General features: G+C 43.4%; 2 protein-coding genes across 4 annotated transcripts in view; both read left to right on the plus strand.

The window, feature by feature from the left end:
• Positions 1–5,982: 5,982 nt before the first annotated feature.
• LOC116980007 (T-kininogen 1-like) lies at positions 5,983–32,088 on the plus strand. 2 transcript variants are annotated; one of them, XM_033032063.1, is made up of 7 exons: positions 5,983–6,329; positions 11,233–11,343; positions 12,334–12,424; positions 16,830–16,981; positions 18,440–18,559; positions 22,531–22,617; positions 31,767–32,088. In XM_033032063.1, exons 1-7 carry the CDS (start codon positions 6,114–6,116, stop codon positions 32,013–32,015), a joined length of 1,026 nt encoding a protein of 341 aa, XP_032887954.1. In that variant the 5' UTR covers positions 5,983–6,113; the 3' UTR covers positions 32,016–32,088. The 2 variants fall into 2 exon arrangements, with proteins under 2 accessions (XP_032887954.1, XP_032887955.1); XM_033032064.1 differs by lacking the exon at positions 31,767–32,088 and adding an exon at positions 30,729–30,839.
• Positions 32,089–48,290: 16,202 nt separating this feature from the next.
• The window catches only part of daw1 (dynein assembly factor with WD repeats 1), a 75,590-nt gene continuing 51,791 nt past the window's right edge, over positions 48,291–72,089 (plus strand). For both annotated transcript variants that reach the window (XM_033032066.1, XM_033032067.1), the window contains exons 1-5: positions 48,291–48,402; positions 49,420–49,492; positions 51,960–52,104; positions 56,448–56,506; positions 70,294–70,416. In XM_033032066.1, coding sequence (XP_032887957.1) covers positions 48,363–48,402; positions 49,420–49,492; positions 51,960–52,104; positions 56,448–56,506; positions 70,294–70,416 — 440 coding nt within the window. In that variant the 5' untranslated portion in view covers positions 48,291–48,362. The remainder of the gene's footprint in view (positions 48,403–49,419; positions 49,493–51,959; positions 52,105–56,447; positions 56,507–70,293; positions 70,417–72,089) is intronic.

The following is a 72,089-nucleotide window of genomic DNA, read 5'->3' on the forward strand; positions in this document are numbered from 1 at the left end:
AAAAAATCATACTACTGCATAACATCTGAGAAAAATATCCTGGGATATTGATATGGGAATCCAGTAAACCTACCTGTCCAACACCCATCCCCAAAGAATGAGCATGCTGCATTAATGTGAGCTCTACTGTAATAAGGATGTGCAGTGGTTCCTCATTTGTTTCCAGTCTGAATTGGTAATCAGAAACAAAATATGGAAAATGCTGGAAATGTTCTGCGTGTCAGGCACATCTGCAGAGGGGAGAATGGTTCATTAAGGACTCCTTGTCAGAACTAGCAACCAGTTTTGTCTGAATTGCCACCCCAAGCTAAGAATGGACATTGACGTTAAATTTATTTTATTTATTTATTTTTTTTTTGTTAATTTATTTTTGTTAGAAGTAAGTACAATACTGTGGTACCTCAGTACGTAATACTTGTTGACATGTTACATTTCATATACAACTTCTTATTTTTTAATTTAATAGCAAAACAGGAATGAGGAAGAAAAGAGTAGAAAAGAAGAGATTGAGATAAGTGGTGCGTGAGATAGAAAGATAGTCCTAAAGAAGGAAGAAAAAAGAAGTAGTAGTAGAAGTAGTAAGAGAAGAGATGAAAAAGAGAAAATAAAAATAAAAGAAGAAAAGGAAAAAGGAGATTGAAGCTATATACCTATTTTATGTTCCAGGCCACTCGCCACCTGATTCTAAAATATTTTTTTTCTATGGTTGTGTTGCACCATATGCTTGTAAGAAATCAATAAAAGGAGACCAAATCAATAAGAATTGGTCTGCTTTACCTGCTAGAAGGAGTCGCATTTCTTCCAGATATGTCGTTTCCGACATATTTGAAATCCACATTTTGAGCGTTGGTGTTGGTGCATTTTTCCAAACTTTTAGTATGTTTTTTTGCCGTTATTAAACCATAATTAAGTAATGATTTTTGAAACGTGTTTAGCTTATTCCCATCTTCCATTGATCCGAAGATAATCATTTCTGTATTAGGTTCGAGTCTTCTATTAAATAGTTTTGTAAAAATTTCAAAAATTTCATTCCAAAATGTGTAAGGTTTTATACAGGAGACAAAAGAGTGTGTTATAGTGGCATTCTCAGAAGCATTTATCACAGATGGGACAGATATTTGGATAGATTTTATTCAATTTTGTTTTTGAATAATATAATCTATGTATAATTTTAAATTGAATTAAATTATGTTTTACATTAATCGAACATTTATGTATATATATCAGGTGTTTTTCCCATGTTTCTTTCGAAATTTTTAGCTGTAGTTCTCATTCCCAATCTGCTCTAATTGCCTCTGTCAATGGTGATTCTATATTTAAAATTATATTACATACGTATTATATTAAATTGCATGAATCTGCCTTAATATTCATTACTTCATCTAATAAATCTAGAGTTAGACTTTGATATCCTTGTATATGTTTTTTCAGATAATCTCTAATTTGAGGTTATTTAAAGTATTGGTTATTTTTCAAGTTGTATTTTAATTGTAATTGTTGAAATGATAAAATGTTTCCCATTTCATACGTCTCCAATCCTTTAAATTCCTAATCTTTCCCAACAGATATACGTTCTGTCAGTGAGAGATGGTTTAAATGAGGGATTATTTACTATTGGAGATAAAAGCGATACGTTTCTTAATTTCAAAGTTAATTTTATTTGTTTCCAAATTCGAATTGCATTGTGGATAATTGGGTTCATCTTATATATTGTGTTACTTAATTTTATCGGGGAGAAGAGGATCGCTCCTATATTAAAAGGAGAACAATCCTCTTTCTCCATTCTTATCCATTCTGCCTGTTGGGCAGAACTGTCCAACAAAAAAAATATTTTTTAAATATGTACTGCCCAGTAGTAGTATAAAAAGTTCGGACAGTCCCCCTAATTCTTTAGGTTTACACAGGTGTTTTCTTTAGATTCTGTGCGATTTGTAGTCCCATATGAAGTTTGTAATATTGGAGTCTAATTTTTAAATAAATTTTTTTGTAAGTATATTGGTATTGATTGAAATAAATATAATATTTTTGGTAGAAAAATCATTTTTATAGCATTTATTCTACCTATTAAAGACATCGGTAAGGTTTTCCAGAATTTAATCTTTGCTACAGTGAGGCATGTGTGTGGGACCATGTACACAATCCCTACCATCTAGTTCTTCCCTTTTTTTGTTTTACCTTCACCTAAATGGACTTTACATCTTCTAAAGCCAGATCATTTTTCATAGCACTACTTATTTCATCTCTTATCAGCAGAGCTAAAGCACGGCCTTCTTAGTCCCATTGATCTGTCTTAGGGTGACCGCGGTGACGCAGCGTTACAGCGCTTGCAGTAACGGAGACCAGGTTGGATCCCGATTACGGGTACTGTCTGTATGCCATTTGTACGTTCTCCCCATGACCGCGTGGATTTTCTCCGAGATCTTCGGTATCCTCCCACACTCCAAAGATGTTGAGGTATGTAGGTTAATTGGCTTGGTATAAATGTAAATTGTCCCTAGAGTGTGTAGGATAGTGTTTATGTGTGGGGATCGCTGAATGATGCGGACTCGGTGGGCCGAAGGGCCTGTTTCCGCGCTATATCTCTAAACTAAACTAAACTAAAATCAAATATTCCTAGTGACTGAGTTCCCATGTCTCCTTGTCTCTATACTATAGGCACCAAAACATTCTCCATGGTCATTCTTGCTGCTGAAGCTCTGCACGGCTGCATTCACAGCATCCTGTTCTACTGCACTAATTGCATTATGCTCCAACTCCAAGTTTGCAGATGACACAACTGTTGTGGGTTGCATCACAAACAATGATGAGATGGAGTACAGGAAGGGAATAGAGTGCTTTGTGGCATGGTGTCAAGCCAACAACCTCTCCTCAATGTCAGCAAGATGAAGATGCTGGTCATCAACTTCTGGAAGCTGAGTGGAGCACCCGGTCTATAGCAATACTGAAGTGGAGATGATAATGTTCTTCGAGTTTCTAAGCACTAATATCACCAGCACTTTGTTCTGGTCTAACCACATGAACACTCCTATTTATTCACTATAGCTCTGCCTTCAGTACCATAATTTCAAAGAAACTCATCTCCAATCTTAGTACCCCCTCAACAACTGTATCATCAACTTTCAGACTCATAGATCACAATGAGTAAGGATAAGCACCTGTACATCCTCAATTATAATTCTCATCACTAGTGCCTGGCAAGGATGCGTTCTCAGCTCATTACCTTATTCCCTACACACTCAAGGCTATGGGCCAAATTCTGCTCTATCTCCATTTACAAGTTTGCAGATGACACCACTGTAGTGGGCCAGATCTCAAACAATGACAAGATGGAATACAAGAAGGAGATTGAGAGCCTAGTAACGTGGTGTTTAGACAGCAACCTCTGCCTCAATGTAGGTAAACTGTAGGAGCTAATCATTATCTTCCGGAAACCAGGTAGTGCATACTCCCCAGTCAACATCAAAGGTGCTGGAGATGGTCGAGAGCTTCAATATCCTAGACGTAAATTTCACAATTTAACCCAATTTACCACATTGATACCATGGTCAAGAATGTACACCAAACCCCTAATTCCTCAGAAGATAAAGGAAATTTGGCACGTCTACAATGATGTTGATGGAGTTTAATTTAAATAATTATGTGTTGCATTTTGGGAAGTCAAACCAAGGTAGGAGCTTCACAGTGAACAGTAGGGCCCTGGGAAGTGTTGTAGAATAGAGTTGTTCTAGGAGTTCATGTGCATAGTTACCTGAAAATTGTGTCAGACTTAGATATAGTAGCAAATAATATTTTGGCAGACTGGCCCTCATCGGTTAGGGAAATGACTATTGAACATGACTCGTTGTGCTACTGTTATACAAGACGTGAGTGAGGCCACACTTGGAGTATTGTGTTCAGTTTTGCTCACCATGTTATAGGGAAGCTGCCATGAAGCTGGAAAGAGAAGATTTGCAAGGATGTTGCCAGGCCACAGTCTAAGAATAAAGGGAAAGCCATTTAAGACTGAGATGAGAGAAAACATTTTCACCCGAAGAGTTGTGAATTAGTCGAATTCCCTGCCACAGAGGGCAGTGGAGGCCAAATCACTGGATGGATTTAAGAGAGAGTTAGATAGGGGCTAGTGGAATCAAGGGATATGGGGAGAAGGCAGGCACGGGTTATTGATTGGGGACGATCAGCCATGATCACAATGAATGGTGGTGCTGGCTCGAAGGGCCGAATGCCCTACTCCTGCACCTATTTTCTATGTTTCTATGACTCGAGGGCCTGATCTATAGTTAGAGGTTGGGAAGGCTCAGACTTTATTTCTTGGAGCACAGAAGACTGAGGGGTGATCTTATAGAGGTGTATAAAATAATGAGGAAAATAGATAGGTTGGATAGGAGGGCATATTGATTGGGTGAGATGAAAAAGGTTTGAAAGGACCTGAGGGGCAACCTTTTCACACTGGTATATGGTAGGTATATGGAACAAGTTGCCCAAAGAAATAATTGAGGCAGGTACATTAACACCATTTAAAAGGCATTTGGACAGATACGTGGATAGGAAAGGTTCATGTGGGTTAGTTGCAGGCAAATGAGACAACCTTGGATGGGGCATCTTGGTCGGCATGGATGAGTTGGGCTGAAGGGCTTGTTTTCCACGCTGTGCGACCCTATGAATCTGACTCTGACCAATTTCTACAGATGCACTATAGAAAGCAACCTATGGGGATGTGTCACCATTTGATTTAGTATCTGCGCTGCACAAAACTACAATAAATTGCAGAGTAGTGGAGACACAAGGCACTGCAGTTGCTGGAATCTTGAGCAAAACACAATACGAAACTGGGAACTGGAAGTATCCCGAGTTAATTCTGCTACCACCATCATCTATTGCAACAAGCGATGGCTCCCACTGATTGGACCATGTGGATTTCCTCTGGATGCTATGGTTTCCTCCCAAAGACATGCAGGGCTGTAGGTTAACTGGCTTATGTTAAACTGTCCCGAGTGTGTAGGGAGTGGATGAATAAGTGGGATAACATAGAACATCCATAATTGATGTGGACTCTAAACTAAACTAAACTTTATTTAAGAAATTGAAAGATGTGTAACTGTCAGCAATTTGGGGATTTCCAAGTCAGAAATTACAGCGAGTGTTTTTGTATATTATTTCTGAAAAGGTTTCAGGAGCAGACTCCAGCGTACTGTAGTTGTGCCATATTCGAACAATTCCTGCTACTCAATGTGACAATTTGAACAAACTTTCTGCTCAACTTTCTCCATTCTTTTCAAAGGGAAGATCAGTAGTGAGGTGATAGTTAATATATATTTTTAATTGTTAGCTTTTAAATACATAAACATTCTGGTGTTTTACCAAATTTTGATTCTAATAAAAAAATGTTTTGATAAAAAACATTTTTTTGAAATATATGAAGTCTGTTTCAAAAGTTTTCAATATATTTGAATAGTTTTTAACATCATAAATATTCATTGGTGTTGACAGTTCTGACAGCAATTTAATTTGGCCAGTATACAAAGGGTTTTTCAGATTTTTGTAGGCCACGGTGGATTTGCACATTATCACCTCTCCTCTATCACCCCACCATGAGTGATCTTTTTATGTGGCTTAGACTCGGATAATGTGCTATATAGATTGATCTAGATGTTGTCCACGTCCCCAGAAAGGGCAGTCTGTCTATTTGATTGAATAGCAATGTTGAATATATGTGTAAAATATTATAACACTAAAACAGAAGATAGGACTTACCTCTAACCTGTGTCTCATTTACACAACAGTTTACACAACTTTGATTTTCAATGTAAAACCTTGGTGACATTTGGGTTATGTGGGTGTGAGGAGGCAGAAGGGCAGAGATGTGGAAATGTTTATCTTTTTATCTTGAAGTTAAGGTCATTCAAAGTTAGACTGATAGCTAATGTTTGTTAAATATTGCAAATTCAACATGATAATCTTGCATAAACAATTTCAAATGTTTACTGAAATGTGTTTTTACTAAGTTCCCCATTGACTTATTTGTCTCACAGTCATAAGGGACTGTAATGCACTGATCCATCTTCCCTTACTGATACCTGTTGGAGGCAGCGTGTTCTGTACATCTCCTTCTCAGTATGAAGCTGTTATACATTGCACTCTTTATCATTCAACTTTTAAACATTAATGCAGAATCAGAGCCGGAATCCGTCGAAGTTCCTGAAATCCGGCACATTGATTGTAATAAGACAGAGGTTCTAATCGCTGTGGATTTCAGTCTTCGTAAAATAAATACGGAGCTGAAAACGGAGAATAAATTTGCTCTTTACAGGGTCACTGATGCTCAAGTTCAGGTGAGCAAATCTCATATTATTTGTTGTCGATATCTTCCAGTATGAGTTGCAGGTGAATTGATCTCACTTTTCAGATTGATATTTTAATATTTTTTTCGGTCTGGTTTTTGTATCTTATTTGTATCTTATGTCCATGGTAAATTTAAGAAGAAGATATCCTGATTCTCAGGAGTTGGGTATTGTTGTGTTTTTGTTGACCGTTGAATCTCTTTTTTTGGCTTTTGCTTAAGGCATTGTCCCCACTTGTGCTTCGATCATAGTGAACCATTTCTTCTTTCCACAGTTGCTGACAGGTCTGCTCACTGTTTGCAAAATGTTTTCTGTTTTGTTTGAGATCGAAGTTGTGCAGATTAAAGAGCAGATTATAACTCAATGTGCCAAGACGCAGGAAATTGGAGCTTTAAAATGCCTCATAGTGCCTCATTCTTAATCAGCACGGCACTCCACCAGGACTGTATGGCTTGCCACTTTAGGTCACCATACTATTTCACTAACAGCATTGTCCACTGGCCCATGAGCACTAAGAATCAGTGCAATTTCTAAACATAACGAAAACCGAATTCTTGGTATATTGCACAATAAAGTAGAAATCAAATAGCTGGAACATCAGTACAATATTTTCCTGTCAGATCTCTGTTTTTCTAATGTTTTTGTTAGAATGTAAATTAAGTGCACAAAAGGAATTATAAACTGACACCCCTTCTGAAGTAAGATATATCCATACGTGGAAGTACATTATAATTATAGAAAGCAAATTATATCATCTAATAAATGTTTACACTTTTGCATCTTAACAGTTAAGAACATAATCATGCAAAATTACTTCAGTTTATTGATTGCAAACATTATTAAAATTTGTAGCTGGCAAGGGGAAATATAACCGCCATATGATAATTTACAGTAATACATAGTTGGCGGCCATGGTGGCGCAGCGGTAGAGTTGCTGCTCTACAGCGCTTGCAGCGCCGGATTCCCGAGTTCTATCCAGACTACGGGCGCTGTCTGTACTGAGTTTGTACGTTCTCCCCGTGAATGTGTGGGTTTTCTCCGAGATCTTCGGTTTCCTCCCACACTCCAAAGACGTCCAGGTATGTAGGTTAATTGGCTTGGTGAATGTGTAAGTTGCCCCTAGTGTGTGTAGGATAGTGTTAATGTGTGGGGATCGCTGGTCGGTGCGGACTTGGTGAGCCGAAGTGCCTGTTTCCACTCTGTATCTCTAAACTAAACTAAACTAAACTAAACATATGTTGAATATTAAGGAAAAATGGGCTGAAGAACATTTCATGATTTTTCATGTGTTTTTTTATTATCTTATCTGGAATTTCTACGTCCATCTTGCTTAGAGAATGTAATGAGCCTTCAATCTTGTGAAGTTCCAATTGCAGACTTCACCAATGTACTCCGATGTACTAGATAGACACATAAATGTATGCAAATAATATTAATTCTACTTCTTATCAAGGCTTTGTGCTTTATTTCTTTAGTTGGTCCCATCAAGGTCCTTTCAATTTTTTTCAATTAAAACTAATTGTTCTTGTATGTCATAGCTTTCCATTTTAATTCCCTTTGCAGGAACAGCACTACATAGTTACACAGCATTCTCCTGCCTTCTCCCCATAACCCCTGACACCCGTACTAATCAATAATCTATCTATCTCTGCCTTAAAAAATATCCATTGACTTGCCTTCCACAGCTTTCTGTGGCAATGAATTTCACAGATTCACCTCCCTCTGACTAAAGTAATTCCTCCTCATCTCCTTCCTGAAGAAACAACCTATGATTCTGAGGTTATGACCTCTGGTCCTAGTATCTCCCACCATTGGAAATATCCTCTCTACATCCACTCTATCCAAGCCTTTCACTATTCGGTAAGCTTCAATGAGAATTCCCTTCATCATTGTAAATTCCAGGCCCAGAGCTGTCAAATGCTCATCATATGTTAACCCACTCATTAATTTTCTTATTTCTCTGTAAAGTCGCCCCTCTGCCTGCTACGCTGTAAAGTCCTAGCCTACCTAGTCTCTCCTCATACTGTAGCTCAAATCCTCTAGTCCCAGTTTTGTCTTAGTGATTCTTTCCTGCACCCTTTCTAATAACGGCATTTTTCCTATAGTTGGGTGGCCATAACTGCACATAATACTCTTAGAGTAGTCTCACCAAAGTCAAGTATGCCAAATGCCTTCTTATTCACCCTGTCTCTATGTGCTGTCACTTTCAGGAAACTATGTACTTCTATCCCCTGATTCACTGTTCTCCAACATTCTCCATGGTCCAGTCATTCACTGGGCAAGTCCTGCCCTGGTATAATTTACCAAATTGCAAAAGCATACATTTGGCTGTTATATTACCTCTGCCATTTCTTGCCCCACATTCCCAAAGCATCTGGATCCTGTTGTAATCTCAGGTAACTATCTGAACTGTCCACGACACCACCAATGCTGGTGTTATCCCCAAATGTACCACTATGTTAATAACAAATGTTTACTTTGAATGTCAAGCCACAGTGACCCCAGCACTGACCCCTGCAGCACACACTGCTCACAGGCCTCCACTCTGAATAACATCCCTACACCACCACCCTCTGGCTCCTTGGCTGAGCCAACATTTGTATCCAATTGGTTCAATGGCTCAATGGTTCTTTTATTATCACTTGTACTAAGATACAGAGAAATTCTTGTTTTTTTGCAAACAGATCAGTAAGATTTTTATCATAGTCAGAGAAACATAGAAAGTGTGCGCAGGAGTAGGCCAGTTAGCCCTTCGAGTCAGCACTGCCATTAAATATGATTTTGGCTGAACAACCAGAATTAGTACCCAACTCCTGCTTTTCCCCCATATTCCTTGATTCTGTTAGCCCCAAGAGCTATATCCAACTCTCATACATAAGTACAATCCTTAGTAATGCATAGAAACAGCTCACTGAGTACATAAGAGTAAAAGTGGCCAGGTTTTGGCACCATTTTCAGAGTCCCAGCCACAGCTGGCCATAAAGGCTCCATCCATATCGCCAGCAAACCGTCATCTCTCTCCTCACTGTCCTCCTTCAGCCTTCCATGCCCCGTGGGTAGTGAATTCCACAATCCACTACCCTTTGTGTGAAGTAATGTTGAATGATTCCACCCTAGGCTGAATGATTCCACAATTTATTTTGAGACCATTCTTCAGACCTCCTGGTTCTAGGTTCTGGTTCTGGTTCGGCAAAGAGTAATAACAACCCCATGTAAACTTGTCAATCCTCTTCAGAATGTTATTTTTCAATCTTCTAAATTCAAGAGTCTACAGGCCTTATCTGCATAATCTCTCTTCAAACAATGAAGCTAGCATCTCCTTCCTCAATTTAGACTCACTGTTTCTTTGATTTGAATCCCAGACTTGCACAGAGTATTCCAGTTCAAATCTCAACAGCAATCACACAACACATAAACACAAAACATATTTTCACTTTTGGAAAATAAAGTTATTTCTAAAACTTCAGATTTAAACAAAGTCTAAAACTTACAATCATAATTAAACACAATACACTTCACAATTAATTTCCTTACAACTATATAGTTAAAATACAGTTACTTATGGATTACAAAGATTAAATATGAGTTTTGCCCCATTCTTACAAAGTGGTAAAGACTTAAGTTATTTCTAATCACACAATTCCCAACTCCAAACACACAAAGGCCACTAATTGTCACACTTGATTGCTTCTTCCCAAGTTCGGGTCTCATTTCATTCTGTATTAACCTCCCCCTTGCTCATCTCTGGAGGAAAGGAATGTACGGCCTCTTCACTAATAGCATTCCACACAACAAATGAAAGATTATCAAAACAGAGTTACTTTCTCAGTTTTCTATAACCATAAGAAACCCTTTTGCAAAGGTCACACAACCATCACCCATGCCTTATCTTTTATCTCAACATAAATACATTTAAACAGCACAAACATCTCACAGACTAGTATCTACCCTTGGTGCCTACAACCCAATATAGTCTACCATAAATCCCCTTCATGACACAGCCGAGTTCAGAGATGTGTCACAAAGGAAGAAGAATGTCCTGGAGAAAGATCCCATTAACAACCTCCATTCTAAACACCAACCTAAACCAAATACAACCTCTGACAGTTATAGCCGCTTCAAAGCAAACAAAGCTATGCGTATTTACATCAACATCTCCATGTTATAACAAGCAATCTGTTCCCCTATGTGTGTGTGTTCTTATTTCCTTTGTGGAGACATGTATCCAAGTACTTCTCTTGCATCTTAACATAAGTTCCTTAAGAACTTATCATTTGAGCAATGTTATTGTATAATATTTCCTCACCAAGAGAAACATCTCTGCATCTACCCTGTCAAGACCTCAATGGATCTTACATGCATGAATAAGGTCACATTTCATGCTTCGAAATCCAAGGTGAACACATCCAATGATTCATGTGTCTCATATGTTCCCTCTGAATAAAAACACTTTAGAAAAACTCCCATTTCTAATCTTTCAATCAAAATCGATGACCATCATATTTTTTTCATGTTGTATTCCATCTGTCATATCCTTGAACATCCTTGCCTGATCGTATCCTCCTATGGTTATTTTATGTCCTCCTCACTCATGCTTAGTACAATCAGCATATAACATGGAGTTATAATCCACTCCATAAGTGGATATGTGAACTTGATCCATTCAAACAAATCATTGAAACAGCTTGTGAACAGCTTAGGGTCCAACACTGAGTCTAGTGACATCTTGGTGGGACAACCTCCCCATCTGAAAAATGACCCATCTTTTTCTGCCACATTACCATTTCTTAATCATGTTGTTTTTACATGTCTATGCATTTTGTGTACTGTTTTGAACTCATATTTGTAGTTTGAGGATCCAAAGTGCTTATCTGATAAAAATTGTTTGTCACAGGGAGAACGTGAAAAGCACTACTTCCTCAAGTTTTCTATCCGTGAAACAGACTGTCCCACTGAAAGCAATAATCTCTGGAAAGCTTGCAACTACAGAGCACCCAAAGAAGCTGTAAGTTTTCTGAAAGTCTAAGCTGAAAGCATCCTTACTTACAAGTCATAATTTAAGTCAGCACTGTGGTGTAGCAGTTAGTGACCTGGATTTGATCCTCTCTTTCGATTATATCAAATTGGACTTTTCAGCAATTGTTTTCTCTGTGACCATGTTTATCTGTTCCAGGTGCTTATTTTTTCTCCCACATCCCAAAGATATGGCACTGTTTGGTTAAATAGCTTCTTCAAATTACCCCTTCTAACATTGTGTTTTTTTTGATTTTTTGATTTTGTGTCTTTGAAGCGATTTCTATCTTTAATTTGTGTATTGATGATGTCCTTATTATTTATTTTTCTCCGACTATATGTTTTTTCTCTCTTCTGTTTAATCTTTGTAAGGTGACCTTGAGATTTGAAAGGCGCCCGAAAATAAAATTTATTATTATTATTAATGGCAAAAATAATCAAATGGCAGTTGCTGGGCACATGAGGGAAATTTAGATCTCTGGATGCAGGGAAATAAGGAGAAGGGGAATGGGATTGATGGGATCACTCCCCTGGGAGATAGCATGGGAAGAATTATCTCCCTCAATGCCATGAAGTGCCTCCCTCAATACTAATGAAGTGCCATGGACTGCCCTGAGGTGGTGGGAAGCATTTTATAAATGCTAAATGTTCTTAGTACATTGATAATTTATTTGTCAAATGTGTAATAAAAGGGGCAAAGCTGGTTATCGCACATCTGTAGCTATTAAGAAAAGGCAGCTTATGTTAGCCCAGTTCAACCATTTACCCATTGGTATTGAACTGGTGGCTAAATCTGTGCATCCATTGAGGAGCAGGGTGCTGGACTGAATGAATGCTTGGAGATTCTGAAATACTTGAAGTACAGTGTCTTGTACGTTGTTATAAATTGTGTCAAGTTTTATTTGTCAATGATATTTTAACCAGCCTTGTTAGAATGAATTCAACCTCATTCTTTTTTATTCTGCTTCTGATGTTATTTTAGTCAACTGGTGAATGTAGTTCAGAAGTGTTAATCAATGTGTTCCAAAGAAAAACCCAAGTGACTTCACATAACTGCAATGTTACAACTACAGGTAAGAGTTCTTAAAAAAATGATACCAAGTATATAAGGGGGAGAAATTAATTACTCACTGAAGCGAGACCAGGCAGGTTGAATAAAGTAATTTTTATTTACAGAAAAAACGGAATTAAAACACGTGAAAACCGCGTGCCTGGCTTAGCTAACAAACACACCTCCTGTCATTGGGGGGAGCGCTGAATAACTGGCTAAAAGCCCGCGAACAAACGCCCGCGGTCACATGACCGTGCCGACCAATCACAAGGCTTCTGACTTCCCCACCCCACCACTAGGTGCCGCTACATCACCATGTTTGAGAGTGTGTTCAAAAGCCCATCAACTCAGAAAGATGTCTTATTTAAATATCTTGGTTGGCCTTGCATTACCAGAATATTTCTAGTGGGTGGCCACCATTCCAGTTCTTTAATTCTCAAAGCACGAGGAAAAATGGCAAGAGAATGAATTGGTTTTATTTTTCTTATGTCAGAATGTCATTAGACCATGTGATGACCATTTGAAACAGTAATTGGTGCAGTGGGTATGGATTCAAGTTTCTGGATCATTGGGACCTCTTTTGGGGAAGGTGCGACCTGTACAGAAATGACGGTTTGCACTTGAACTCGAGGGGGACCAATATCCTGGCGGGGAGATTTGCAAAGGCTACTGGGGAGACTTTAAACTAGTATGGTTGGGGGGAGGGACTCAAATTGGGAAAGCTAGCAGTCAGTGTGTGAGGCAGGAGGCAGAGAATGGTAGCACTCTGACCCAAAATTTAGGGGAGAGAGAAGAAAAAGGCAATAAACAGAGAATAAGAGATGGTGGGTTTCTTAAATGTGTATATTTTAATGCTAGGAGCATTGTAAGAAAGGTGGATGAACTTAGAGCCTGGATTGACACCTGGAAGTATGATGTTGTGGCGATCAGTGAAACATGGTTGCAGGAGGGCTGTGATTGGAAACTAAATATTCCAGGATTTCGTTGCTTCAGGTGTGATAGAATTGGAGGGGCAAGAGGTGGAGGTGTTGCATTGCTTATCAGGGAAGATATTACAGCAGGGCTTTGGCAGGATAGATTAGAGGGCTCGTCTAGGGAGGCTATTTGGATGGAACTGAGAAATGGGAAAGGGGTAGCAACACTTATAGGGGTGTATTATAGACCGCCAAATGGGGAGCGAGAATTGGAAGAGTAAATATGTAAGGAGATTGCAGATATTAGTAGTAAGCACAAGGTAGTGATTGTGGGAGATTTCAATTTTCCACACATAGATTGGGAAACACATTCTGTAAATGGGCTGGATGGGTTGGAGTTTGTAAAATGTGTGCAGGATAGGTTTTTGCAGCAATGCATAGAAGTACCTACTAGAGAAGGGGCGGTGCTGGACCTCCTGTTAGGAAATTAGACGGGTCAGGTGGCAGAGGTATGCGTTGGGGAACAGTTCGGGACCAGTGATCACAATACCATTAGTTTCAATATAATTATGGAGAGGGTCAGAACTGGACCTAGGGTTGAGATTTTTGATTGGAGAAAGGCTAACTTTGAGGAGATGCAAAAGGATTTAAAAGGAGTAAATTGGGACAGTTTGTTTTATGGGAAAGATGTGGAAGAGAAATGGAAGACATTTAAAGGTGAAATTTTAAGAGTACAGAATCTTTATGTCCCTGTTCGGTTGAAAGGAAATAGTAAAAATTGGAAAGAGACATGGTTTTCAAGGGAAATTGGACACTTGGTTCGGAAAAAGAGAGAGATCTACAATAATTATAGGCAGCATGGAGTAAATGAGGTGCTTGAGGAGTATAAAGAATGTAAAAAGAATCTTAAGAAAGAAATTAGAAAAGCTAAAAGAAGATATGAGGTTGCTTTGGCAAGTAAGGTGAAAGTAAATCCAAAGGGTTTCTACAGCTATATTAATAGCAAAAGGATAACGAGGGATACAATTGGTCCATTAGAGAGTCAGAGTGGACAGCTATCTGCAGAGCCAATAGAGATGGGGGAGATATTGAACAATTTATTTTCTTCGGTATTCACCAAGGAGAAGGATATTGAATTATGTGAGGTAAGGGAAACAAGTAGAGTAGCTATGGAAACGATGAGATTCAAAGAAGAGGAAGTACTGACACTTTTGAAAAATATAAAAGTGGATAAGTCTCCAGGTCCGGACAGGATATTCCCTAGGACATTGAGGGAAGTTAGTGTAGAAATAGCAGGGGCTATGACAGAAATATTTCAAATGTCATTAGAAACGGGAACAGTGCCGGAGGATTGGCGTACTGCGCATGTTGTTCCATTGTTTAAAAAGGGGTCTAAGAGTAAACCTAGCAATTATAGACCTGTTAGTTTGATGTCAGTGGTTGGCAAAATAATGGAAAGGATACTTAGAGATAATATATATAAGCATCTGGATAAACAGGGTCTGATTAGGAACAGTCAACATGGATTTATGCCTGGAAGGTCATGTTTGACTAATCTTCTTGAATTTTTTGAAGAGGTTACTCCGGAAATTGATGAGGGTAAAGCAGTGGATGTTGTATATATGGACTTCAGTAAGGCCTTTGACAAGGTTCCTCACGGAAGGTTGGTTAAGAAGGTTCAATTGTTGGGTATTAATGGTGGAGTAGCAAGATGGATTCAACAGTGGCTGAATGGGAGATGCCAGAGAGTAATGGTGGATGGTTGTTTGTCAGGTTGGAGGCCAGTGACTAGTGGGGTGCCACAGGGATCTGTGTTGGGTCCACTGTTGTTTGTCATGTACATCAATGATCTGGATGATGGTGTGGTAAATTGGATTAGTAAGTATGCAGATGATACTAAGATAGGTGGGGTTGTGGATAATGAAGTAGATTTTCAAAGTCTACAGAGAGATTTATGCCAGTTGGAAGAGTGGGCTGAAAGATGGCAGATGGAGTTTGATGCTGATAAGTGTGAGATGCTACATCTTGGCAGGACAAATCAAAATAGGACGTACATGGTAAATGGTAGGGAATTGAAGAATGCAAGTGAACAGAGGGATCTGGGAATAACTGTGCACAGTCCCTGAAAGTGGAATCTCATGTAGATAGGGTGGTAAAGAAAGCTTTTGTTGTGCTGGCCTTTATAAATCAGAGCATTGAGTATAGAAGTTGGGATGTGTAGATGGGTTATGCATGCAACCTATAATGTAGTTACCTCATCACCACTAACCACGCCCCATCATATTAGTATAACTGTAGTATCCTCCCTTTGTTCCTCCCACTAGGTTCCAGTACGCCTGAAGGCTGGATGCAGTCAGTGCTGGGACGTGTGTGCCATGTGCTATATTAAACTCACAGTAAAGCTTACAGTGTGTCAGTAATAAAACCTTTACATGGTGTCAGAAGTGGGATTCGAACCCACGCCTCCAATGCCCGCCCCGACAGAATTTCAGCGTTCAATGGAACAATTATTTGCAGGTCTGCCCTGCGCGATTATTGTGGATGACATTCTGGTCTATGGGAGGGATGTGGCCGAACATGACCACAACCTCCGGCGGATTTTGGACCGTGCTCGGCAGATAAATTTGAAGCTCAATCGGTCAAAGTGCAAGTTCCGGGTGCCTGAGGTCACATATGTCGGCCATGTTAATGTTAAAATTGTACAAGGCATTGGTGTGGCCAATTCTGGAGTATGGTGTACAATTTTGGTCGCCTACTTATAGGAAGGATGTCAACAAAATAGAGAGAGTACAGAGGAGATTTACTAGAATGTTGCCTGGGTTTCAGCAACTAAGTTACAGAGAAAGGTTGAATAAGTTAGGGCTTTATTCTTTGGAGTGCAGAACGTTAAGGGGGGATTTGATAGAGTTCTTTAAAATGATGAGAGGGATAGACAGAGTTGACATGGATAAGCTTTTCCCACTGAGAGTAGGGAAGATTCAAACAAGGGGACATGACTTGAGAATTAAGGGACAGAAGTTTAGGGGTAACATGAGGGGGAACTTCTTTACTCAGAGACTGGTGGCTGTGTGGAATGAGCTTCCAGTCAAGGTGGTGGAGGCAGGTTCGTTTTTATCATTTATAAATAAATTGGATAGTTATATGGATGGGTAAGGAATGGCGGGTTATGGTCTGAGCGCAGGTATATGAGACTAGGGGAGAATGCGTGTTCGGCACGGACTAGAAGGGTCGAGATGGCCTGTTTCCGTGCTGTAATTGTTATATGGTTATATGGTTATAATGGAAGCAGATCTCCCACTCAACTTCAAATGACAAGCAGATCACGTTTTGAATATAAAAACCCTATAATTTATGGAGAAGAAAATAGGCGAATAGAAAATAGGGAATGACTCCTTTAGGGAGCTGATGTAATTATCTGTTATCATACTGGGAAAATTCATTGTTGTTTCCATTATAATTTTATTTACGACAATTGCTTGTTTGTAGTCTAACCATCTGTGAATTGCTTCCCAGCACCTGGAATATGCCTTGGATGTAGAGAACCAGAGCCAACTGATGATTCTGCAGCAAAAAAAGCAGGTGCCCATGCTATCAAAACCTTCAACAGTAACAGCACTTACGAAAATTACTTCCGTATTGCTGCGGTGTACAGCTTAACCAGTCAGGTTAGTCTTTTATTCTCAAATGTATCAATTATCGTGTTATTTTCATTCAAATTTTGAGTAATTTAGTTCAAGTCATATGAATTTTCCAATTTTCTTATGAAAGAATACGAACAGATGAGAGACATTTAGCCCCTTGAACCTGTTCCAAAGTCCAATGAGGTAAAGGATTATTAGCAACCATTGTGCCACTTCTATTAAAACTCTTTGATAATGAAACTCTGTCAACCACATATTTAAAATTAACTACTGACCTAGCATTAGATTTACAGCATTTTGTAAACCTCTGGCAACTTTTTTGTATCGAATTACTTTCCAACCTCATTCTTAATAGGCCTGGCACTAATTCGTACATTACGTACCATTGCCCTATATTTCCACAATCTCCAGATATTGTACTCCTCTGTCTGCCTATGATTTTTCTTTAGACAGAAAACACAAGGTCCTGCAGATGCTGGCATCTTGAGTAAAAAAACACAAAGTGCTGGAGTAACTCACCAGGTCGGGTAGCATCTCTGGAGAGCATGAATAGGCAATGGTTTGGGCTGAGATCCCTTTTCAGATCCGTTGTAGTTGGGGGAAGATTTTTATTATGACTTTTGGAGGCTTGTATAATTTTAAAAATATTTGGGCATTGTTAGGGAAAAGAAACTACACAAGATAAGATCAATTTTAAGAAGCAAGGCAAGTAAGGACTGAGAAAATTTCAAGATAGACACAAAATGCTGGAGTATCTCAGCAGGACAGACAGCATCTCTGATGAGAAGGAATGGTTGACGTTTTGTGTCCAAGAGAAGGCTTCCCGACGGTCGTGCCACAGCTGTGGATGGGGAATGTGGCCGGAGGCTTTTATTGAAGCGCCGTAGTATCGATGCCTCCCGGATCGCTGCGTAGAAGCCCGGGTCGGGGCCCGGCCGGGGCCTCGCGGGTCGAAGTCTGGGTCGGGCAGGGCAGCCGACGGAGCCCGCAGCTGGGGCCCGGGTCGGCACCAGGGAGGCGTGAAGTGGGGGCGTCGACGGTGGTGTGGCCTCGGAGGGACGGCCGTGAGGGGCAGGAGAAGAACAATGGAGGATCCAGTGTGGGGCAGAACAATGGACAATAGGGGGGGGAGGGGACAAAGGACAATGGGGACCCAGTGTAGGGGAACTGTTGGTGGTGGGGGGGGGGGGGGGGGGGGGGGAGAAATGAACCAGACCATTTCATCAAAGAACCAGACCATTTTCCTCCCAATGGTTTTGTTAATGAGAATTAAAACAAACAAATCCTGTTCATTTTTTGGTCAGAGGTATTTGTTGTCCCAAAAGGAAATTTCTACATTATGTGCAACTATAATATATTTTAAATAAAGGATGTGTGAAAAATTAAACAAGGAAGTAAAATGAAGACTGTTGGAATAATGATATTGGGCAGCAATTATGTTTCCCATACTAATACTCTACTGTTAATACTGTTTACATTCAGGTGGTGGCTGGAATGATGTACAGAATGGCATTCAGGATGCAGGAGACTGAATGTAGTAAAGATCCCGCTGTAGCTGATGAGGACATTATTCAATGCCCTTTCATCGTTAACGGTGCAAAGGTAAGTATTTGAAGATAAACCTCTGTATTGTTTTGTTGGCTGCCTTGACTTGTCTTGTCAAGACATGATTGTTCTGTAGACCACTTGCACAAGAACATCTATAATTATTTAATTATTGTCTTCTGAACAGTGCCAAATAGCATTTCATCAGAACCTGTTTTCCAGCACTATCCAATTTAGATTCCTTCATTGGTTCAGAACAACCAAACGTTTTGTAGCTGTTTGGGAATTTTCAAGATATTTAAAAATAAAATCAATATATCAATAAATGGGGCAATAAATTTCCCATGTCCAGTTGTCATAATAACCTAATTTGTTTATTAATGCAATCTTGTTCTACATTATCTCACTACAGTTCCTTTTAGCATGGCTAGCTCTTCACTGTCTCAAATGAATCTAGCCAGTTTCAGTTTCAGCTTCATTTATTGTCACACGGACCGAGGTACAGTGAAAAGCTGTTGGTGCATGCTGACCAGTCAGCAGAAAGACAATACATGATTACATTCAATGCATTTACAATGTATTGATACAAGAAAAGGAAATCAAATTTAGTGCAAGGTAAAGCCAGCAAAGTCCAATCAAGTATAGTCCAAGGGTTATCAAAGAGGTAGATAGTAGTTCAGCACTAATCTCTAGTTGTGGTAGGATGATTCAGTTGTCTGATAACAGTTGGGAAGAAATTGGGAAGAAACAAGTTGCTTGATCTCAAAGCAAGACAACAAAATGAATAATAATTCAAGAAGAAGATTGTCCTCCGTGTATCCATGGTAACTAAGGATTAGCATTAAAATGTCCTACCTTTCCAGTGATAAATTCCTTTTAATCAGACGGTTGTAATGGTGCTGGATAGTTCATCCTACCTCTATTGCACCTGCCAATTCCACTAAATATCCACAAATAGCAAAGTTGTATGTGTGATTCTTATGCCGAAGGCACATGATGTCATTCACAGCAGCAAAATTATTCTGAAGAGGAGATACTTAAGCAAAACATCATGGATGATGAACATTTTAAATAGGCAATTAAAATACAGGAAAAATTCAACATGTCAGACCACAAGGTTGGGCCAGTGGTAGAGTAGCTACTTTACAGCGCCAGAGACCCAGGCTTGATCCTGACCACGGGTGCTGTCTGTACGGAGTTTGTTCATTCTCCCTATGACCATGTGGATTTTCTCCAAGTGCTGCACTTTCCTCCCACATTCCAAAGATGTCCAGGTTTGTACGTTATTTGGCTTCCATAAATTGTAAATTGTCCCTAGTTTGTAGGATAGTGCCAGTGTTTAGGGGTGATCGCTGGTTGGCATGGTCAACGTGGGCCGAATGGCCTGTTTCTACTGAGAATTTTCTGTACTCACTGCTTTATTCCTAATGATTTGATGACAGATTTTGCTACATTTTTATAGTAGGTTGCATGCATAAAACACCATGGAACTGGCCTAAAGGAGATGGAAAGCCCTTTCTTGTGCCGTCCTATTTAGGTCATTACCAACACCCATCAGAAAAGTTGTGCAAAACACAAAGTGCTGGAGGAACTCAGTAAATCAAGCAGCATCTGTGGAAGGAATGGACAGACAAAGTTTTGGATCAGGACACTTCTTTAGAACAATTGAATGAACCAAAAAAAATTGTGGTTCATTATGGGTTGTCTACTATTACCCTGTTTGCCATCTGGAGGAAGTTGTGGCAAGTTACACTTTACTGAAGCGCGCTCCACAGCCATATGCGTATTTGTGGAAATGATTTGGTTCACAGCGGTACTTCTGAAGAAGAACAAAATCTAGGTTTGCAGAAATGTGGAACAAGGATCACCTCTTGATTTAGCATAACATTGCACAACCATTCAGACTGAGTGCAAGTTGCAAAGCAGACAAAAATCCACATTGTAATCCTACTTGATATGTACCGGTGACACGACACAGTAACCAAGTCTCAGTGAAGTCTGGAAAGATTTTGGTTTCTGAAAGGCCAACCTTAAGATGAATGATCTCCTTCATTTAGTCTATATTAGTGTGTGTGGCGGCGCCTTGTGGCTGTGGCTCACCTGCAGTCCGTCTGCCTTTTTTTCTTTTTTTCCGTCTTGTTAGAGTATGTTTTCGGTTTATTTTTAGTTATGTATATGTGTGTGTGGGGGGAGGGGGGACTTTTAACTTTTTAATCTGTTCCTTGAATGGAGACGCGACCTTTTCCTTGTCGTGTCTCCGTCTTGCTGGGGCCTAACATTGTGGAGCCTCAGAGGCCTTACCATCGCGGAGCTGGCTGAGGTGAGGTGAGCTGAGGTGGCGCGGCGGCGGCGGCGACCCGACTGCGGAGCTTCGGACGCCACGGCCGCAGGCACTGTGGACGGTAAAATCGGGAGCTCGCAAATCCCTGGTGGGAGACCCATTTCCGAGAGCTCCCTCAACGGCAACTTCGCCCGCTCAGAATCGCGGGGTTTGAGTCGGCCCGTCGCAGGGCCTTACATCGCTCGGTGCGGCTTAATCGACCGCGTGACTTACCAACGCCCGCCGGGAGCTTTAACATCAGGAACCTTGATCGCCTTGATGTGAACAGGGAATAGATAAGGCTTTTGTCTTCCATCACAGTGAGGAGGTGTTTTGAGATTCACTGTGATGGATGTTTGTGTGAAACTGTACTAATTGTGTTTTATGGTTATTTTACTGTTATAACTGCAGGGAACGAAATTTTGTTCCAACCTCTGTCTGTTTGAATGACAATAAAGGCAATTTGTATTTGCATATTAGCACGGTAGGGGGCGCTGCACTGGCAGCAGCCTGTCGGCAGCGTGTCCGTCTTTTTTTCAACTTTTTTAATTTTTTTAGTATGTTTAAAAGTCTGTTTTTAATGTTCTTTGTGTGTTAAGTGTGGGGGGTGGTGTGGGGGGGGGTAAGGGGGAAACCGTTTCGGCCGCCTCTTCCATGGAGAGGCGACTTTTTCAGGTCGCCTCCCCCGTGGCCTAACAGCATGGATCGGCGCCGACTTTCCCGGAGACGCGCCCGGAGCTTCAGCGGCGGGCACAGCGTGGACTCTCGGCGCGGAGCGGGTGAGACCTCGCTGGAGGGGAGCGCTCCGTTACGCTGGCCCGCGGCAGCCGGCAGCCTGAAGCCGCAGTCTGCAGAACTCCAGCTGGTGCGGCGTCTACAGCCCAGGATCTCACGTTGGGGACCCGGGTGGAAGAAGAAGCTTTCACTGCCGGCCCGCGGCCGTCTTCTACCGCGGGCGTGGTATGGACTTATCATCTCCCCTGGAGGGGAGCTTCGACCGCCGGCCCTGCAGACTGCGGTGCTTCCGGCTGCGGCACGGCAGGTACTTTAAAACTTTGACCGCCGGCCTGCGGCCTACACCAGCCTGAAGCCGCGGTCTCTGGTTGGGAAGAGCCGATCCTGGACTCACCTTGACTTTGACTTTGTCCCTTACCATCTGGACGCCCGCAGCAACGGCTGTGGAGGGTGGTGGTCCCGACCACGGGGGAAAATGGAGGAGGACTGGCCAAGCTCTGTGCCTTCCACCACAGTGATGAATGCTGTGGTGGATGTTTGTGTAAACTTTTTATTGTGGTTGTGTTCTTTATTATTGTACCGCTGCTGGCAACCCAAATACCACCGACCTTGGTTGTGTGGCAATTAAATTATTTCTATTCTATTATTCTATTCTATTCACTCATGTTTCTTCAGCAAAAACGTATGTCATTGATCTTTATTAGCATTTACTTCATAGTGCATTACAGCATGATTTTATTCAATAGATTTTCTCACATTAAATGAAAAACAAAATACTATAACACTGGCAAGCTGTCCCAGTTAATATTAAGGAGATTAATTTCTTTGGTTAGTGCCAATTAAGTTATTAATTGTCCTAAAAGTCAACATAAGCATTTTAACACGGGCACCATTTGTGGAACTTAGATTTGAACTATTACATGGTTAGATTGTTTTTTTTTGAAAAGAAGAAACAATATATTTTGTTTTCCAGCTGCACTGCTCTTCAACTTTACATGAAATGCTCTGGTTAAGTTATGCCTCTGGAACTGTGTCCTGTGATCCCGTGCCTGAAGCAGAGGTAATCTTAATATTCATTCTTTGTTCACCGTGTTAACTTCTGCATGAATTGTACTTTTGGCAACATTTCAAAGGTGTGTGGTGTATCCGATTAATATTAGGATATTTAACTTGTCAGCTTGATAGACACCAACTGGTTCAATTTCTGGCAAGATGAAAACAAGGCAACGCTTGTTTTTTTTAATAGCAAATGAGGGTTAATTGTTGAATACTTCCATTTTCTCCCCATGTTCTTGCATTGGGCTTTGAACACAGTCACCCCTGCCCTTTTCCCACCTCTCGCCTTGTACGTACATTGTCATGAGGAATGTTAGGCATTCAGCAATGCTATGGCTTTAGTGGTACTTCTGTTAATGCTATTTTATCCAAATTCCCCCCCCCACTGAAATTTTACCAACCAACTCTCTGCCTATTCTGAGATTATCTTTGGCACTGAAGATATACATAATGGAGTCAAAGAATCATAATTATACTGCACAGATATAGGCCCTTCAGCCCAACTCGCCCATGCTGACCAAAGTGCCCCATCTACACTAGCCCAACCTGCCCGCATTTGGCCTATATCCCTTTAAACCTTTTTTATCCATGTACCTGTACAAATCTCTTTTAAATGTTGTTATTGTACCTGCATCAACAGCCTTCTCTGTCAGCTCTTTCCATATACCCACCACCCTCTGAGTGAAAAAAATGCCCCTCAGGTTCCTATTAATTATTTCCCTTCTCACCTTAAACCCCTGTCCTCTGGTTCTGGAATCCCAACTCTATCTAAAAGCCTCATGATCTAAGAGGTGTATAAGATCATAAGGCTCTAAAATCACACCTCAGCCTCCTGTGTTCCAAGGAATAAAGCCAGAGCCTGTGCAACCTCTCCCTATAGCTCAGGCCCTCAAGTCCTGGCAACTTCCTTCTGAATCTTCTCTGCACTCTTTCCAGCTTAACAATATCCTTCATATAGCAGGGTGACCAAAACTGAACACAATACTCTGCATGCGGCCTGACCAATATATTTTAAACGGTTACATAACATCCCGACTTCTATACTCAATAGACTGACTGATGAAGGCCAATGTGGCAAAAGCCTTCTTGACCACCCGATCCATTTCTGATACAATTTTCAGGAAACTAGGTACCTGCACTGCTAGATCCCTCTACTCTACAACACTCTTTTCAAAGGGCCACTTTTTAACATAATTGTATAAGGGGTAAGAGTGTTGTAAAATCAAGCCTGAATGCTTTGTGTTTCAAAGCAAGGAGCATTCATAATAAGGTGGATGAGTTGAATGTGCAGATGGCTATTAATGACTATGATATAGTTGGGATCACGGAGACATGGCTCCAGGGTGACCAAGGCTGGGAGCTGAACATCCAGGGATATTCAATATTCAGGAGGGATAGACAGAAAGGAAAAGGAGGTGGGGTAGCATTGCTGGTTAGAGAGCAGATTAGCCCAATAGAAAGGAAGGGCATTAGCTTGGAGGATGTGGAATCGATATGTGTAGAGCTGCGGAACACCAAGTGGCAGAAAACGCTAGTGGGAGTTGTGTACAGGCCACCTAACAGTAGTAGTGGAGTTGGGGATGGCATCAAACAATAAATTAGAAATGCATGCAACAAAGGTAAAACAGTTATAATGGGTGACTTCAATCTACATATAGATTGGGTGAATCACATTGGCAGGGGTGCTGAGGAAAAGGATTTCTTGGAATGTATGCGGGATAGTTTTCTAAACCAACATGTAGAGGAACCAACGGGAGAGCAGGCTATTCTAGACTTGGTATTGAGTAATGAGGAAGGGTTAGTTAGCAGTCTTGTTGTGCGTGGCCCCTTTTGCAAAAGTGACCATAATATGGTTGAGTTGTTCATTAGGATGGAGAGTGACATAGTTAATTCAGAAACAAGGGTTCTGAACTTAAAGAAAGGTAGCTTTGAGGGTATGAGACGTGAACTAGCCAAGATAGACTGGCAATTGATTCTTAATGGGTTGATGGTGGATATGCAATGGAAGGCATTTAAAGACTGCATGGATGAACTACAACAATTGTTCATCCCAGTTTGGCAAAAGAATAAATCAGGGAAGGTAGTGCATCCATGGATGACAAGGGATAGTATCAAAACAAAAGATAAAGGCTACAAATTAGCCAGAAAAAGCAGCCTACCGGAGGACTGGGAGAAATTCAGTCCAGCAGAGGAGGACAAAGGGCTAAATTAGGAAAGGGAAAATAGATTATGAAAGAAAACTGGGAGGGAACATAAAAACTGTCTGCAAAAGTTTTTATAGATATGTGAAGAGAAAAAGATTAGTTAAAACAAATGTAGGTCCCTTGCAGTCAGAAACAGGTGAATTGATCATGGGGAACAAGGACATGGCAGATCAATTGAATAACTACTTTGGTTCTGTCTTCACTAAGGAAGACATAAATAATCTGCCGGAAATAGCAGGGGACCGTGGGTCAAATGAGATAGAGGAACTGAGTGAAATCCAGGTTAGTCGGGAAGTGGTGTAAGGTAAATTGAATGGATTAAAGGCCGATAAATCCCCAGGGCCAGATAGGCTGCATCCCAGAGTAATTAAGGAAGTAGCCCCAGAAATAATGGATGCATTAGTGATAATTTTTCAAAACTCTTTAGATTCTGGAGCAGTTCCTGAGGTTTGTAGGGTAGCTAATGTAACCCCACTTTTTAAAAAGGGAGGGAGAGAGAAAACGGGGAATTACAGACCAGTTAATCTAACATCGGTAGTGGGGAAAATGCTCGAGTCAGTTATTAAAGATGGGATAGCAGCACATTTGGCAAGTGGTGAAATCATTGTACAAAGTCAGCATGGATTTATGAAAGGTAAATCATGTCTGACGAATCTTATAGAATTTTTTGTGGATATAACTAGTATAGTGGATAAGGGAGAACCAGTGGATGTGTTATATCTAAACTTTCAGAAGGCTTTCGATAAGGTCCCACATAAGAGATTGGTATGCAAACTTAAAGCACACGGTATTGGGGGTTTGGTATTGATGTGGATAGAGAATGGCTGGCAGACAGGAAGCAAAGAGTAGGAGTAAACGGGTCCTTTTCAGAATGGCAGGCAGTGACTAGTGGGGTACCGCAAGGCTCAGTGCTGGGACCCCAGCTATTTACAATATATATTAATGATTTGGACGAGGGAATTGAATGCAACATCTCCAAGTTTGCGGATGACACAAAGGTGGGGGGGGGGGGGGGTGGCAGTTTTAGCTGTGAGGAGGATGCTAGGAGGCTGCAAGGTGACTTGGATAGGTTGGGTGAGTGGGCAAATGCATGGCAGATGCAGTACAGTGTGGATAAATGTGATGTTATCCACTTTGGTGGCAAGAACAGGAAAGTACACTATTACCTGAATGGTGGCCGATTAGGAAAAGGGGAGATGCAACGAGACCTGGGTGTCATGGTACACCAGTCATTGATAGTAGGCATGCAGGTGCACCAGGCAGTGAAGAAAGAGAATGGTATGTTAGCATTCATAGCAAAAGGATTTGAGTATAGGAGCACGGAGGTTCCACTGCAGTTGTACAGGGCCTTGGTGAGACCACACCTGGAGTATTGTGTACTAATTTTGGTTTTAGTTTTGATCTCCTAATCTGAGGAAAGACATTCTTGCCATAGAGGGAGTACAGAGAAGGTTCACTGGGATGGCAGGACTTTCATATGAAGAAAGACTGGATAGACTTGGCTTGTACTCGCTTGAATTTAGAAGATTGATGTGGTGAATCTGTGGAATTCTCTGCCACAGAAGGTAGTTGAGGCCAGTTCATTGGCTATATTTAAGAGGGAGTTAGATGTGGCCCTTGTGGATAAAGGGATCAGGCAGTATGGAGAGAAGACAGGTACAGGATACTGAGTTGGATGATCAGCCATGATCATATTGAATGGCGGTGCAGGCTCGAAGGGCCGCATGGCCTACTCCTGCACCTATTTTTATGTTTCTATGTTACTCGCCAGGGCCCTGCCATTCACTGTGAAGGTCCTGCCCTGATTTAACTTCCCAAAATGCAAAACCTCATACTAAAATGCATTAAGTTCCATCAACCATTATTCCACCTGATCAAGATCCTGCTGTAATTTTTATTAATGATCTTTGCCATCCACAATGCAACCCACTTCAATGTAATGTGTGAACTTACTTATACATTATGCCTTATCCATTCTCATCTAAATCATTGCAATAAACCACGGACTGCAATCAGCCCAGTACCAATCCTTGATGCACCCGACTAGTTGCAGGCCTTCACTCCATTAAACAACCCTCCACCATCATCCCCTGCTTCCTTCCAAGAAGTCTATTCTCTATCCATTCATCTAGCTCTCCCTAGACCACATGAGATCTATCCATCTAGAGCAGCCTTCTACGATTAAATCTCAAGCAACAGTTATTTTGTCAAATGACAAATTAATGAAGGAAGCTACTAAAATTTTTTTCAGGTGGACAAACAATTGCCTTTTCATGCATTTAGAAAAACGAATACAGTTCAAATGAGACAGAGATGGTTGGTCAAAGCATCTTTAATATGGAAAATATTATAGGACCTTCAATTCAGCCGTCATTTCTTGTTTCCCACAACTAACCGTTCACCCGTTTATTTTCCTAACTTCCTTCCCTCCTTTCCAACGATGGACAACATGTTCCATCGGCTTTCACTTGCCTCATTCAATTGACTGTATTTTGTGTGAGTATTTCAAGTTATTCTGCAATAATGAGTCTGGAGTCCGACTGACATTTGCAATTGGAGAGGGAGAAGAGTGGATAGGAGGTGTCAGTGTTACAGTTGAATAAAGGGGACTATGAGGCCATGAGGGAGGAGCTGGCCAAAGTTGACTGGAAAGATACACTAGCAGGGATGACAGTGGAACAAAAATGGCAGGTATTTCTAGGAATAATACAGAAGGTGCAGGATCAGTTCATTCCTAGGAGGAAGAAAGATTCCAAGGGGAGAAAGGGGCGACCATGGCTGACAAGGGACATCAGGGACAGTATAAAAATTAAAGCGAAGATGTACAACGTAGCAAAGATGAGCGGGAAACAAGAGGATTGGGTAATGTTTAAAGAACAACAGAAGATAACCAAAAAGATGGGGAGAAAAGATGAGGTACGAAGGTAAGCTAGCCAAGAATATAAAGCAGAATAGTATAAGCTTCTTCAGGTATGTGAAGAGGAAAGAATAAGTTAAGACCTAAGTTGGACCCTTGAAGACTGAAAAAGGTGAATTTATTATGGGGAAAAAGGAAATGGCAGATGAGTTGAACAGGTACTTTGGATCTGTCTTCACCAAGGAGGGCACAAACAATCTTCCTGATATAGAAGTGACCAGAGGATCTGGGGTGACGGAGGAACTGAAGGAAATCCATATTAGGCAGGAAATGCTGTTGGGTAGACTGATGGGACTGAAGGCTAATGAATCCCCAGGGCTTGATGGTCTGCATCCCAGGGTACTTAAGGAAGTGGCTCTAGAAATTGTGGATGCATTGGTGATAAATTTCCAATGTTCTATAGATTCAGGATCAGTTCCTGTGGATTGGAGGGTAGCTAATGTTATCCCATTTTTTAAGGAAGGCGAGAGAGAGAAAACAGGGAATTCTAGATCAGTTAGCCTGACATCGGTGGTGGGGAAGATGCTGGAGTCTATTATAAAAGATGAAATAGCCGAACATTTGGATAGCAGTAACAGGATCGGTCCGAGTCAGCATGGATTTACGAAGGGGCAATCGTGCATGAATAATCTTCTGGAATTTTTTGAAGATGTAACTAGAAAAATGGACAAGGGAGAGCCAGTGGATGTAGTATACCTGGACTTTCAGAAAGCATTTGATAAGGTCCCACATAGGAGATTAATGGGCAAAATTAGGGCAGATGGTATTGGGATAGAGTGCTGACATGGATAGAGGTTAGCAGACAGGAAACAAAGAGTAGGGATTAACGGGTCCCTTTCAGAATGGCAGGCAATGACTAGTGGGGTACCGCAAGGCTCGGTGGTGGGACCGCAGCTATTTACAATATACATCAATGATTTGGATGAATGGATTCAAAGTAACATTAGCAAATTTGCAGATGACACAAAGCTGGGTGGCAGTATGAACTGTGAGGAGGATGCTATGAGAATGCAGGGTGACTTGGACAGGTTGGGAGAGTGGGCAGATGCATGGCAGATGAAGTTTAATGCGGATAAATGTGAGGTTATCCACTTTGGTAGCAAAAACAGGAAGGCAGATTACTATCTAAATGGCGTCAAGTTGGGAAAGGGGGAAGTACAACGGCATCTGGGGTTCATCAGTCTATGAAAGTAAGCATGCAGGTACAGCAGGCAGTGAAAAAAGCGAATGGCATGTTGGCCTTTATAACAAGAGGAATCGAATATAGGAGCAAAGAGGTCCTTCTGCAGTTGTACAGAGCCCTAGTGAGACCACACCTGGAGTATTGTGTGCAGTTTTGGTCTCCTAATTTGAGGAAGGACATTCTTGCTAATGAGGGAGTGCAGCGTAGGTTTACAAGGTTAATTCCATGGTGGGACCAGGGGCGGAAAACCTGGGGGGGCCAGAGGGGACACATCCCCCCCCATGCTTTGAGAGGTGGGCGACATCCCGCCAGGTTAACCTGCCTGGGCTTGCGGAAAATATGGCCAGCGCGGAGAAGCAGCGCTTGTATCCCGTCAGTCCAGACAGGGCTATTGGTTAACCCGGTGAGACAGGAAGTTGAGCTGCATTTAGCGCTGGATTGAGCCTCCGAAAGCCTCGCGCGCGTGTATGAGTGTGCGCATGTGCGCTTGGCTGCCAAAAAATTGTGTCCCCCGTCCCCTCCATGTTTTGATAGTGAGTCCCATTCTTGGGTGGGACTGTAATATGCTGAGAGAATGGAGCAGCTCGGCTTGTACACTCTGGAGTTTAGAAGTATGAGAGGGGATCTCATTGAGGCATATAAAATTGTTAAGGGTTTGGACATGCTAGAGGCAGGAAACATGTTCCAGATGTTGGGGAAGTCCAGAACCAGGGGCCCCAGTTTAAGAATAAGGAGTAAGCCATTTAGAACGGAGAAGAGGAAACACTTTTTCTCACAGAGAGTGGTGAGTCTGTGGAATTCTCTTCCTCAGAAGGCGGTGGAGGCAGGTTCTCTGGATGCTTTCAAGAGAGCCAGATAGGGCTCTTAAAAATAGCGTAGTCAGGCGATATTGGGAGAAGGCAGGAACGGGGTACTGATTGGGGATGTTCAGCCATGATCACATTGAATGGCGGTACTGGCTCGAAGGACCGAATGGCCTACTCCTGCACCTATTGTCTATTGTCTATTGACATGCAAAATAAGGTAATCCTGAGTTAGCATTAGATCTGGGGAACTCAGGAGTCCTTGACACAATAAGATCTGAGATATTATGATTTACTGTATTTTCTTCCCCTTCCTTTTTCTATCAATAGCATGCATTCCATCGGTTCAATGTTCGTAGCAACTCAGATCAGAAACTGAATCAATTTATTCCTGAATTTGAACCTTTAGATTTCTCAGCACTGCATTTTTTTAACCATTGTCTCCCTTTGAGCAACTTTCTTCCCTATAGACATTGTCAGGTTTTTAAGTATTACTCACAACATTTCCTGATATTACGTCTTCTTTCAGCTAAGCTTTAGGCTGCTCAGAAATGATAATAATCTATGTAAGAATCATTCAAGGGGTTTCCGTAGTTTATTTTTTAAGGAGCATCAACGTAGCAACATGTTTCTCCAATTACAGAATGCCCTGACAATTGTGTAGACATTATGGTGCAGTCCTTCATCCAGGATCATTATATCTCGATGTGTCACAGATTTTAATCAATATCTTGTGCTCTATATTCCCTCTATAGAAAGAGTCATGATATGGGACCTCTATAGAATGAAATGGAATCTCCGTACTAATGCAAGTTGTAATTATGTACAAAGAGGGAAATGCTGCCTTTCATTAACAACTTATTAGCAACTGATGGATAAAGTGCTAGAGGCACAAGGACTAAGGAGAGGGTTATCGCAGCATCATACAACACAAACGGTGCCACGCGGCTCTATAAAAAAGATACTTAACTTATCTCATTCACTTGTTTTTTTTATCCATTGTCCCAGGAAAAATATCCTTTTCTAGTGAATCAAGCATTGTTTGGTGCCACCTATGGCCCAGTTATAAGCATTCTAGCCTTGGTCAAAAGGTTCCCGTTTTGAATCCCACTTGAGCAGAATTGAGCATGAATATGGAGCTTGGTGCTGCAGTACCTTTTTAAGGGAATTTATGTGGTATTTCTAATGAGAGCTTAAAGGGGAGCACAGTGGAGCAGCAGGTAGAGCCGCTACCTCACAGCACCATAAACCTAAGTGTAAACTGTCCCTAGTTTGTGTAGGATTGTGTTAATGTGTGTGGATCGCTGGTCGGCGTGGACTCGGTGGACTGAAGGGCTTGTTTCCGCACTGTATCTATAAACTAAACTAAACTAAACCAAACTAAACTAAACTAAACTGACTGTGACCTGCAGGACAATACACCTAATAGTGAAAAGTGGGATTAAACATGCCCAAAATCATGTCATAACCCCACCACACACATTAGAGATTAGTATGGAAGCCTAAAGCACACGGTATTGGGGGTTCAGTATTGATGTGGATAGAGAACTGGCTGGCAGACAGGAAGCAAAGAGTAGGAGTAACGGGTCCTTTTAAGAATGGCAGGCAGTGACAAGTGGGGTACTGCAAGGCTCAGTGCTGGGACCCCAGCTATTTACAATATATATTAATGATTTGGACTAGGGAATTGAATGCAACATCTCCAAGTTTGCGGATGACACAAAGCTGGGGGGCAGTGTTAGCTGTGAGGAGGATGCTAGGAGGCTGCAAGGTGACTTGGATAGGTTGGGTGAGTGGGCAAATGTGTGATGAAAAGGTTAAGGGAAATAAAATGGTTCTGTGAGGCAGCACAGAATCAATGGGCAGAATGATATCTTATCCCGTAAAGTATGGAAATGAAATTTGAAAATATTAACATTTATGAGATCAACAAAGGTATTATGAGAATATTCTTTTCTATTCCAGGCAAACCAAATAACAGGTCTATACTTTTATAATTGGTGATTATTACTGATATTTAATAAAATTAACTTTCCCACTCGACAGATGCTGATGCAGGAATCCGGTTGGGGACCATTTTTAATGGATCCACGAGTGGTCCATGTCCCTGCAGAAAACACAACAGCAGATGTTCGTGTCATCAGTACCTGCCCAGGAAAACCATGGAAGTCCATATATCAAGTTAAACCTGCTCTTCCGCCTACCGAGGAGCACCATGAAAGTGCGGAGAGTCAGCAAGAAACTGCAGATGCTGAAAGCCATGAAAGTGTTGATGGCTTACAAACCCCTGCATGATTAATGTGTATTACCACTAATGGCATGCATTTATATAAAAATAATGATATGCATTAAACAGTATATAAACCTTTATGGTTGTAATTTCTAAATCCTTATTTCCATCGTCGCTATTCTTTTCATAAAATAAATTATTTTGTGGGGTCTCTGAATTACCATAAAGTGGGGGGGTCTGCAATTTACAGAAGCCAATAAACCTACAAACCTGCATGTCATGGTAGTGTGGGGGGAAACCAGAGCAGCCGGAGAAAACCCACTTGGTCACAGGGAGAATGTACAAGCTCCGCACAGATAGCACCCATAGTCAGGATCGAACCCGAATTTCTGGTGCTGTGCAACCCCATTCAAATTTTTTGGCTCTGGATTTGTGTATAATATTGCACCACTACACAAATATTCATGGCATCAGCGCATTTATGAATCGTTAGTGACCTTACTGATTTTTTTGTGTAAAATATAGTTAAAAAATGCGAACAGCTTAAAAATGAAATTCTATTAATGTGCTTCCCTGTGCTCTATATTTGTGAATAAACCAATCTTATTACAAAACGGAAGTGGCGGCGCTGCCTTGCAGCTGCGGCTCGCCTGCAGTCCGTTTTGTCTTTTATTTTTTTGTTTTCTTTTTGTCCCGTTTCAGTTTATTTTGGTTTGTTGGGTTGTGTATGTGTGTGGGGGGGGGGGGGGAGGCGTAGAAGCTTGTTTTCGGTCTCTTCCTTCGGGGGGTTGCGACCTTCCTTGTCGTATCCCCCGTCTCCGTCTCCATATGCGCTGAGGCCTAATGGCGGAGCTGGCGACCTCCAACGGGGACCGACCTCGAGGCTCCGGAGGCAGAGTCAGGACTTACCATCGCGAAGCTGGCCGACTTCGGTGCTGTGGTGGTGTTCCGGTGGCCCGACTTTGGGGCTGTGGCGGCGTTCCGGCGGCGGCGTTCCGGCGGCGGCGACCCGACTTCGGAGCCTCGGAGGCTCGGCCGCGGACCCAGTGGACGACATCGTCGGGAGCTCGCAGGTCACGGGTTGGTGACCTGTTTTTCCAGGGCTCCCGCAACAACAGCTTCATCCGCTGGACAGGAGGGCGGCAGCTTCTGCAGCTTCGACCGCCCCGGGCCGCGGAGTTTGAACCGGCCTGTTCGCGGAGCTCGGATTCAGCTGCGGGACTTACTTGCCATCACCCGGCGGGGTCACAACATCGGAGGCCTGGATTGCCTCAGCACAGAGGGAGAGCAAGGAGGGAAGAGACAAGGACTTTGGGACTTTTGCCTTCCATCACAGTGAGGAGGTGCCTGGTGGACTCACTGTGGTGGATGTTAAAACTGTGTTGAGTGTGTGTTTTGTTATTTTTATTCTATGGTATGACTGCAAGGTTAAACCATTTTGTTGTACTGTAAATGTGGAATGACAACAAATTTGAATCTAATCTAATCTAATCTAATTAACAATTATTTCAAAGTCATGATGGCTCACAAGGTGATGTTTCTCACATGCCCTTGATTGTTCTCTTGCAAGCCAATGGTTCAATGGTCATTTATTGTCACGTGTACCTAAGTACAGTGAAATTCTTTGATTGCATATAATTCAGTGACAATTGTGCTATATATTAAGCACAATCACACTTTAAAAGAGTGTAAGATAATAGACCATACTGAATCAGTATGCAAGAGTCGCCACATTTTGGGTGTCATTCAGTACCCAAAATTAAAAAAGTGAGTGTCTTAACTTGGCCTTAAAGGCCCGTTGCCCTGGCAGTGGCACTGGGTCGGAGTTGCAGGAGCTGGCCTAGCCAGACCATGTGCCAATGTCCTCCACCACTGCTCCGCTGCTCCTTACCACTGCCGGCCATGTCTGTTCGTGCGGTCAACCACTTGGAAAGGCACCCAATCTACTTCAGCCCCAGGCTGCTTCATGGCCTCCAGCGGCCCACCCAATCAACTTGACCACCACAACGTCTCCTTGTCATCGACCCATGGACATTGCCTCCGACATTTTCGCTCAGCCTGGGGGCTTTCTGCAGTCAACCCAGCCAACCTTCGAGAGCCTCTGAGGGCAGGTGAGGTAAGCCCTCAGCCGACTCACTGGCATTGTTCTTTTCACCCACCCGCCACCACCGCCATCTTGAAGTCACGATCTTGAACTCACCATGACCACTGTTTCTATTGTCCCTTAATACTTGCTTTATTCCTGCCCTCCCTTGAGACTTACCAGAGCCTTGGTTCCCACCTTCCTTTAAAATTCACTGGAATCTGTGTTCTTGCACTTCCTTGATGACCATTCTCACTCTCCCTTTCAATGCATTGACACCGTACTAGCTGCACTCCCTTGAAACTTACCAGGTTTATTGGAAAAAAAAAAAATCATACTACTGCATAACATCTGAGAAAAATATCCTGGGATATTGATGTGAGAATCCAGTAAACCTACCTGTCCAACACCCATCCCCAAAGAATGAGCATGCTGCATTAATGTGAGCTCTACTGTAATAAGGATGTGCAGTGGTTCCTCATTTGTTTCCAGTCTGAATTGGTAATCAGAAACAAAATATGGAAAATGCTGGAAATGTTCTGCGTGTCAGGCACATCTGCAGAGAGGAGAATGGTTCATTAAGGACTCCATGTCAGAACCAGCAACCAGTTTTGTCTGAATTTTCACCCCAAGCTAAGAATGGACATTGCCTTTGAATTTCTGCAACCACAAATGATTTAAAAGAAGAATTAAGAAAGATATTATATCTTCATGCAACATTTATAACTCCAAGATCTAGAAATTTCTTCTCATGATATGGAAACAAAACCAATTCTAGATTTGAGTATCGATTTCATAAAGGGGAGCAAGGACAGTTCTATGTGCCAGTTTAACACTGGTGGTGGGAAACCGTTTAGAAATATTAATCTGTGTAAAACTAACAACAATCTCGAAAAAAAGTACATTAATTAAGACAGAATAACATAAATTTGAGGTGAAAAATAGGTTTATCCTAGTTTTAAGTATCCATTTCAAATCTGCTTCACATCTGGCAAGGAACTAAAACTTAGATTTTCAGGCAGAATTTTTTGATGACATTAGAAAGATTTTGTGATATAAATTTACTCCCAATGGTCAACATTAATGAAACCCGATACTCATCTCCTTTTCCAACCTTACAAACAAGTGAAAGGTGGTAATTACCAATGAGAACAAATAGAATAAGGGAGAAAAAGACAGTCTGTGAAAAAAAATAGCAGACAATATTAATAGGAATCCCAACCTGTTATATATATCTATAATTATAACACTCTGATTTTGGATGTGTGTGTGTGTGTGTGTTTATTTGTTTGTGTATAATCACATCTTCTCGAAAAAAACGATGAGCTAATGGTAAACATTTTACATATTCTGATAGAGATTTATCCCGTGGAGTCTGAAATCGCCTTATCTGAAAAATTCATGCTTTATTTCTTGAGTTATTAATTAAAATGTTTCACAGATCTAAAAAATACGTTGAAATAACCCAGTGACTTTCGCTGATGACGTCACAATGTTCCATGCACTGTGTTCCACGCGCTGCGAGTGAAGAACGAGCGCTCGGGTCCGTCACAGGTCTGTCTCGGGTCGGGTCTGTATCCCCCTCCCCCTTCTTCTCTCCCCCTCCTCCTTCTCTTCCCCCTCCTCCTCCTCTCTTCCCACTCCTCCTCTCCACCCTCCTCCTCTTCCACTCCTCTCTACCCCCTCCCCTTCCCTCTCTACCCCCTATCTCTCCACTCTTTCCACTCTCACTGCCTCCCTCTCTCTCTCTCTCTCTCTCTCTCTCTCTCTCTCTCTCTCTCTCTCTCTCTCTCTCTCTCTCTCTCTCTCTCTCTCTCTCTCTCTCTCTCTCTCTCTCTCTCTCTCTCTCTCTCTCTCTCTCTCTTCCCTCCTCTCTCTCTCTCTCTCTCTCTTCTCTCTCTCTCTCTCTCAATCTCGTCCTGCGATCCTCTCATCTCGCTCTCATCTCCTCAAATCCTCATCTGCTCGGACCTCTCTCTCCATCTCAAGTCTACGTCTAGGTCTCTCTCTCTCTCTCTCTCCCCCCCCCCCCCCCCCTCCCTCTCACTCTCTAGAAGCGCCTGGGAGTTGGGGCTATTCGTGAGTGGATAGGGCGGGAATGGGGTAAAGGAGCGAATGAATAATATTAATATAATATCAAGGGGGGTAGTTAGTGTGTGTGTGTGGGGGGTTATTAGTGTGTGTGTGGGCAGGGGTTAGGGTGTGTGTAACGCCGCAGGCTGCCTCCGCCCCCCCCCCCTGCAACCACGCATTGAAGGGACGGGACCCAACGGGTCCCACTTGGTCTAGTAGCTATTAAAACTCTTGGATGTGTGTGTGTGTGTGTGTGTGTGTGTGTGTGTTTGCGTGTAATCACATCTTTGTGAAAAAAATGACGCGGTAATGGTAAAATGATTACATATTCCTGTAGAGATTTTCCCGTGGATTCCAAAATTGCCTTAACTGAAAATGTCATGCTTTTTTTCATGAGTTATTAATGAAAATGTTCAAGAGTCTGACAAAACTTTGAATTTGAAAACCACTGTCTTTCACTGATGACACCACAATGGTTCTGCTTGCTGCTGTCTTGCTCGCGCTGCTGGTGACATCGCCCCCCCCCCCCCCCACCTTTCCTTCCTCCCCCCATTATTCAAAATACGCTGCCGCAGATGAAGCCACTCACCGCTCCCTGCTCCCTCATTCAAGACTCTGCCGGAGATGAACCTGCCCCCTTTCCACCCCTCCCTCTCCTCTCCCCTCCCTTACGAGAAAGACAATGGGAGAGGATCACCAGCGAGAAACAGAGAGAGAAGCAAGGGGAAAAACAAAGGAACGAGAAGACAAGCAGAAATCAAACGAACTCCCCTCAAAAAGAGAGATTTCATACCTCGCCTTCCCCCTATCCCCCTTCTTCCTTCCCCCTCCTCCCCTTCCCCCCTCTCTCCCCCTCCTTTCCCCTCTCTCTCTCTCCCTGCCCTCTCTCTCCCCCCCTCTTGCCCCCCCTCTCTCCAATATCAAGGGGGACGGTTAGTGTGTGGATGTGGGGGTGGTTAGTGTGTGTGCATGTGTGTGGGGGGGGGTGGTTAGTGTCTGTGTGACCCCCCAGGCCGCCCCCACCGCAACCACGCATTGAGGGGATGGGACCCAACGGGTCCCCCTTGGTTTAGTAAATAATAAAAAGGCAATGCATAGAAGAGAGAGGCCTATTAACATTGGAATGGATTCTGATGGCAGTGTTAGGCTGCTAAATGAATACTTTTGATCTAAAGTAATAGCGGACGGAGAAGATAGTTGAAGCAAACGATGCATTAAACATTGAAAACATGGAGTATTAAAAAAGTTTAGCTGGTTAACAGGTAATTCACCAGGGCCAGATGGGGATGTATCCTAGAATACTGAGGGTAGTGTGAGAGGAAATCATGGGGGGAACTCATTATCATCTTTCAATTCCCTTTGGATGACAGGGTTGTATCAGAGTACTCGAGAGTAGGGAATATATTCTCAGTAAATTCTAAATAAATCTCAATAAATGCAAGCAAAGACAGTTCTATGTGCCAATGTGTTTAACACTGGTGGTGAGAAACCGTTTAGAAATATTGATCTGTGTAAAATTAACAATTATCTGGAAAAAATCTACATTCATTAAGGCAGACTTGCATAAAATTGTTAAAGATTAATCATATTTGATCAATTTGAAACATTTTTTGATGAAATAGTAGATGAGCTGATGAAGGTAAATGCAATTCTTGTGGTGTGCAGGGACTCCCAGAAGGTCATAAGGTCAAGCGATAGGAGCAAAATTAGACCGTTCGGCCCATCAAGTCTACTCTGCCATTCAATCATGGCTGATCCATATCTCCCTCCTAACCAGTCTCATGTCTTCTCCCCATAACCCCTGACACCCGTAATAATCAAGAACTATCTTTCTCTGCCTTACAAATATCCATTGACGTAGCCTCCACAGCCGTCTGTGGCAAAGAATTCAACAAGATTCACAGACTAAAGAAATTTCTCCTCATCTCCTTCCTAAAGGAACGTCCTATAATTCTGAGGCTATGACCTCTAATCCTGGACTCTCCCATTAGTGGAAACATCCTCTCCACATCCACTCTATCCAAGCCTTTCATTATTTGATACGTTTCAATGAGGTCCTCCATCATTCTTCTAAACCCCAGCAAGTCCAGGCCTAGTGTCGTCAAACACTCATCATATGTTACTCCACTCATTCCTGGGATCATTCTTGAAAACCTCCTCTGGACCCTCTCCAGATCCAGTAAATCCTTCCTCAGATATGTGATCAAAATTGCTCACAATACTCCAAATGCGGCCTGACCAGTGCCTTAAAGAGCCTCAGCATTACATCCCTGTAAGGCTTTTGATTGGGAGTGCATTAAAGGCATGTCATCAAGTTTGAAGCAAATGCCATAAAAGGGACATTTGTAGTATGGATGCAAAGTTGGCAAATTCACAAACACTGGGTCATTGTGAATAGTTGATTTTGTGACTTGAGGAAAGTGAATAATAGCATTCCTTAGAGATTGAGTCCATTGATTTTAGGGATTTATCTTAATTAATTAGGTTTGATACTGCCAGGCACTAATTCTAAATTTGCAAATGACACAAAACTTGGCAGTTCTCTGAACTGCAAAGAGAATAGTGACAAATTGTACGTAAAAGGGTAAAACACAGGAGCAGATCTTTTGGACACAGCATGTGCGGTGACCATGATACTAAATTAAACTAACCATGTACCTGTACATGATCCTTATCCCTCCAATTCCTGCCTGTTCATATGGACACAAACATGTCCATTGAGGCCCCTGCAATCTCTTCTGTTAAATCTCCCACTAACATGTGATAAATCCCATCAGGCTCTTGGGACCAATCTACTTTCATGTTCTTCAATTGACTCAACATCTCCGCCTGCTTGATATTATCATAACATACCATACAACAGGATATAATAGGCTGATAGATTTGGCTGATATGATCAGAAAGTTTAATGTGTAGAAATATAAACTGATGCGTTTGCTTAGGAATATTGAGGAGGGCCAACATAGAATAAAGAATTCAGTGTTCAAAAAGGAACTGCAGATGCTGGAATCGAAGGTACACAAAATTGCTGGGGAAACTCAGCGGGTGCAGCAGCATCTATGGAGCGAAGGAAATAGGCGACGTTTCGGGCCGAAACCCTTCTTCAGACTGATGGGGGGTGGGGGGGGGGGGGAGAAGGAAGGAAAAGGGGGGGAGGAGGAGGAGCCCGAGGGCGGGCGGATGGGAGGGTGGGAGGAGACAGAATACTGTTCTAAAAGGAATGCAGGAACAGGGGGACCCAGAGTATCTGTACACGTCACTCAAAGTGGCACAGCAGATTTACAAGGCAAACAATTCTGGGCTTTATCACTAGAGGCATACAGAATAAAAATATGTCATGTTGAATCTTTACTAAATATTGTCCAACCTCAACTGGAGTATAGCAAAGGCTTGATGCAATAAGAAAGGCCCCAGAAATGTTTTACAGGAATATTTACCAGGATAAGAATAGATTAGATAGGCTTGGACTGCTTTCTTTAAAGAAGGCTGAAGGGTGATCTGATTGAAGTATGTAAAATGATAAGGTGTTTGGAGAGAGTGAATATTGAGAGGTTATTTCTGTTAGTGAGGGATCAAAGGCTAGGGCCCACTAGAATAAAGAAGAAGAGAATCAATTGTTCTGTGAAGAAAAATGCAGCACTTGTCTAGAATCTGGAATGTGCTGCCCGGAGAAGTGATGGATGCAGTTTCCACTGTTGGAATGAAGAGGAAATATAATGTATATATGGTGAGGAAACATTTTGAAAGCAGAGGAGAAGGGCTGGGACTGGAACGAGTGAGTTGCTGGGGTAGAGAGTAGATGCAGCACAACTGGCTGAATAGCCTCATTCTTTTCTACCATTCTACAATTCCCACTGCTATACTGTAAAATAAGTCCTTGCTTACTCACAGAACAACCAACTTTATTAATTTTGTTTCACTTGGACCATTATATTGAAGGGCTAACATTCCATGCCAAATGCTTCAACACACCCAGCAGTTGCACTTAATCTGTGCATTGCTCACCCACAGGACAAGATTATGGTGAGGCCACTTTTGAAGAATCGTGTTCAATTTTGACAAACAGGAAATATGTTGTTCAGCTGCAAAGTGAGTGGAGAAGATTTTGGAGACCATTGCCAGGACTTGAGGGGCTGTGCTATAGGGAGAGGTTGGGTAGGCTAGTGATTTACTCCTCGGAGCACTGGAGGATGACGGGCAATCTTATAGAGGTGTATAGGTTCATGAGGGAAAGAGATGGGGTAGATGCGCAGAGTCTTTTACCGATGGTAGGGAAATCCAGAACAAGGTGTTAAGGTGAGAGAGGAAAGATTTTATAGATACCCAAGGGGCCACTTTTTCCACACATGGTGGATATATGGAATGAGCTGCCAGAAGATATAGTTGAAGTAGGTACTATAACAACATTTAAAAGATATTTGGACAGGTGCGTGGATAGGTAAAGTTTAGAAGGATATGGGTTAAACATGAGCAGGTGGAAACAGTGTAGATGGGGCCTATTTATTGGCATAGGCAAACCGCTCACTGGCCCTGACTTTCATCTACAATGCCTTTTCTGATTTCAAAACTGACGAATACCAAGCACTTATTTTGCTGGATGGTACAGAAGATATTTGAGAAAAATCAGAGATATCGCAAGCAGCCGTGAGAACAATCTGGGAGAGACACACAAAAGGTCTCATCATCCCTGACTAAAAGGATCAACTGTACAGTTTGCTGCTCTGAGCTGCATGTTCAAGGACAGAGACTTCATCTACTTTCCCTTCAGCTTCCAGGAGGAGATGGGGTTACTCGGTAGCATTGCAGGTTCCCAACAGTCCAGACTTTCAATAACAGCACTTGTGGTATTACTCAGAGATTATCCTGTCAACCATCTGGCCGGGGTACCAGACAGTAGACCTGGAGGATCTCCATGACCTGATTATGCACAGGAAATGTTTCCAACAACCTTTTCAGATTGCGTAGGAAGGAACTACAAATGCTGGTTTACACAGAAGATAGACATAAAATGCTGTCTTCGGGAACTCGGTGGGTTGGAGCAAAGGAATAGGTGACTATTCGGGTCTAGACTATTCTTCAAACTTTTAAGTTTGTTATGAAAAGCATGTACCCTTCCTCTGTTATTACACATCCATCCTTGAAGCAGCTGTAAGATTGCTTCTTTTAAAGTGCATCTGCCAGGTTTAAGGGATATTCTTCAGAGTCAAACTCCTGAGTGAGGTGGAAACGGTCAGGCTAAACCAAATTTGGAATTGCTGATATAAAGGAGGCCATGTCAAGAGCACTGAATGTAATACTCTGGAGTGAGGTTGGAAGAGGTGCACTTGAACCACTCTCATCTGGTAGAGTTGCTGGAGTGGAATGGAATGGAATGGAATGCCTTTTATTGTCATTCAAACAGCTTGGTTTGAACAAAATTGCATTGCTACAGACTTAACATTACAATAAAAACCCAAGGCCCACACGTAACACAATTTACACAAATCCATCACAGTGAATCTCCAACACCTCCTCATTGTAATGGAAGGCAAAAGTCTTATCTCTTCCCTTTATTCTTCTCCTGTGGTCCAGCAGTCCAACTGCAATGATGAGGCGACTGGGGCTCCTGATGTTAAAGCCCCCGGCAGGCGATGGTAAGTCCCGTGGCCGTTTAAGCCGCGCTGGGCGAAGTTAGGCCCCGCTCCGAGTCCTTTAAACCCCGCGATTCCAGTGGGAGAAGTTGCCGTTGCGGGAGCTCTGCAAAGCGGTCTCCCACTAGGGACCTGCGAGCTCTCGATGTTCCTGTCCACCGGGCCTGCAGCTGGAGCCTCCGAAGCTCCGAAGTCAGGTCGCAGCCACGCGCCACCACAGCTCTTCCCGTTCCGAAGTTGACCAGCTCCGCGATGGCGAGTCCGCAGGCTCCGCTACTGGAGCCCTCAAGTTGGTTCCAACTGGAAGCTGCCGCTGGCTCCACGATGTTAGGCCCAACGACATCGGGGACCCGATAGGGAAAAAGTCGGGTCCCCGAACAGGGAAGAGATTAAACAGTTTCCCTCCCTCACCCCCACATATACACAGCAAAAAAATAATAAAATCAAAAACATACATTTAACAAGACAAAAATTAAAAAAAGACAGACGGACTGCAGTCGAGGCGCTGCCGTTAGGTGCCGCCACACACCTGAGTCCCTAGATGAATGGGTGAGAGGAGGTGTAGGGATAGGTTTCACATCTTCTGTGGTTGCATGGGAACGTGCCTGAGGAGGGGTGAGTTAGTTTGGAAGTTATAAGCAAACCAAGGAATGTGATCTCTACAGAAAGTGGAGGGAAAAGGAAGGTGACTAATGATGGGATCACATTAAAAGTAGTATAATGTCGAGGTAGATGCATTTTAATCATAAATAAAGCTCATCTACGCCACTACCTCAGCAACTGTTGTCCACTGTGAGCTTTGTTTTGGTTGCATTATACACTTCGGTTTTGCACTGTTACTGTCTGGTAACTCAGTAATACTAATTTATTGCATTATTGCAAATTTATTTTTGTATTATTGCATTAATGGAACTGTAAAGCTGCAGCAGGTAAGAACTTTATTGTTCTGTAGCCAATACATCTGGCAATTAAACACTGGTATCTTGGAAAGCAAGGCTTTTGGGGTAAACAAACAGGACCAAGAGAACAGCTATCCTTGTTCCCTAGGAGGGAGGGGGGCGAGAGCAGGCCTGTGGGACACTGGTAAGGGCTCCAACCAAAACAGCGGTGCAGAAACACGTTCTCTGAAGAAAGAGGATATCTTGGTTTGGAAAGCCCCATTTTGGAAATACTGGAAAACTTTCCTGACCATATTTGTTTGTAATAAAAAGGGTGTAATAAATGCTGGTTTATACCAAATATAGACACAAGTGCTGGAGTAACTCAGCGGGTCAGACAGCATCTCTGGAGTACATGGATAGGTGGCGTTGTGGGTTGGAACCCTTCATTCAACCTGGATATTTATTTGTTTTTCCAGGACTGCTCCTGGGATTTAGTATTTTAAACAAAAACTAAACTAAGTGTGACCCGTTGGGTCCCATGTTCACACAGGAGGGCTGGTCCCCCAACGCAATATTCCACCTCTCCACCAATTCCAATATTGGTGATCAGTGGGGGCGCTTTCTGGAGCGCTAGTATGGGTGTTGTGGGCTGAAGGGACTGATTTCTAGAGGGCTGGTATGGACATGGTGGGCCGAATGGATTCTTGGGCTGGCAGCTCAGTCACTCAAGCCTGGTGTGCTGGCATCTCAGTCACTCATGCGTGCTAGGCTGGCAGCTCAGTCACTCAGGCCAGGTGGGCTGGCAGCTCAGTCATTCAGGCCTGGTGGGCTGACAGCTCATTCCCTCAGGGCTGGTGGGCTGGCAGCTCAGCCACTCTGGGCTGGTGGTCTGGCAGCTCAGTCACTCTGGGCTAGTGGTCTGGCAGCTCAGTCACTCAGGGCTAGTGGGCTGGAAGCTCTGTCACTCAGGCCTGGTGGGCTGGCAGCTCAGTCACTCAGGGCTGGTGGGCTGGCAGTTCACTCACAGCTATTCCATGAAATTCCATTTCAAGCAGAGTACTGTCTACCAAATTCAATTTCATAGCATTTCAAGCAGAATGCAGGCCACCAAATTCAATTTCATAGCATTTCAAGCAGAGTGCATGCCACCAAATTTAATTTCATAGCATTTCCAGCAGAATGCAGGCCACAAAATTCAATTTCATAGCATTTCAAGCAGAGTGCAGGCCACCAAATTGCCAAACAACTAATTGCATTGTCATTAAGGGCTACCAAATCATTTATTGCAAGTAAATTACAGACTCACAGCTCAGTTGATTCACAGCTTAGAATCACAGTTGTGGACTCTCCCTTGCAATCTTCCAGAATGACTGACTCACGTCCAGGGGCATCTGGGGTTTTACAGTCCTGACCACCCCACCCCCCCCCCCCTCAGAAAGGGCGTTACCTTCATCGTGGTGATTGACAGGTGAGAGGACCAATCACTGATCTCAAGATTTTTTAAACACTCATAACTTTTTTATTTTTCATCGATCGGAAAAATCCTCAGGGCTGCCTCAGCGGAGGAGGACTGTGAGTACGGTGGCCAAAAATCATAGCGATATATGGTCTGAAGAAGGGTTTGGGCCCAAAACGTTGCCTATTTCCTTCGCACCATAGATGCTGTCTCACCCTCTCAGTTTCTCCAGCATTTTTGTCTACCTGCGATATATGGTAGCGTTTTTTCTAAAATCAATACACACCACAGACAGGAAGTGGTCAAAATGACACTTTTAGTTATATAGACATTGGGAAATGGTGTTTTGAACATTTGTGTTGTTTCAGTAACTGATCACTTCATGGTGCCCCAGAGACACTGTGTGGTAGCTCTTGTTTAGCAGCATGTTTTCTCTGGGGGAAATACAAAGTAGGTACTATCATAATGTTTAAGAACCATTTAGACAGGTACATGGATAGGACAGGTTTAGAGGGATATGGGCCAAATGCAGGCAGGTGGGACAAGTGCAGATGGGATATGTTGGCTGGTGTTGGTTAGTTGGGCTGAAGGGCCTGTTTCCACGCTGTATGACTCTATGACTAGTGGAGGAAGACGATGACACAGTGAACTGGAGATGCTGGGATCTGGCATAGAACATGAAATGCTGCAGGAACTCAGTGGATCAGGCGGCTTCTGTGGAGGGAATGAACAGGCGACCTTTTTGGGTCTGGTGTGCACATGGTGCCTTGTTCCAGACTCCTGCCACCGCTGCCTCTCCATCTGATCGAGACCATTCTTTAGACTGAGAGTCAGGGAGAGAGTCTAGAGATATGGAAGGGTAAGGTGTGAAAACAACAGATCAAAGCAGACAATGAAAAGGAAATGTAGAATGGTTCATTGTTAACTGGGAAAGGTGACAATCAGTAACATTAATCGGGACTGTGAAACTAGTCGGAGAACTAGGGTGGAGGATGATAAACACAACCAGCATCTGCAGTTGCTTCCTACAGATAAGGTTGGGTACGGACAGTGACAGAGGGAAAGCAAGGGTTACTTGAAGTTAGAGAAATCAAGTTTTTGAAAAATATAAAAGTGGATAAGTCTCCAGGTCCTGACAGGATATTCCCTAGGACATTGAGGGAAGTTAGTGTAGAAATAGCAGGGGCTATGACAGAAATATTTCAAATGTCATTAGAAACGGGAATAGTCCCCGAGGATTGGCGTACGGCGCATGTTGTTCCATTGTTTAAAAAAGGTTCTAAAAGTAAACCTAGCAATTATAGACCTGTTAGTTTGACTTCAGTGGTGGGCAAATTAATGGAAAAGATACTTAGAGATAATATATATAAGCATCTGGATAAACAGGGTCTGATTAGGAACAGTCAACATGGATTTGTACCTGGAAGGTCATGTTTGACTAATCTTCTTGAATTTTTTGAAGAGGTTACTAGGGAAATTGACGAGGGTAAAGCAGTGGATGTTGTCTATATGGACTTTAGTAAGGCCTTTGACAAGGTTCCTCATGGAAGGTTGGTTAAGAAGGTTCAACTGTTGGGTATAAATGCAGGAGTAGCAAGATGGATTCAACAGTGGCTGAATGGGAGAAGCCAGAGGGTAATGGTGGATGGCTGTTTGTCGGGTTGGAGGCAGGTGACTAGTGGGGTGCCTCAGGGAACTGTGTTGGGTCCTTTGTTGTTTGTCATGTACATCAATGATCTGGATGAAGGTGTGGTAAATTGGATTAGTAAGTATGCAGATGATACCAAGATAGGGGGTGTTGTGGATAATGAAGAGGATTTCCAAAGTCTACAGAGTGATTTACGCCATTTGGAAGAATGGGCTGAAAGATGGCAGATGGAGTTTAATGCTGATAAATGTGAGGTGCTACACCTTGGCCGGACAAATCAAAATAGGACGTACATGGTAAATGGTAGGGAATTGAAGAATACAGTTGAACAGAGGGATCTGGGAATAACCGTGCATAGTTCCTTGAAGGTGGAATCTCATATCGATAGGGTGGTAAAGAAAGCTTTTGGTATGCTAGCCTTTATAAATCAGAGCATTGAGTATAGAAGCTGGGATGTAATGTTAAAATTGTACAAGGCATTGGTGAGACCAAATTTGGAGTATGGTGTACAATTTTGGTCGCCCAATTATAGGAAGGATGTCAACAAAATAGAGAGAGTACAGAGGAGATTTACTAGAATGTTGCCTGGGTTTCAACAACTAAGTTACAGAGAAAGGTTGAATAAGTTAGGTCTTTATTCTCTGGAGCGCAGAAGGTTAAGGGGGACTTGATAGAGGTCTTTAAAATGATGAGAGGGATAGACAGAGTTGATGTGGACAAGCTTTTCCCTTTGAGAATAGGGAAGATTCAAACAAGAGGACATGACTTCAGAATTAAGGGACAGAAGTTTAGGGGTAACATGAGGGGGAACTTCTTTACTCAGAGAGTGGTAGGGTGTGGAATGAGCTTCCAGTAGAAGTGGTGGAGGCAGGTTTGTTGGTATCATTTAAAAATAAATTGGATAGGCATATGGATGAGAAGGGAATGGAGGGTTATGGTATGAGTGCAGGCAGGTGGGACTAAGGGAAAAAAGTTGTTCGGCACGGACTTGTAGGGCCGAGATGGCCTGTTTCCGTGCTGTAATTGTTATATGGTTATATGGTTATATGGTTAAATCAATATTCATACCAGATGGACACAAAATGCTGGAGTAACTCAGCGGGACAGGCAGCATCTCTGGGGATAAGGAATGCGTGATGTTTAGGTTTGGGACCCTTCTTCAGACTGAGAGTCAGGGGAGAGGGAGTCTAGAGATATGGAAGGGTAAGGTGTTCAAACACAGATCAATGCAGATGTTGACCTAGGAAATGTAGAATGGATCAATGTTTGCTGAGGGAAAGGTGACAAGGAGGTATATAATCAGTAAAATTAATCAGGGGATCAGTGAAACTGGTCAGAGAACAAGGGTGGGGAAGGGGAGGAGAGAGCAAGGGTTACTTGAAATTGGAGAAATCAATATTCATATCGGAGATAGGCACAAAATGCTCAGTAAAGTAACTCAGCGGAACAAGCAGCATCTCTGGAGAGAAGAAATGGGCGATGTTTAGGTGCGAGAACCTTCTTCAGACTGAGTATCCCCCCCCCCCCCCCCCCCCGACTCTCAGTCTGAGGAAGGGTCTCGACTCATTCCTTCTCTGCAGAGATGCTGCCTGAGCCGCAGAGTTACCCCAGCATTGTGTGTCTATGTCTATGTGCAGAGATGCTGCCTGAGCCGCAGTTACCCCAGCACTGTGTGTATATGTAGAGATGCTGCCTGAGCCGCAGTTACCCCAGCACTGTGTGTATATGTACAGAGATGCTGCCTGAGCCTCAGTTACCCCAGCACTGTGTGTATATGTAGAGATGCTGCCTGAGCTGCAGTTACCCCAGCATTGTGTGTATACGTAGAGAGATGCTGCCTGAGCCGCAGTTACCCCAGCACTGTGTGTATATGTAGAGATGCTGCCTGAGCTGCAGTTACCCCAGCATTGTGTGTATACGTAGAGATGCTGCCTGAGCCGCAGTTACCCCAGCACTGTGTGTATATGTACAGAGATGCTGCCTGAGCTGCAGTTACCCCAGCATTGTGTGTATACGTAGAGATGCTGCCTGAGCCGCAGTTACCCCAGCACTGTGTGTATATGTAGAGATGCTGCCTGAGCCGCTGTTACCCCAGCATTGTGTGTATATGTAGAGATGCTGCCTGAGCCGGTTACCCCAGCACTGTGTGTATATGTACAGAGATGCTGCCTGAGCCGCAGTTACCCCAGCACTGTGTGTATATGTACAGAGATGCTGCCTGAGCCGCAGTTACCCCAGCACTGTGTGTATATGTAGAGATGCTGCCTGAGCCGCTGTTACCCCAGCACTGTGTGTATATGTACAGAGATGCTGCCTGAGCCGCAGTTACCCCAGCACTGTGTGTATATGTAGAGATGCTGCCTGAGCCGCAGTTACCCCAGCACTGTGTGTATATGTCTATGTACAGAGATGCTGCCTGAGCCGCAGTTACCCCAGCACTGTGTGTATATGTCTATGTACAGAGATGCTGCCTGAGCCGCAGTTACCCCTGCATTGTGTCAATCTCCATTGCAACCAGCAGATGCAGCTCCTCCCCCAGGGCCGCGCCTGCGCAGCAGCCACCCCGCGACAGCCCGCCAGTGCCGCGCAGGCGCGGGGCCGTTCCGTTGCCACGGCGACAGAAGGACGCAGTTGGTGCAAGATGAAGCTGAAGCGGTTCCTCCTGCGCTACTATCCGCCAGGTACCGCCGGCCGGGGACAGGCTGGGGTGGGGGTGTAAAACTGCTCCCCTGCCTGCTGTGTGGGTGCGGGGACACAGTGGGGGTCATTGGGTGAGGGCATTGCCTGGTGTGGGTGGGTGAGTGGACATTGTGAAGAGAAGAGCATTGAGTGAAGGGACACTATCTGGTGTGAGTGGGTGAGTGGACATTGTGAAGAACATTGAGTGAAGGGACACTATCTGGTGTGGGTGGGTGAGGGGACACTGTTCCCCTAGTGTGACTGGGTGAGGGGCTATTCTCTACTTGGTCAGATCGGGTGAGCAACTATCCCCTACCTGTTGAAACATAGTGAGAGTTTATTTTAATTTATTATTGTCATGTGTACCGAGGTACAGTGAAAGGCTGTAAGGCAGCAACTCTAACGGTGCACCACCATGCCCTGAGACCTGGGTTAGGGAGCATCGCTTACTGGATGATGATGTGGGTGAATACCAATACCAGGCAGATGAAACTGAGGTGTGGCAGCAGCTGCTGTATATGTGAGGCTGGGTTAACGGTGAAGCACTCTAGCTGGTTGTGGCCGAACTGGGAGAGCATTGAGTGGGTCAGGCAATGAGTGGGCACTGCTAGCCAGATGAGGCTGTGCTGAGAGTATACTGAGACCAAGATGAAGTGGCAATGCTGGCCAGTGAGGCCTTAATGAGGAGGACCACTTCGCTGGTGAGATTAGAGAAGTTGACACACCAACTAGGTGGTGTGCTGAGGAATCTACAGAGGTCATTTGAGGTTTCAAGACAGAAGAAGGGTCTCGACCCAAAATATCACCCATTCCTTCTCTCCAGAGATGCTGCCTGCCCCGCTGCATTACTCCACCTTTTTGTGTTTATCTTCTTGTTTCCTAAGTATCCGATATCTCAAAACTCTTGAGACGACTCAGGGTAAAAGTATGTGGTTGGAGAAGTGGATCCATTATACAATATATAGATTATTTACTTAATATGGAGGATAGTTAACATTTTTATTTTTATTTTCAAACAGGAATTATTTTGGAATATGAAAAAGGAGGGGAGACAAAAAGCAAATCCATTGATCTGCTAGACTTGACTCCAGAGTAAGTTTGATTTCTGCTGACCAAAAAAAATTCAGATGACTCAGAAGTGTCTTATCACCCTTCCTCAATTAAATCAATTAACATATCCTAGTCTCTCCCTTGTATTCTTCCATCTGCACTACTACAATTATGTTACTTGCTGCAAATATTGATTGTAGTTTCAAATTCCAATCAGTAATGCTAAATAACTTTCTGTGCATTACATTTTGGTATTATAGTCATATTCATAGAGCCATAGAGCATGGAAACAGGCCACTCGGCCCAACTTGCCTATGCCAGCCAAGATGCCCCATCTACACTAGTGACATCTGCCCGCGTTTAGTCCACATCCCTCTAAACCTTTCCTATCAATAAATATATCTGTCCAAATTTCCCCAAAAATTTGATATCGTGCTTGACAGCTACCTCCTCTGGCAGCTCATTCTATATACCCACCTCCGTGAAAAAGTTCCCCCCTCAGTTTCCTATTAAATCTTTCCCCTCTCACCTGCAACCAATGTCTTCTGGTTCTTGAATCCCCTATTCTGGGCAAAAGACTCTGTGCGTTTACTTTCATGATTCTATTATATATCATCCATTCCTCTCAAGATTTTATACACCTCTATAAGATTACCCCCATCCTCCTGTCTTCCGAGGAATTCCTATCCTGCCCAACCTCTCTCCATGGACTCCCTCTGGGGGAGTCCAGAACCCGGGGCCACAGTTTAAGAATAAGGGATAAGACATTTAGAACGGAGACGAGGAAACTCTTTTTCTCACAGAGAGTTGTGAGTCTGTGGAATTCTTTGCCTCAGAGGGTGGTGGAGGCCGGTTCTCTGGATACTTTCAAGAGAGAGCTAGACAGGGCTCTTAAGGATAGCGGAGTCAGGGGATATGGGGAGAAGGCAGGAACGGGGTACTGATTGGGGATACAATATACAATACAATATTTATTACATGTCATTTGAACTTCAGTGAGGCTCAAACGAAACTCCGTTTCCACAGCCATACAAACAAAGACAATTTCCTACAGACATACACACAATTCAATTTACAGAAACATCCATCACAGTGAACCTCCTCCTCACTGTGATGGAAGGCAAAGTCTTTTCTCTCCCCTGTTCTCCATTTTTCTCCCGATGTCGAAGCCCCAGGCGGGCGATGATAAGTCCCACGGCCATTTTAGGCCGTGCCGGGCGATGTATGGCCCCGCTCCAGGTCTAAATGTCACAAAATTGGAGCGCCCGGCGGGCGCTGGAATGTCCCGCGGCCATTAAGCCGCGCCGGGCGATGTACGGCCCCGCTCCAGGTTGTTCCAACCCCGCGACACAGGCTGGAGAAGTTGCGTTGCGGGAGCTCTGGAAAGCGGTCTCCACCCGGACCCGCGAGCTCCCGATATCCGCCATGATCATCCCAACGTGATCAACCATGATCACGTTGAATGGCGGTGCTGGCTCGAAGGGCCAAATGGCCTACTCCTACACCTATTGTCTATTGTCTTTTCAGCGTAACAACATCCTTCCCATAAGAAGGTGGCCAAAATCTAACGCATTACTCCAAATGAACAACTATAGCATAACATCCTACATTCTATATTGGCTAATGAAGGGCAATGTTCCAAAAACCTTTCCTGACCACCCTTTCTACCTGTGACCGTACTTTCAAGGAACTGTGTACCTGCACTCCTATGCTTTATGTCACTCCTCAGAGTCCTGCAATTCATAGTTTAGGTCCTAACCTTGTTTGACTTCCCAAAATGCCACACTTGCACTTATCTGTATTTAACTCCATTAACCATTCCTCAGCCCACCTGCCCAACCGATCTAGATCCTGCTGTAATTATTAACAGCCATCTTCATTATCTATGATACCACCCACCTTAGTGTCATCTGAAAACATACTTATCATGCCTTATACATTCTCATCCAAATTGTTGATATGAGCCACAAACAGTAATGGCCCCAGCGCCGATCCCTGAGGCACACCACCAGTTACAGGACACCAGTCCAAGGAACAACCCTGCATCATCTTTCCTTTCATGAAGCCAATTATTTATCCCGTCGACTACTTCTCCCGGGTTCCCATGAGATGTTACCTTCCAGAGCATCCTATATCGTGGAACCTTATTGAATGCTTTCCTAAAGTCCATGTAGACAACGTTTACGGCTTTGCCCTCATTAAGCTTTTTGTTTACTTCTTTGAAAAACAAATGTACAAAACCAACCCGACCCAATTGTCTACCTTCGATTTTCCAGCATCTGCAGTTCCTTCTTAAACACCAAAACATTGAGTGTCCGTTTCCCCCCACAGATGCTGAGTTCCACCAGCAGTTGTTTTTTTGCTCGAGATTCTTGCATCTACTGTCTGTTGTGCCCTCTTTGTACTTTAATTTGTTGTACTTTAATTTGCTCTTTTATTATTTATTGGCTCTTGTGATATTGAGATCTATTGAAATTCACTTTCTTTGAATTGCACGCATTTATTGCAGTGCAGACATAGATGCTGTAGTTGATGAAATCCAGAGGATTGAACCACTCATCACTGCGTCCCGCACAGAGCAGGTGAAGCTTCTGGTGCAAAGGCTCCAGGAAAAGCTCGGTCAACAGGATGATCACAATTTCTATCTTTTCAAGGTAAGAGATTTCCCCAGGTAAATGTTCTTTCATGCCACAAACTAAATTGATCATTAGAACAAAGTAGTTTTAAGGATTGTTGACACTGATCTAATGTAAGAAATGTGTTATAATGGCAACTGGTGCTTATTCCCTGGTGCACTGTTAATATTAATGATTAAGCTAATTCGTGCCTTCAGATAAGTAGACAAGTGGGATCATTTTCTTTCACACTTTCTTTGTTCCCTAGTTTAGTTCTGATCTGGTTTCTAAATGATAGAATATTTTGATGATGCTGATACTTTATTGTCACTTGTACCTAGCTAGGTACAGTGACATTAATTGTTTTTGCGTACAAAGTACACGAAAGAATCATCGCAAAGGCGGCGACAAAGTTACAAAAAATGCTCATCCCTTCCTCATCCCGCCACCGGGTCCCCCTTAATTCTCGGCACCCCCCCACCCTCTACCCCCAACTATTCTGGGTCCCCCTTTGTTCTCAGAGACGCAGCCTGACCCCTTGTGCTCAGCCCGACCTCAGGCTCTGATGTGACCTCATCCGCACGAGTTCTGACATCCTCGGCCCGATTCGACCTCGGGGATCCAACCCGACCACCTCGCCTCAACTGCTCACTCTGCAGGCCGTGGCGCTCATGGGGCGAGTCCTCCTCCGTCGCCCAACCACAGTGGGAGAGTCGCACCTGTTCGTCTGGAGTGTTCACTTTTAATTTTTTTTTTAATACAATCAGCTTTTATTCAAATAAGCACAAATACAAAGTAGTATCAAAATCAAGACAGCCATTGGCAGTTTACAGTCAATCAGTTATCAGATTAAAATATTGTCAACTTTATCTACAATACACTCGACACTCCGTGACAACCAGCGTTCACGGAAGCCCCCAGAGTCCCCTTGGACACCGCGTGCTCCCTCTCCAGGGACCTCCGGGTACGGACATAGGCCCGGAAGAGGCCCAGGCAGTCAGCTCGGTCAGAACCCTCGACCGCCCGCTGCCTAGACCCGCGAATGGTCATCTTGGCAAGGCCCAGGAGCAAATCCAGGAGAGGGGGGCCCTCTCTCCCGACCCTTCCCCCCTCCATACTGGGTGAGCAAAGATCAGGATCAGGGCTAAAGTGCAGCCAAAACTTGAGGAGAAGCTCCTTCAGATAGGGCCGCTGTTCACTAGGAGTGTCGCAGCCCCGCTACTTGTTTGGAGTGTCCTGGCCCACTGCTCACCGGGAGAGGATTACCAAAGGATTTGAAAATTTCCTGCATTGTCTGTGGATCTGAATCCAACAAAACATTCAACAAACTCACGTTAATGGTTAAAGCTGTGAATGCATTCAGAAATTGCATAACTCATAAATTGCACCACTAATCATACATAGCTTGGTGTTCCTTCACTCACTTAGCAATCAGACATGAACCAAGCATTCATTAACTCTCCAACATTCAGCCCTATTCCAAGCCTGACATGCTCACATATATATTTCTCATCTACCATACCTGGATAGTTATTTGACCATGACAGACACAAGAAATAAATCTACAGTTTTACTTTAACACATTTCTGTGTTACTTTGGGAAAAAGTGGGATATGATCAGAAGCATCCACAGCAATCTTTTTGGAGGGGGTTCTGCTAGATCACGTTACAGAATCCACTCTCACTCAACCCTGCTCATTTCAATTCCTGTAGAGAGAATGCTTGACTAGTGATTGTGACCGGATTGCAACTGAACAAGAGGATGGTATATTCTTAGCGCTCCCTTTTTCCATAACCTGGTTCCATTTCAAACAGCCTTCTAATTTAAAATTTGCAGCTGGCAGTCATCATTTTGATTTTGATGTTGGAGTGACTTCTATTGAGAACAGAGAACATAGAACGGTACAACACAGGAACAGGCCCTTCAGCCCTCAACGTCTCTGCCAAACATAATGCCAAGATAAACTCATCTCATCTGCCTGCACATGATCCATATCTCTGTATTTAAATGTGGCAACCTAAAAGCCTATTGTATTGGCCTCCATCAGCAAACCCAGCAGCAGGTTCCAGGCACCCACCACTCCCTGTGAAAAAAAATAACTTACCCCGCACCTCATTTAAACTATTCCTATATCATCGCCACCTTTGGAAAAATACTTTTTACCCTATCTCTGCCTCATAATTTTATTTACTTCCATAAGCCCCTCAGCCTCTGATGCTCCAGGGAAAGCAATCCAAGTTTATCCAACCTCTCCTTTATCTTCATTACATTTGCATATCTTTCATTCACTTGTTCTATATCTCTCTATATCATTGTCTATATCTCTCGATTCCCTTTCCACTGACTCAGTCAGAAGAAGGGTCTCGACCCGAAACGTCACCTATTCCTTTTCGCCATAGATGCTGTCTGACCCGCTGAGTTACGCCAGCTTTTTATGTCTCTCCTTATACCTTATACCCTCTAATCCAGGCAACATTCCAGTAAACCTCTGCTTCAACCTCTCCAAAGCCTCAACATCCTTCCTATAATGGGACAAACAGTGTATACTATACTCCAAATGTGACCTAACTAAAGTCCAATAAATCTGCATCATGACTTCCTAACTCTTGGCCCCGAAAAATGAAAGCAGGCATATCATATACCTTCTTTACTACTTGTGATGCCACTTTTGTGGAACTACAGAGTTGGACCCAAAGATCCTTCTTGCATTAATGCTATTAAGGATTCTGATGTTAAGTGTATACTTTCCTCTTACATTTGACCTCACAAGGGCAATACCTCACACTTGGTCGGATTAAACTTCATATGCCATTTCTCCACCCATTTCTGTAGCTAATCCACATCCCATCTTACTATCCAACCTGCCTACATAATATCCAAGTCATATGCATATATAAATGACTGTATATTGTCGTTGCCTATACACACATACATACAAGCAGCAGAGGTCCCAGCACAGATCCCAGTGGAACTCCAGTGCTGACAGACCTCCAGGCATAATACCGCCCTCCCACTACAAACTTCTTCTGTCTTCTATCAGTAAGCCAGTTCTGAATCCACATGGCCAAGTCACCGTCAATCACATTGGTGTTTGTGGTTGATATCAATAATTTGGATAATGATATCAATAATTTGGATGAGAATGTACATGGCATGTAGGTAAGTTAGCAGATGTCACTAAGGTGGGTAGTATCGTATGTAGCGAAGGTAGCTGTCAAAAATTACAGCGGGCTCTTGATCAGTTGGACAAATGGGCTGAGGAAAAGTTAATGGAGTTTAATGCAGTTAAGTGCGAGATGTTGCATTTTGGGAAGTTAAATCAAGACTGGGCCTTCACAGTGAATGGCTGTGTCCTGGGGAATGTTGTAGACAAGAGGGATCTAGGAGTGCATGTACATAGTTTCCTGAAAGTGGCATCACTGGTGGATCGGGTGGTCAAGAAAGCTTTTGGTACGTTGGTCTTCATCAATCAGGGTACGGAGTACCAAAGTTGGGATGTTATGTTGTAGTTGTGCAAGATGTTGGTGAGGCTCCATTTGGAGTATGTGTTCATTTGTTCACTCTGCCCAGGGAAGGATGTTGTTAAGCTGGAAAGAGTGCAGAGATGATTTACGAGGATGTTGCCAGGACTTGACAGATTGAGGTATAGGGAGAGGTTGGGACGGTTATTCCTTGTAATGCAAAAAGCTGAGAGGTGATCTTATGGAGGTGTATGATATCATGAGGGGGAAACATTGGGTGAATGCACGGAGTCTTTTAACTAGAATAGGAGAATCAAGAACCAGAGGACATAGGTTTAAAGTGAGAAGAGAAAGATTTAATAGGAACCCGGGGGGCATCTTTTTCACACAGAAGATGGTGGGTATATGGAAGGAACTGTCAGAGGAGGTAGTTGAGGCAAGTACTATAACAACATTTAAAAGGTTTTTGGATGGTGCATGTACAGAATAGTTTAGAGGCATATAGGCCAAAGAGGGCAGGTGGAACTAGCATAGATGGGTCATCTTGTTCAGCACAGGCAAGTTTGGCCAAAGGGTCTGTTTCTGTGCTGTATGACTCCATGATTCTAAACATTAACCCTTCACTCAATGTTAAGAGTGGTGCAAGATGAGCAAGTACCTGTTCCGTTACAATATTGATCGTTCTATCAATAGGAAACACTCGGACTACACACAAAGGGGTAGTTAAAAGTCAGAACATAGATGCTCCATCCCAATTAGCAAATAAGAGTTTTTAATATGCCATCTTTCTGATGGTGGTTAATCAACCTCCTTCAAAGCTTATTTGATTAAATAAGCTTTCCTGTAAGGGTATAACTCCGTAGTTATTCCTGAAGTTTACAACTCATTTTCAGTATTATTTCTCTTTGTTTCATATCTAGGTACTTCGGGCGCACATACTGCCACTGACAAATGTTGCATTCAATAAGTCTGGCTCAAGGTACGTGTCCTACTTGTTCTCTGTTAACCCATGTGCCCAAGAAGTTGAATGTGAAAAATGTGGTGTTCTGACAGAATCATCAGTCTGAATATTAGTTTCCATTCTTGCAGGGATTGTGCAAGCGAGTGCTGGCAAGATGGGAAATGTGGAGCCTTATTAAATTGAATTTAAATTGAATTTAAAGCTCTTAGCTTTTGCTTTTGCTCTCGCATTCCACGTTGACAAGCAGTTTCCATGTTATAGATTCTACAAACAAAGAATGATATAAATAGAACATAGTACAGTTCAAAACAGGAACAGGCCCTTCAATCCACAATGTCTTTGCTGAACATAGTGCCGTCTCTTATCTACCTGCACATGGTGCATATTCCTACATTCTCTGCAAATGCTTATGTGTATCCAAAAGTCTCTGAAATGACACTATCGTATCTGCCTCTACCACCACTCCTGGCAGTGCGTCCCAAGCACTCACCAATCTCTGTGTAAAAAAAAAACTTGCCATGCGCATACTCTTTTGCATTTGATTCTTCAGTCCTGTGAAAAAAGATTCTGTCTCATAATATTATATACTTTAATCAGGTTTCCCCGCATCCTCCATTTTTTCAGAGTAAGCAATGCAAATCAGTCCAACCTCCCCCTGGAGCCAATACGGCCTAATCCAGGCATCATTCTAGTCAACTTCCAAAGCTTCCAGACCCTTCCTGTAATGAGGTAACCAGAATTGCATGCAATATTTCAAATGTGGCCTAGCCAAAGTCTATGAAACTGCATCATGGCATCCTGACTCTTATACGCAATGTCTTATCTATGAAGGCAAGCATATCGTATGCATTTTTCACCACTATCTACTTGTGTTGCTAATTTGAGGGAGCTCTGGACTTGGACACTAGGATTCCTCTGTATATCAAGGTTGTTAAGGGTCCTCCAATTAATAGTATATTTTACCCTTATATTCAACCTCTCAAAGTGCCACACCTCACACTTGCTTGGATTAAACTCCACCTGCCATTTGTTCACCCATTTCTGTAGTAAATCTATATCCCGCTGTATACTTCGGCATCCTTCTGCACAGTCGGTGACCTCAGCAATCTTGGTGTCATCTGTGTACTTACCAACGTCTACATTTATGTCAAGTAATTTATACATACCACAAACAGCAGAGGTCCTAGCACCTATTCCTGTGGGACTCTGCTGGCAATAGGCCTCCAATCTGAATATTGCCCTTCCGCCACAGCATTCTGTCTTCTATCAGTAAGCAAGTCATGAAACCCTATGACCAAGCTACTAATCTCATGCATCTTAATCTTCTGGATAAGCCTACCATAGGGTACTTTATCCAAGGCGTTACCTAAATCCATGTAGATGACATCCACCACCCTAGCTGGTAAGTCAAGTGGAGGCGGCCTGGCTGTGTACGTTAACAGATCGTGGTGTCGGGATGCCGTGGTGGTTTCCACTTACTGCTCACCCCACGTAGAGCTAATGACTGTGAAATGCCGACACTTCTACTTACCGAGGGAGCTAACGGCAGTCTTCATAACAGCCGTCTATGTACCACCGAGCGTGGACGTGAAGGATGCTATGACAGAGCTCTACAACAACATCAGTGAGCAGCAGAGGGAACATCCCGAGGCTTTCTTCATGGCAGCTGGAGATTTCAACAAGGCAAGTCTAACATCTGTTCTGCCTAAATTCTACCAGCATGTGAATATTGCAACCAGGGGAAAGAACACACTAGACCTGGTGTACACAAACATCAAGGATTCATATAGAGCAGCCCCCCTCCCCCATATCGGCAACTCTGACCATCTGGCGGTTATGCTCACACCTGCATACAGACCTTGGGTGAACCAGGACAGGCCAATGGTCAATTAAGTCAGAATATGTCCACAGGGAGCTACCACAGCATTGCAAGACTGCTTTGAAACCACACAGTGGACCATTTTCAGAGAGGCAGCAACATGTGACAGTGGCATTGACCTCCAAGAATATACAGAGTCTGTCATCGCATACATTAATAAATCCATTGATAATGTGACTGTGGTTAAAACTGTCAAGAGGCGTGCCAATCAGAAACCTTGGCTAACTGGGGAAGTTTGTTCTCTACTGAGAGTCCGGAATGCTGCATTCAAATCTGGGGACAACGCAGCATACAAACTGGCACGGAGTAACCTATCCCGGGGGATCAGGGAAGCGAAGAGTACAAAAACTTAATAGCCACTTCACAAACGACAAAGTCACACGTTGCTTGTGGCAGGGATTTCATACCATCACTGACTACATATCCCCGCTGCGGATATGCCAAAACGCCCCCTCTCTACCAGATGAACTGAACGAGTTTTACGCACGGTTTGAGGTTAAAAATACCACCCAGATACAAGCACTCCTGCCAACACCCAGCGACCAGTCACTCAGGCTGTCCACAGCCGGAGTTAAAAAGGCCTTTGCCAGCATCAATCCACGCAAAGCTGCAGGGCCGGATAACATCCCTGGATGCGTTTTAAGGGATTGTGCCGAGCAACTAAAAGATGTCTTTACAGACATTTTTAACGTCTCACTCAGCCAGGCAGTAGTGCCCAACTGTCTTAAAAGTGCCACCATCGTTCCTGTCCCGAAGAAACCCAACCCAGCCTGTCTCAATGACTTTCGTCCAGTGGCTCTCACACCCATACTAATGAAGTGTTTTGAGCGGCTGGTTATGCAGCACATTAAAAATTGTCTCCCTGCCGACCTGGACCCACTGCAGTTTGTTTATAGAGCCAACCGGTCCACAGAGGACGCAGTCTCTACAACACTCAACCTCGCACTTTCACATCTCGACCGGAAGAATACCTATGCCAGGGTCCTCTTTATAGACTTCAGCTCCGCTTTTAATACAATCATCCCACAGCAGCTGGTGGAGAAGCTGAAGCTGTTAAAGGTGGATACTGGCACTTGCAACTGGGTCCTTAACTTTTTATCACAACGGCAGCAGACAGTCAGGGTGGGCAGTCGGACATCAAGAACCATCGCTGTGAGCACTGGCTCACCCCAAGGCTGTGTCCTAAGCCCCCTGCTGTTTAGTCTGCTTACACATGACTGTACTGCTATACTCAGTAACAACTATATTAACAAGTTCGCTGATGACACAACAGTGGTGGGTCTCATCAGCGACAATAATGAGTCGGCGTACAGGATGGAGGTGGAGCTGCTTACAGAATGGTGCAGATCTCACAACCTCACTCTCAATGTGGAAAAAACGAAGGGAATGGTGATTGATTTCAGGAGGGTTGGAAAACAACATCACACTCCGCTGCATATTGATGGAGCTGCTGTGGAGAGGGTCAGCAGTGTGAAGTTCCTAGGACTCCACCTGGCGGATGACCTGACCTCTACGACCAACACCACAGCAGTGATCAAAAGAGCTCAGCAGCGGCTCCACCCCCTCCGGAGACTAAGGAAAGCAGGTCTCCCTACTGCTCATCTAAGGACCTTCTACAGGGGCACCATTGAAAGCATACTGACCTACGGCATCACTTCCTGGTGTGGGAGCTGCAAGGCTCACGAACAATATCAACTCAACAGGATAGTGAAGACAGCCAGCAGGATCATTGGTGCCCCACTCCCTTTCCTGTTGGAGATATACAAGAATCGGAGCATCAGTAGAGCCATCTCCATCATCCAGGACCCCTATCATCCATCACACCACATCTTCTCTATTCTGCCATCTGGGAAGAGGTACAGGAGCATCAGCTGCAAAACCAGCAGGATGCTCCACAGCTTCTTCCCACAGGCAATAAGACTGATTAATGGACTTTGTCCCCTCCCCAAATATCGTTCACAAACACATTCAACCTCGTCCATACTTTGACAACTAGGCACCTGTCAAAGTAAAGCCACTGTCGGTCGGAATGTCTGTTTTTATTCTATTGTAAATTTTAGGCCTATTTTTTGTTTTTAGACATGGTAATTTTAATTTGTTTTTAAAGCCCTTTGTATTTATCCTTTAAAAAAAAAATTAACTACACTGAATGGAAACTGATCGAGTAATGTTTTTTCGTTTCCTCTGTGTATGCAAGTACTCAGTGAAAATGATATTAAATAAATACTGAATACTACCCTCATCGATCACCTTCATCACCTCCTCAAAATACTCAATCATGTTAGTAAGATATGACCTGCTGTACAGAAAGCCATGCTAATGAATAGACCATTTCCCTTACGCATAGGAGTAAACCCTATCCCAAATAATCCTGTTCAACAGCTTCCATAACACTGATGTGATGCGCACTGGCCTATAATTCCCTGGATTGTATTTACTTCCCTTCTGAAAAAAAGAAAGAACGTTAGCTACTCTCCATTCTTGCTTGTGTCTAGAGAAAACGCAAAGATGTTTGCCAAGGCTCATGCAATCTCCTCTCTCGTCTCTCATTTACCTGAGATAGATCCCTTCACTTCCTGGGGATATATCCACCTTAATGCTCTTCAAGAGCCCCAAAAACATCCTTCTCCTTAATCTCAAATTGTCCTTACATATTAGTGTACTCCACACTAATCACACTGTACTCCATGTCCTTCTCCTTGGTGAAAACACATGCTAAGTACTTGTTTAGCACCTCGCCTACATCCCCTGACACCAAGTACAAATTCTCTCCTTTATCTATGAGTGGTCCTATGTTCTACCTGGTTGCCCTCTTGTTTTTAATTTAAGTATGAAAAGATTTGGGATTTTTAAAAACCGACTCACCAAATCCATTTTGTGCCCCCTTTTGACACTTCTAATTGCCTGCTTCAGTTCTTTCCTCTTTTCTCTATATTCCTAAAAGCCCCCCATCCTCTTAAACCTTGCCTGTACTTCTTTTTTCTTTTGACCAAATTTAATAACCTCTTTGGTCATCCCAGGTCCCCTTACTTATCCCACCCTATCCCTCCTCCTTACTGGAACATGCCAGTCCTGAAATTCGATCAATTGGCCTTCAAATGACCCTTACATATATCAGATGTGGAATTGCCAAGTAACAACTACTCCTCATGTATCCTCCTGATCTCCTGCCTAACAACATTGTAATACTTTCCCACAGCCTTCTCTCTATTCAAAATAATCCTAAAACTTTTGGGTTGTGATCGCTATCCCCAAAATGCTATTTCACTGTAACATCAGTCAGCTGGCCAAGCTCATTACCCAACAAGGTCCAGTACAGATACAAAATGTTATAGTAACTCTCCGGGACAGGCAGCATCTCTGGAGAAAAAGAATAGGTGATGGTTCGGATCACCATCCTTCTTCAGAGCCGAAATGTCACCTATTACTTTTCTCCAGAGATGCTGCCTGCTCCCCTGAGTTACTCCAATTTTTTGTGTCTGTCTTCAGTGTAAACCAGCAACTGCAGTTCCTTCCTGTACACAAGGTTGAGTATATTCCACTCTCGGGTTGGACTATCCACAAATTATTTCTGGAAACCCTTTTGGAAACACCACAGAAATTCTGCCCAGTCTACGAAGCCTTTGGCACTAAGCAGGTTCCAGTCAATATTGTGCAAGTTAAAGTCACCTCCGAAGACAATCCTGAATAGTTTAGTTTAGAGATACAGCATGGAAACAGACTTTTTGGCCCACCGAGTCTGCGCTGACCAACAATCACCCATAAACTAGTTTTATGTTATCCTAGTTTTGTCTGCTACACACTTGGGAATTTACAGAGGCCAATTAATCTACAAACCTATACGTCTTTGGAATGTGGGAGGAAACCCACGTGGTCACAGGGAGAACGTACAAACTCTGTTGAGACAGCACCCATAGTCAGAACGAACCTGGGTTTCTGGTGCTGTAAGGCAGCAACTCTACTACTGTGCCGCACTCACTACTTATAATTTGCAGCTCTCCAAGTCCACACCGACCATCGATTACCCGTTCACATTAGCTCTATGTTATTCCACTTCCGCTTCCACTCCCTACACAAGGGGTAATTTACAGAGGCCAATCAACCCACGAACTGACATATCTTTGGTATGTGGGAGGAAACCAGAGCACCCAGAGGAAATCCACGTGGTCTCAGGAAAATCGTGCAAACTTCATACAGACAGCACCCGGGGTCAGGATCGAACCCGAATCTTTGGTGCAATGTGCTTTGACATTTGTTTGGTAACCTATCCACATATCTTTTCCTTTATCCCTTTCTTGCTAATGGGGGACTTATAGCGCGATTCCATTAGAGTGCTTGCACTTTTCTCATTTTTAAGTTCTACCCATATCACCTCAGTGGATGAACCCTCAAGTATGTCCCCTCTGAATACAGTTGTGACAGTCTCCCTGATTAATAGCGCAACTCCTCCACCTATTTTCCTTCCCTCTCTATCATGTCTTAAACATTTAAATGCCGGAACACTGAACTGCCAGTCACGTCCCTCTCACAAGGCACACAAAAATGCTGGAGAAACTCAGCGGGTGCAGCAGCATCTATGGAGCGAAGGAAATGGGTGACGTTTCGGGCCGAAACCTTTCTTCAGACTGATGGGGGGTGGGGGGGAGAAGGAAGGAAAAAGGGAGGAGGAGGAGCCCGAGGGCGGGGGGATAGGAGGAGACAGCTCGAGGGTTAAGGAAGGGGAGGAGACAGCAAGGGCTAGCAAAATTGGGAGAATTCAATGTTCATGCCATCGGACGCAACCTACCCAGGCGGAATATGAGGTGCTGTTCCTCCAATTTCCGGTGTTGCTCACTCTGGCAATGGAGGAGACCCAGGACAGAGAGGTCGGATTGGGAATGGGAGGGGGAGTTGAAGTGCTGAGCCACCGGGAGTTCAGGTAGGTTATTGCGGACTGAGCGGAGGTGTTCGGCGAAACGATCGCCCAACCTCCGCTAGTCTCACCGATGTAAATCAGCTGACATCTAGAGCAGCGGATGCAGTAGATGAGGTTGGAGAAGATACAGGTGAACCTTTGTCGCACCTGGAACGACTGCTTGGGTCCTTGAAGGGAGTCGAGGGGGGAGGTGAAGGGACAGGTGTTGCATTTCTTGCGGTTGCAACGGAAAGTGCCCGGGTAGGGGGTTGTACGGGAGGGAAGGGAAGAATTGACAAGGGAGTTGCGGAGGGAGCGGTCTTTGCGGAAGGCAGACATGGGGGGAGATGGGAAGATGTGGCGAGTGGTGGGGTCACGTTGGAGGTGGCGGAAATGGCGGAGGATTATTTGTTGTATTTTCCGGCTGGTGGGGTGAAAGGTGAGGACTAGGGGGATTCTGCCCTTGTTGCGAGTGCGGGGATGGGGAGAGAGAGCAGTGTTGCGGGGTATGGAAGAGACCCTGGTGCGAGCCTCATCTATGGTGGAGGAGGGGAATCCCCGTTCCCTGAAGAGCGAGGACATTTCTGATGCCCTGGTGTGGAACGTCTCATCCTGGGAACAGATGCGGCGTAGGCGGAGGAATTGGGAGTAGGGGATGGAGTCTTTAAAGGGGGCAGGGTGGGAAGACGTGTAGTCCAGATAGCCATGTGAGTCAGTGGGTTTGGAGTGTATGTCGGTCAGAAGTCTGTCCCCTGCGATGGAGATGGTGAGGTCAAGGAATGGTAGGGAAGTGTCGGAAATGGTCCAGGTGTATTGGAGTGCCGGATGGAAGTTGGTGGTGAAGTGGATGAAGTCAGTCAGTTGTGTGTGGGTGCAGGAGGTGGCCCCAAAGCAGTCGTCAATGTAACGGAGGTAGAGGTCGGGGATGGGGCCCTGGTACGTATTGAACAAGGATTGTTCGACGTACCCGACAAAGAGGCAGGCGTAGCTGGGGCCCATGCGTGTGCCCATAGCTACGCCTTGTGTTTGGAGGAAATGGGAGGAGTCAAACGTAAAGTTGTTGAGGGTGAGGACCAACTCCGCTAGGCGGAGGAGAGTGTTAGTGGCTGGGTATAGGTTGCTCCTCTGGTCGAGGAAGAACCGGAGGGCTTTGAGGCCACTCTCACAACCACGTTTCTGCAGTGGCCACAACATCAGAATCCCAAGCACTGATCCAGGCTCCAAGTTCATCTGCGTTCCCCACAATACCCTTTGCATTGAAATAAGCATATTTCTGCCCATTAGCTTCACCATATTCCTTCACCTCTCCCTGCCTGTCCTCCCTTTCAGGCTGACAGATCCTAACCTCTATCTTCCCATCACTCTACCAATTTCTGACCTACTACTCTGTTTCCCATTCTCCTCCCTCTCTAGTTTAAACCCTCGTAACACTTGTAAGGTATTGGTCTCCCTCCAGTTCAGATGCAACCCGTCCCTCTTGCACAGGTCATTTCTGCCCGAGACGAGATCCCAATGGTCTAAAAATCTGAATCCCTGCCCTTGCACCAACTCCTGCGCCATGCAATCATCTGTTCTATTTTCCTATTCTTATCATGTGTTACCGCTGCTGTCCTGATTTACGCTTCATGTGGACAGACAGATAACAATGTTTTTTTTCTGATATCCAGTTACATGATGCAACTGGATAGTTCACAGACCTCATTCAAATATTTGTTCTGGTTTCCTAATGTCCTCCACTTTTTGGAATTGTAAAAATGATGAAATTGCCGAGTTTTAGAAACAAATTCAAGGCTGTCTTGCGATAACTGTTTTCAAACTATAAAATTGTTTAAAATCATTCTGTAATGACAGCGTAGCATGTGGCACCGGGAGTAATCCAGAGATTACTATCTCAGAGTCCTGCTTTTTAATAGTAAGATTAAACGAGAACTTACCAGTTTGAAGTTTGATCTTTATTTTATGAGGAGTTACGTGAGGGACTACGTGAAGAAGGCCCGTCCAGGCGCACATACGTCAATCTTCAAAGCAGCGGTGTGAAATCACAGATGATAGATACCGAAGGATAATAGTAAGCTACGTGATACCGACTTAACTTACCATTGAACTTTATTAGGGTGGGAGTGGAGGGCACGAAGTCCCTCAACGTAACTCCTCATAAAATAAAGATCAAACTTCAAACTGGTAAGTTCTCGTTTAATCTTACTATTTTACTTCGGAGTCACGTGAGTGACTACGTGAAGGTTTTAAAGCTTCTGTGATTTCAGGCCGTAGATTCAGTTCCGGTGTATCACTGCATTTGATTGACTCTATGAGTGAAAGACAGTCAATAACACGCAACCATAACATTTATGTAATCAGTTAATGGTTTATTTATCATAAACATTTTGTGTCCCCTTTTAATCACTGGGAACATTTAATACTGAATCCAAAACAGTACCACCAAATAGACCAGGGTCTGCAATCTCTTTGTGGTAATACTTGTAAAACATCCTTTCATTTGCCCATCCTGCGGCCGCGAGGATATGGTCTATTGGAACGTCCAAATCCTTGGCCGCCGATGTTGCTGCCGCCCTGGTGGAATGAGATTTAAATTTGTCAGTATCAATTCCTGCATCCAATAGCACCTGCTTCAGCCATCTGGAAATGGTTTGTGTTGACACTTTTTAGTGTGTTTTTTTATGGCTGATAAATAATGCGGATTCTACACCTCTAAGGTGCTTGGTGGCCTCAATGTAGTGTTTCAAATGTGTCACTACACAAAGTCTTGGATCTATAGGATATGCTGTAATTACCAATTTACACCCCGTGACTCCTGGTCTGCTCTGTTTTAGCAAGTCATAGACATAGAATGTAATTTCCTCTGTTGTCATTCCCATTCTGTCTATACGTAATTTGTGTAATGTCTGTAACTCTTTGTGCTGAAACTAATGCCATTAACATGCCTACTTTCATGGTAATTTTGTCTAAAGACAAATTTGAGATGAGACTCCAATCCCGAAGTAACATGAGTACATCCCTCACATTCCAGATTTCCGTATATCTCGGTCTGGGAGGTTTAGCATTAAAGATACTCTTCATGTATCTACAAACCAAGGGGTGTGACCCTAGAACCTGTTGTTCAGATGCTCTCCATAAATATGCAGAGAGGGCACTCCTTGCAGTGTTGATCGCATTATAACTTAAATTTACATCAAAATGTAATGTTGACAAAAATTCTACAACATCTGATGTGTCTGCAGTGTGGTATGAAATGTTTTGTCTTGCACAAAACTCCTCCCATTTCTTAATGTAAGAAACGTACTGCTTCTGGGTACTATCCCTCCAGGATCCTGCAATTACATCCATAGTGCAATTTGATAGTCTTCTTCCGACATAAGGCCTTTTTAGAATCTGCAAATCAACAAATCAATACGATCATGTAAAGGATGAAAATCACTAGTTACAGGGTGCAAAAGTAGGTTTTCTTGTCTTGAGATATGCATTAGAGGTTCTGTCACCATTTTTAACACTAGTGGATACCATGGTTGTGTGGGCTAATCTGGGACAACCAATAATCCTGAAGCATTATCTTGTTTGATCTTTTGTAGACATCTACTGATAAGACAAAAGGGAGGAAATGCATATTAAAACATTCCACCCCAATTTAGCAAGAATGCATCTACCCCTGTTGCACCTGGGTCTGGTTCCCATGAAACATATTGAGGTAACTGATGGTTCAGTCTGGATGCAAACAAGTCCATTTCTGGTTTTCCAAATTTTTGAACAATGTTATGGAAAATGTCACGATTTAACATCCATTCTGTATTGTCATTAAATTTTCGTGACCTACTGTCTACAATTATATTGAATTTACCTGGGAGGTAAATTGCAGAAAGCCAAATGTTTCTCGTAATGCACCAGTGCCAGATCATGTTTGCCAATCTGTCACATGCTTCTGACTTGATTCCACCCATATGATTGACATATGCTACTGCCGTAGTGTTGTCAATCTGAACCTGCACATGCAAATTTTGCACCTTAGCGCAAAGAGCTTTAAGCCCATGAAATGTACTTAATAATTCAAGATAGTTAATGCCATGTGCCTCGAGCAAAGGTTCTTCCTCCGCACTCCATCTACCTCCACAGCTTGAGATGGTATCAGCAAGATGGCGGCGCTGCCTTAGCAGCTGCGGCTCGCCTGCAGTCCATCTGTTATTTTTCTTTTTTTTGTTCTTTTGTCCTGTTTTAGTTAATTTTTGGTTTATTAGGTTGTGTATGTGTGTGTGGGGGGGGGGGGGGAACATGGTTTTGGTCTCTTCCTTTGGGGGGATGCTACTTCTCTTGTCATATCCCCCTGTAGACCAACGTCTGTATTGTCTTTCAGACATTTCTGTTGCTGGCTCTGTGCTAGGCCAACACATATATTCATCATCATCAGGCATTTCAGTCGCTGGCTCACTTGTAGGCCAACGTTTCCCAGGACCTCTCCTGGGTGTTCCATACGCTGGCTCTCCTGTATGCCCGCGGTATTTATACTCCTTACGGAGTTTGCCTTTGTATATCATTTTCCCCATGAGGAATTCCAATTGGGAAACTCAGTCTGACATGACCTCTGATTCCAACTCATCCGAGTCCACTGGCCTGTTTGTTTTCTTTTTGGCCTTACCCCCTGTGAGTGTTTCAACGGGGCATTTTTCTCCCGTTTTAGAAGTTGCTGGTTTTTCTTCGCCGACTTTTTCGTCGGGCGTCCGCTACTCTCAGACATTCTGTCCTCTTGAGTTCTTACTGCGGCGCGCTTTTCCTTACTTCTCCCACTTTTCTCCATAACAAGACTTGCCTGTGTTCTCTGCACGCAGTCTCCACTGAAGAAAAGTAGCCTGAAAGTGAAAGTAAAAGTACTTACCTTCAGGTTTTTCTTTCACTCACCACTTGGCATGCTCTGCACCTCCTACCGCGGCCGCAGTCACTATGCGTCTGACGATATGACGCATGTTCTCTGTAGGGGGCGCTCCTTTGTGTGCAGCCATGTCAGCAGCGCGTCAGTTTTTTCAACTTTTTTTTATTTTTTAGAGTGTTTTAAAGTATGTATTTTGTGTTTCTCGGTGTGTTTTGTGTGGGGGGTGGTGTGGGGGGGGGGGGTAAGGGGGAAACCGCTTTGGTTGCCTCCTCCATGGAGAGGCGACTTTTTCCAGGTCGCCTCCCCCGTGGCCTAACATCAAGGATTGGCGCGGCCTTTCCCGGAGACGCGCCCGGGGCTTCAGTGGCGGGCGCAGCGTGGACTCTCGATGTGGAGCGGGTGAGCCCTCGCTGGGGCTCGCTGGAGGGGAGCGCTCCGTTTCGCTGGCCCGGGGCAGCCGGCAGCCTGAAGTCGCAACCTGAAGCTGCAGAGCTCCAGCTGGTGCGGCGTCTACAGCCCGGGATCCCTCGTGGGGGACCCGGGGGAAGAAGAAGCCATCACTGCCGGCCCGCAGCCAACTTCTACCGCGGGGCCGGCATGGACTTACCATCACCCCTGGAGGGGAGCTTCGACAGCCGGCCCTGCGGTCTGCGGTGCTTATGGCTGCGGCGGAGACTTTAAATCTCGACCGCCGGCCTGCGGCCTACACCATCTTAAAGCCGCGGTCTCCGATGAGGAAGAGCCGACCCTGAACTGACTCTGGACTCTGGTCCTGTACACGGGGGGAAATGGAGGAGGACTGGCCAAATTTTTGTGCCTTCCACCACAGTGATGAATGCTGTGGTGGATGTTTGTGTTACATTTTTATTGTGTGTTCTTTATTATTGTATCGCTGCTGACAACCCAAATTTCCACCAACCCTGGTTGTGTGGCAATAAATTATATCTATCTATCTATGTGCGCCTGGACGTGCCTTCTTCACTAAGTCACTCAGGTGACTCCGAAGTAAAATCTATAGCGTAACTCCATATATTCACTCTGTAGACTTCATCCCTTTTCCTACCTGTGTTATTTATGCCAACATGTACAATGACTTCTGGTTGCTTGCCCTTCCCTTTGAGAATGTTATGCAACAAAGACAACCTGGACCCTGGCACCATTTTCATTTTGGCAATGTATTTTGAGCAACATTTTGTTAGGAGTTTGAAGTTCTTTGAAGTCCCATGGGATCTTACCCTCATCCAAAATACATGTTTTGAAAAGTCTTAGGGCAGGGATTAAACCATCAAATTTCTGGCTCCAATGGAGGTTGCTGCCATTTTACAACCTTGATTTGGCAATAAATATTAATATCGCATTCTATTTTCCAAAAGATGACCTGAAAGAAATGAAAGCTTTCCAAGCCACAACCAAAACACAAGGGCTGACTATAAAAAATAAGGACATTAATTCGTCATTCTGTTAGTGAAGTTGCTTAGAACTCAATATGAATTATTTTAAACAATTTTGTAGTTTGAAAACAGTTATCGCAAGACAGCCTTGAATTTGTTTCTAAAGCTCAGCAATTTCATAATTTTTACAATTCCAAAATTCCAAAATTCCATTAGGAAACCAGAACAAATATTTGAAAGGTCTGTGAACTATCCGGTTGCATCATGTTGCTGGAAATCAGAAAAAAATTATTGTTATCTGTCTTCCCACATGAAGGTTAAATCAGAACAGCAGTGGTCAGCACTGGAAGGTAGCTTTATTGGGAGAATGCTTAATTAACTAGAAGTTTTAACGTACTTAATTGCAAATGCAATTGGATTTCCTCATTAACTGAAACATTTTTATTACAGAATCCCAAATATGTGCCATATTGATATATGATCTTTTGTGTGCTGTTATTGCTGCGGAAGTTAATGAAAGTTAATCTTGTCGATTAGTTGTGGTTTTATCTTCATTTTGTTTTGAGCCTGCACTACTCATTAGTGACCAGGGATTGGGGAATGCAGATAAATACCTGGGCCCAGAAATTTACCTTCATGTTAAAATATTCCTGTGTGCAGATAACATATGTATCATGAGCATCGATATATTTAGATTGTGTACTTGTAAAATTTGTCTTGCTTTTATTTAAGCAATTACAGTTTGATGATTTGTCTTGCACTTAGATTTATCACAGGAAGCTATGACCGAACCTGTAAACTATGGGACACACTATCAGGAGAAGAGCTCCACACACTTGAGGGACATAGAAATGTGGTCTATGCCATTGCATTCAACAATCCTTTTGGGTGAGATCAGTAATTCTTTGCTGGTATCTGATATTTCTCAATAAACATGCGTCTATAATGTTCTAATCTGGTCTTTAACAATAACTGGTGATTTAAAAATGCACAATTTAATTGCACCCCAAATATATATTATGCATGTATTCAACCAACAGATATCTGCCAGCAATCAACACTATAAAATAGTCCATTATAAAGGATGAAGTTTCTGAGTACTTAGAAGCATACGACAAAATAGGCTGGTCAGCAAGGTTTTATGAAAGGGAGATCTTGCCTGATGGACCTATTGGAATTATTTGAGGAAGTAAATAGCAGGATAGACAAAGAAGAGTCAGTGTGTGTGGTTTTCCTGGATTTTCAGAAGGCCTTTGATGAAGTGCAGTACATGAGGATGCTAAAGAAGATGAGAGCCCATGATATCAGTCAATGGAAGTGTCTTGAGAGCACTCAGTGCTACAGTTGAAAGGTGCTGAAGGTAGTATCGTGTATGAAGATAGACAAATCTCCAGGGCCTGATCAGATATATCCGAGGACATTGTGGGAAACGAGAGAGGAAATTGCGGTAGACCTGGTTGAAATTTACGAGTCGTCTTTAAATACAGGAGATGTGCCGGAAGACTGGAGGGTGGCAAATGTTGGGCCTCTATTCAAGAAGGGCTGCAGAGAAAATTCTGGGAACTATAGGCAAGTGATCTTAACATCTGTAGTTGGAAAGTTAATGGAGAGTATTCTGAGGGATAGGATATACAGGCATTTAGATAGACAATGGCTGATTAGGGTTAGTTAGCATGGGTTTGTACGTGGGAGGTTGTGTCTCACAAATCTTGAGTTTTTTGAAGACTTGACCAAAAAGGTCGATGAGGGCAGCGCTGTAGATGTTATATAAATGGACCAGCAAAGCATTCAACAATCTTCCACATGATAAGCTGCTCTGGAGGGTTAGATCGCATGGGATCCAAGGAGAGATAGCTGAATGGATAGAAAATTGGCTTCATGGAAGGAAGCAGACGGTGATGGTGAAAGGTTGCTTCTCGGACTGGATGCCTGTGATTAGTGGTGTGCCACACAGTTCGATGCTGTGCCCATTACTGTTTGGCATCTATATCAATGGTTTGGATGAGAACATACATGACAAGATTAGCAAGCTTGCAGATGATACAAGAGTGGATGGTTTTGCTGATAGTGAAAATGGTTGTGAAAAATTGCAGCAGGATCTTAATCGATTGGCCAGGTGGGATGAGGAATGGAATTGAATGCAGAGAAAAATGTGGTGTTGCATTTTGGGAAGTCATACATGGGCAAGACCTACACAGTGAATGGTAAGGTTCTGGGGAGTGTTGTAGAGCAGAGGGATCTAGGAGTGCAGGTGCATGGTTCCTTGAAAGTTGAGTCACAGGTAGATAGGATGGTCAAAAAAGTGTTTGGCACTTTGGCCTTTATTAGTCAGAGTATTGAATATAGAAGAATCAGACCCAGATTCTGAAGAAGGGTCTCGACGTGAAAGGTCACCCATTCCTTCTCTCCAGAGATGCTGCCAGTTCCGCTGAGTTACTCCACCATTTTGTGTCTATATTGAGTAGTTGGGAGGCCATGTTGCAGTTGTACAAGACGTTGGTGAGGCCACATTTCGAATATTGTGTTCAATTCTGGGCACCATGTTATAGGAAAGATGTTGT

This window comes from Amblyraja radiata, chromosome 13 (assembly GCF_010909765.2).
Source record: "Amblyraja radiata isolate CabotCenter1 chromosome 13, sAmbRad1.1.pri, whole genome shotgun sequence".
Lineage (NCBI taxonomy): Eukaryota > Metazoa > Chordata > Chondrichthyes > Rajiformes > Rajidae > Amblyraja > Amblyraja radiata.

What these genes read in the sequence shown, in the direction of transcription:
- LOC116980007 (XM_033032063.1), top strand. Translation starts at nt 6,114, where the DNA reads ATGAAGCTGTTATACATTGCACTCTTTATCATTCAACTTTTAAACATT. An exon ending in ACAGAGCACCCAAAGAAGCT is followed by an intron (nt 11,344 to 12,333) that starts GTAAGTTTTCTG and finishes ATGTTATTTTAG; the next exon opens with TCAACTGGTGAATGTAGTTC. An exon ending in CTGCAATGTTACAACTACAG is followed by an intron (nt 12,425 to 16,829) that starts GTAAGAGTTCTT and finishes ATTGCTTCCCAG; the next exon opens with CACCTGGAATATGCCTTGGA.